Source organism: Cannabis sativa, chromosome 6 (genome assembly GCF_029168945.1).
Source record: "Cannabis sativa cultivar Pink pepper isolate KNU-18-1 chromosome 6, ASM2916894v1, whole genome shotgun sequence".
Taxonomy (NCBI): domain Eukaryota; kingdom Viridiplantae; phylum Streptophyta; class Magnoliopsida; order Rosales; family Cannabaceae; genus Cannabis; species Cannabis sativa.
The window spans coordinates 1,026,473-1,086,245 of NC_083606.1; the positions used below are offsets into that span (position 1 = coordinate 1,026,473).

Genomic DNA, 59,773 nt, shown 5'->3' on the forward strand with positions numbered 1-59,773 from the left:
TTTTTGATACAGAGTCATGTCCCAACTTCCGTCTTCTTCGTTTAGAGCTCTGTTGGCGATTCTTGTACGGATTAAGACGTAGATTGCTAGTAGGATTAGTACTACGCTGGCGCTGATCAGAATTGACATTGAAAGCTTCATTACCGTTTTTGATGGAGATTTTCCGGCGACGGCGTCGGAAGGGGTTAGAACGGTTCCGGCGAAGTAGAGACCTTTGTTTGAGGCTAAATCGGCTAAAGGAAGGTTTTTGAAAAATGGGGTGTTGGGTAATTGGCCTGAGAATTGGTTGAATGAGATGTTGAGAGTTACGAGGTTTTGGAGATTTGTTAATGGGTTTAAGTCGCCGGAAAGTTTGTTATGAGATAAGTCGAGGATTCCTAGCTTGACAAGGTTTGAAAACTGAGGTGGGATTTTTCCAGTGAGTTGATTTGAGCTTAAATTTAGTGAGATTTCGAGTGATGGGATTAAGCCAAGTTGAGTTGGTATCTCGCCGGAGAAGCCATTGATGGAAAGGTCAAGCATTTGAAGCTTTTTACAGTAAAAAATCTCAGATGGGATTTGACCAGAAAGTTGGTTATTACAAAGATTGAGTTTTGTCAACTCGGTCAACTCACTTAGATGAGTTAGTTGACCACTGAGTCTGTTATCTGAGATATCAATTAACTGAAGTGAGTTAGGTAAAGTAGTTGGGAAAAATGAACCTTTTAAACCATTTGAATGAAGATCAAGAAACTCAAGGCTTTGACAATTTGATATTGATAATGGGATTTCACCAACTAAATGGTTTTGACTCAAATCAATAAAGTTTAAGCTTTTCAAATTTCCAATCTCAGTTGGAATAGTACCACCAATTCTATTCTGGTTTAATCTCAATCTGTATAGGTTAGTACAATTACCTATTTCAGTTGGGATTAAACCAGATAAGTCATTGGAAAGTAGAAGCAATTTAGTGAGATTTTTCAATCCAAACAACTCTTTTGGTATTGAACCAAATAAGTTGTTGTATGATAAATCAAGTGCTTGAAGCTCCACACAATTAGCTAGACTCTTTGGTATATTACCACTAAGCTTATTTTGCCAAGCAAAGAATAAAGTCAAACTCTTTAAGTTTCCAATAAGTGAAGGGATTTCACCTGAGATTTCATTGTTGTCAACTTCAAGATGAGTCAAAGAAGTACAATTTGTTATTTCATTAGGTAAAGCACCAGATAACTTGTTAACACTCAATTGAAGCTCTTCAAGATTTGAAAGCTTACCAAAAGATATTGGTATTGAACCAATGAGGAGATTTTCTGAAAAGTCCATAACTTTAAGCTCTTTACAATCACCCAACTCAATTGGGATTGAGCCCACCAAGTTGTTTTGCCAAAGAAGAAGACTTTCAAGCTTTTTGAGTTGACCAATTCCTTTTGGGATTTGACCTGAGATTGAGTTTTGGTACAAGTAAAGATTTTGCAACTCACTGCAATTACCAATCTCATCTGGGATTTGACCTGAAAGAAGAGAAGTGTAAAGAGCTATGGTTTGAACCCTTTGAAGCTTTCCAATTGAAGAAGGTAAGTTCCCTGAAATGCTTGTCTCTGCTAAACCTAACATAACCAAGTTGATGCAGTTACCAATCTCCCATGGAAGTTCACCTTTGAGATTCTTGTTACCACCACCTCTGAAAACTTCAAGCTTTGTAAGTAAACCAATACTTTTAGGAATCTCACCACTCAATTTATTATCATAGAGTGTTAAAGACACAAGCTTTGAGAGATTACCAATACAAGAAGGAATTTCACCTTCAAGAAAGTTTGTATTGAGATATAAAGTTTGCAACTTTACAAGTTTACATAGCTCAAAAGGAATCTCACCATAGAGAAAGTTCTCTGAAATATCAAGAAAAGTGAGCTCAGTGTAATCACTAAACTCTTTTGGGATATTCCCACTGAGATTAGAAGAAGAAAAATCAAGTGTTTTCAAGAATTTGAGAGATTGAAAATTTGAAGGCAATGATGAACCTTGCAAATCTAATGATTTTAAGCTAATCTCAATGACATAACCATTGGAATTGCATTGGACACCAAACCAATTTTTACATGGTGTTGAGTCTAGTGAATTCCATGAGCTTAGTAGGGAATATGATGAAGTGTTTGATAAGGTGTTTTTCCATGTGAGAAGAGCTTGGCCTTGTTCATCAATGGAGTAAACAAAACCAAGAAGAAGAGAAAAGGGAATTAAGAAATTGAGATAGCTTAGAATGTTAGGCATTTTTTTTTTTTGAGAGAAGAGAGAAAAGAACAAAGTGATATGTTTTGGGATTGTAACATGTTTTTGTTTATAGAAAGAAAAGAATTGAAGCTTAAGAAGAAGATCTAGATCCAACACCACCACCACAACACCCCTTTCTTTATTATATTTTAATTATTATTTATTTATGTGTTTTTGTATTGGTATTGTTGTTTAATTAGAGCTGAGATAAGAAAGAGAGAGAGATGATGCAGATGGGTTTTTTTTGGGTTTTATTTTTTGTAAAAATAAGTGTTATAGTTTATATGTTTTTTTTAATTATAAATTAAAAAAAAAATCAAATGGGGTCATGTTTATTTGTTTGATTCATCTATATAATGAGATGAAAAGTTTTTTGGATTATTCTTCTTCTTCTCTACTAATGGATTTGTCTTTGTTTTTTATGCATACAATTTTATTTATTTATTATTAATTTTTTACTATATGCATGTAAGTACCACTAATTTATATAAAAATTCTTGGCTTTGACAGTTGTTAAAACCATCTCTTGTTTAATTAGTCAATTTAAGCCATAGTTAATATTTTTTATGGGGTTTTAAACATAAATATTAATTTATGAGTTGTCCATTGTTTTACAATTCTATAAAAAGAAATAGTAATTATTAATCTTTATGGTTTTTTTTCTTCACACAATTCTTATAGCTTTCAATTTTTTTTTTAATAATTTCAATGATTTCTTTAAGTATACATTAAACTTAGAATTTTTTTTCAAAAACATTTAATTACTATTTTTTAAAAAAAAAAATCAAAAATTCAATTAATTATTCTCAAGAATTAAATTAGTTGCAACAAAATTCCCAAGAATTAAATTAGAAATAGTAAAAATCCTAATAAATTTATTCATTTTGGTAAAAGTTGCAATAATGACATAACAAACTGATTTTTCTTCTTTCTTTTTTTTTTTTTTTCTTACATATAAATATATAAATATACATCTGCAAAATTAATGGATTTTATCTTCCAAACAGTGATAAAAGTTAAACCAACTAAAAATAGCCACAAATTGATTATATTTGCTGAGCTAATTTACTGTATCATCATCTTCTTAAATAAACTCAAAGTGGTCCAATATTCATTATTTGTGGTCACAAATCACAATTGCTAAGCTTGCCATGTGCTTATATATATAAATATATATATATATATATATATATATATTATCAACACACTTACTACTATTTTCTCTTAATAAATATTTGGAAAGAAAAAAAAGTTATAGAAATATATAAATATATATATATATATTGATTTTAATAAGGTTCTTTATGTCATATAAACACATAAATGAGCATGTTTTGATGATAAAAGGTCAACTGATTTTTGTAGTAAAAAAATTGTAGCAATATATAATTTATTATTGATAATATTATATTACATGCATATATATAATATATTTTAATATTGAATTATTGAAGATCCATTTTGGTTTTGTTTATGATTTAATTTAATTACATGAAGGAGAAAATATATGTGGAATAATATGTAGTGATGTGCACATGATTATGAATGAGAAATAAGTTAATATTAATGGTTTTTTTTCTTTTTTTTTCTTAATTTCATTTAAATATATTTTTATATTATGAAGCTGCAAATCTGGTCATGTTGTCGGCTGGTCTTGGCAGTAAAATATTAAAAAGAATTCTAAGATTATTATGTTGCTGGCTTTGAGTGGAATAGACCAACATAATCACCCATGTTAGAGCTTAATTAATTCATTAATTAATTAATATTAAAAATCTCTCCAATCACTCTTTTGCATTCTAATCTTGGATTTGTTTGATGCATTAGATCATATTATGGCATAAATGCTTTTTTGCATATGTTATGGGGACCTAATGAGGTCCATTTGTTTTAGTTTTTATTTGGAATTATTATTAATCGATAAAGAATAATGATATGTGTGTTCAAAATATATGTAAATATTTTTTTGAATAATAAATTTTAAATTAAAGTGATTGGTTGAAAAGATTGATATATTATTATGTGAAGAAAAAAAAACTCAAATACAACCAAACAAATTGGTCAAAACAAGTCATTTTGTTAAAATAATTAATGGTCATAAAATGAATTGATTTTACAACGAATTTTTACAATTTTTTTGGTAATGTTTAATAATGTTTCATGTAAAAATTTGAAATATATAAATTAATGAGAGTAGTTTATTATTGCAGTTTGGTAATAGTAGATAAAATAATTTGTTATTTGTGATGTTAGAAGTAAAAATATTCACTCATGTTAGAGAGAGTAGTTGATTTTTTTTTTTTTTTTTTCACTTTCATATGAATTTAATTTGTTGGGAATAATAAATTATTAAAGATGGTACCTAATACAGCTTTTTTTTATTTAAGGGAATTAAAGGAAAAATGGTGAGTTTTCTTGCACCAAAGAACTTAGCTATAAATTCTCATAATTTGTAGTTTTATTGAAATAATAACTTTAATTAATTTAACCATGATTTCGTATAATACCATAAAGTATTAAACCTATATCATTATTTTATATTAATAGTCTCTTGAATAAATATCCCTTCAATTTGAAAATTAAAAAAAAAAATAAAAAGTTTCAATATGTATTAATTACTTAAATTTAGTTATAATACCCTACCCATGACCCCTTAATGTACCCACTTGTTATGTATAATAGAAATTGTATTTATTAATATTAATTACTAATTATAATAAGCACCACCCTTTTTTAATTACTTATTTATTTATTATGTGACACTAACATAATCATGATTTTTAAATTTGGTTAGTTATTTTCAAATGTAAATATTTTCACTCTAAAACTTATTGTTTTTTTAATCTAATTTTTTACTCTAAAAACCTTGTTAAATCAAATAAGACTATGAAACAAAAGAAGAAAAAAAAATTGGCAACCTAAACCACAATTTTGGTACTTTAAGTAATTTAACTTGTAAAATTTTAAATTATTATTCAATATTTAGATTAATGATTTTAAATCTAAATAATTTTATTCTCAACTTTCTTTGCCCATATAAAGGCTATCAAACAAAAGAAAAAATACATTTCCATCACTATACTACAATTTTGATTAAATATATTTTTTTTTATAAGTATCAAATATTAATTTGAATCACAATATTTTACTTTATAGTTCGATTAATAATTATGAGTTTCAATTTCAACATAACAAAGAATATTTCTACTCTTAACTTTGTTTTGTTATATGAACACTATGGAATAAAATTTAAAAAAGTATTTTGATCACGTACATTTTCAATTATTAATTAATTTGAATAAAGATCTTGTGTGAAAAAGGGACTCTTAAAGTGTTTAGTCAGTCTTTAAAAATAAATTTTACGAAAGTTTACTTTATAGTTGGATTAATGATTACGAGTTTCGAAAACAATAAATTGATTAAGAATATTTTTACTCTCAACTTTGTTCTGTCATACAAATACTATTGAATAAGAGAAACAACATTTCGATCACTATACCATAATTTCAGTTGATTAAAAAGTTGAAGAGAAATCTTGTCTTCGAACATAAAATCAACAAAATTTTATTAGATATACTGATTCTGAATTTCAAATAAACCAAATTGAGTGATAACATTTTTGCTCTCAACTTTGTTTGATCATACAAACACTATAAAAGGAGCCTTTCTACCTAAACCACAACTTAGTTATTCCTTAATTTAAATTTGTAGTACATTTTCCTATGCTATATGAATCCAATCCTTCTAATATTTGAAGGACCCACCATTTGTTTCATTTGTAGGAAGATGGGAAACTTTCAATTTTCCTTTTCCCCAATATGTGCTTTACTTTTTTGAAGAAAAAAAAAAAAAAAGTAAAGCACATATTGGGGAAAAGGAAAATTGAAAGCACATATGTGCTTTACTTTAATCTTTAGAAAAGAAAAGAGAATTATTATTATGCAAATCTTGGACATTGTTTTACTTTTCATAGGCACTTTTGAGTTTTTGAGATAAAATGCTAAAGTACCTAATAACTTCAACACAAACAAATTACTTAGAAAAAAGAAAAAAGAAAACAAAATGAGTAAATTTGTTGTGAAAAAAGAGAAAAATCTATGAGCTAAAAAATTTAGAAAGAAAAATAAAGAAGACAAACATTTGAAATAAGAGAAAAGGACACTAGCTATAGATATAGGGAAGAAAGAAAGTAATTTTATCCAAAATGGTCCCTCTTCTATACTCTAATATGATCACTAGTCCCTACCATATTTTTATTTATTTATTTAATTTCAATAATTATCAAACAAATTTGGTGAAAGAAAGGCAATAGTCACATGAAAAGAAAAAGAAAAATATATGATATTTTTGCACACGAATGGGATGATGTCATAATTTTCACCATGTAGTAATAGGTAGTTAAAGTGTCACATAAGAAGGAAGAAAAAATTAGATTAATTTCTACATTTATAAAAAAAAAAAATATATAAAAATAATTATATGCTATAATTTGATTTTTTTTTAATAAAAAATTCAAAGATTAAGACACCAAATTGATCACTAACATCTAATCTATTATGATAGGCTCCTATGAAAAACATTGGAATGTGATTTTACATATCTTATCATTTAGATATACAATTTATAATCAAGATGAAAATGATTAATAATCTCTTTCATTGATTTTATTTGCTTGTTTAATTGGTAAAAAGAAAAAAAAAATGTTTACAATCCATTGATGTGATCAAATATGGATCCCATGTTCCATTTTATTTGATCTCTCTTCTATTGGTACATACTAACTCATTCTCATAATATATTAACCAAATGTAATTTTATTACTATATTTTCACTAGAAACTAATACAAATGCAATGTATGAAATCATCCAATTGGGATTAAATTGGATCCAAATCAATTGAGTGGAATTTAGATCCAATCAATCACATGTGGAAGGAAATAGATAAGAAGTACAAGTACATTCCATGAAGAAAAATATTATTATTATTATTATTATTATTATTATTATTATTATTATTATTATTATTTTGAAGATATTATTATTATTATTAGGATAAATATTATTTTGGATTCCGTATTTTACAAATTAAAGTTACCGATTGGATACTTAGTTTTGTTAAATGACAAATTAAACCATTTATTTTTTTAAAATAGTACAACATAGTACTCTGAACTAATTTTTTATCAAAATAAAAGTTAGCAATAAGCCGATCTAGAGTCATTATGATAAAATTGAGTATAATTTTTGCATATGTTTGTGCTAGAATTGTCTTAAGTTGGTTATATTAAAAAAAACTCAAAAAATTGAGTTCAATGTCCTATTTTGTAAAATTTTAGAAATAAGATCTAATATGTCTTTTTACAAAATAAAAAGTCCAACCAATAACTTTTACAAAACACATGGTTTAAAATAATATTAACTATTATTATTATTATTATTATTATTATTATTATTATTATTATTAGAATCATATAACCATGTGTGGTTGGAATCTCATATTTGTTAATGGCTACTCCAATTACTACCAAATATAAAGGAAGTCACATGACATGACTTTGTCACTATTGGTTTTTTCTTAGGCCACTTTTAAATTTTAAATAATAGTATCATTAAGAATTAAATATATATATTTATATATTTGGGACACTAGTAGAAAAAGACAATGTAATTAATTAAGTAAACTATGTAACACTAGAGAAGGTTCATGTTGTTACACTTTCACATAAATTATACAATTTTATTTAGTGCTAATTCTTTTAATTCTTTATATTTGTTTATATTTTTGTCATTTTTGGTTTTTGATATCATGAGGGATTTGCACATGTTTGGTGAAAAGGGGCTAAGTGGAAAACCTTTAATTAGATTATTATAATTATTATAAATTTATGTAAGTTCAATTATTGATACAAATATAGATTTTTCCTATACTATATAATTAAAAAAAAAAATCATTATAATTTTTATTAACACAACAAGTATGAGATTTCAAACTAATGATATAATAAATTTTTGGGAATTTGAAAAAGAAATATTGAGACAAAATAGAATGGTCTACCATTGTACCATCAAAAAGACTCTCTTGATTTTGATTGAGTGTTGCTTGGCACACGTGCTATAGAGTTGGAAAACTATATTTATATACACACATCAAAATAAACTTTTTAAAAAATAAATAAATAAAAAAAAACTTATGAAATATTTAATAATAAATGATAGGGTAAGGTCCCATGCTATCATGAAATTCAAACCAAGATTTGTCCTTGCTTGCCTATATGCAATCTCATCAAATCCACCTTTCCCCTAAAATAACACTAATAATAATAATAATAATAATAATAATAATAATATTAAGAACAATTCTAATCCATTGATCAACCTTGCAAATTGCCTTTTTACTATATTAATTATTATTTATTTATTAGTCTCTAGTATTATCATCTATTGTAAATAGCTTTTATTTGTAGAGTTGCCCTTTGGCTAGAGACTATAGTTCATAAACTTTTTAAAATATAATTAAATAATAGTTATTATTATTTATCGTCCTCGATTTAATATACTTGTATCTTATCAGTCTTTCAAACACAAGCTTTTAACTTTTTTTTTTTTTTTGAAATAATTTGTTTAGAGACACTGAGTTTTAAGTTTTTGGTTCAAACGACTTCTATCTCTTCTTAATTTTGGATATTTATTTATGTTTAACAAAATGTAGTAATAGGGTTTGTTTAAAACTTTTAAAGACTTGTTGTCTAAACTTTAGGAAGGCAATTTTATTAGGACAACTCTAATGATAAATATTAAATTTGGTGTTAAATTGGTGGAATGGGTTTTCGGTCTTTTATTCACTTTAATCAAGCTTTATTAGCTAAACAAGCATGGAGACTTGTGGAGAACCCTCACTCACTTCTCGGGCAACTTCTTAAAAGCAGATACTACCCTCACAACTCCTTCTTAGATGCAAGTCTTGGCCATTCTCCATCATTAACTTGGCAAGGAATTCGGTGGGGTCGAGAACTATTGATCAAAGGGCTGAGATGGAAAGTAGGAGAGGGACGATCCATAAGATGCAATTCGGATCCTTGGCTTCCTGGCCATTCCTCTTTTCGTCCAACTTGTTATACTGGGTCTCCTAATGGTGTGGTTGCTAACTACATTACAGAAGAACGAGAATGGCACATCTCCATGTTGCAGCAAGATTTCTGCCCACTTGATGTTGAGAAAATCCTTACTATTCCCTTGAGCTACTTCGGCTCACAAGACAAACTGGTTTGGCATCATCATAACTCAGGGGTCTATAACGTTCAAAGTGGATATCATTTTGCATCTCAGCTTGGAGAAGAAGACCTTTCTTCTAGTTCCCACAGATCAGCGGCATGGTGGAAGTTCTTTTGGTCCTTACAAATACCTCAAAAGGTTAAGATCTTTGCTTGGCGTGTCATCCATGATGCTCTTCCAGTGGCTACTTCTCTAGTGCGACGTAAAGTCATTACAGATTCCACATGCTCTCTTTGTAAAAGTGCTTGGGAAACAATGGGGCATGCTCTTTTCAGTTGCAAATACGCCAAGGCAGTTTGGAAAGCTCAAAAACTCAATTTTAATTGGCAGGCGTGTACAGCAATGAGAAATGGCGACTATTTGTTACACCTCTCATCACTCTATAACAAATCTGAGATGGAACAATTATTTTGTACACTTTGGGCTATTTGGAATGAGCGAAACAAGGTGGTTCATGGGAGTAAAGCAAGAGTTGCGACTGATCTAGCCATTTTTGCTACTGTTTTTCTGCAGAATTATCGCAGTGCTCAACACAAGCACCCTCCAGTAGCTGCTGTGCCCAATTTTTCACACCAGTCGGGCCCTTCTGTCACAGCTTTTTCGCACCAGCAGCAAAATTCTGTAGCAGCTCTCCACCCGTGGTCCCCTCCAGCTCCAAATGTCCTCAAACTCAACATAGATGCAGCAGTTCATTCACCTTCTAATACTACTGGTGTTGGGGCTGTTCTCAGAGATAATCATGGACATGTTGTTGCTGCTTTAGCCATGCCATTCATCGGCAACTTCAAATCACATGAAATGGAGGCCAAAGCACTTTTTCACAGTCTCAATTGGGCTCTTCAACAACAATTACAAGTCAACCACATTGAGACGGATGCACTTATGGTTGTGAATGCTTTGCAAGCTCCCTTCAATCCAAACTCTTCTTTTTCAGATTTAATATTAGATGTTGTTAGTCTTTTATCCTTTTTCCCTAACGTTGTTGTCTCTCATGTCAAACGTTCGGCAAATGAAGCGGCTCATGGTCTTGCTAAATTTGCTTTAGGGGTGGATGAGGCTTGTACTTGGTTGGAGATTATCCCTCCTCCGATTTACTCTGTTATTGTAAACGAATCTTTATTTGTTTAATAATAGCAAGTATTTTCCCTCAAAAAAAAAAAAAAAAAAAAAAATTTGGTGTTAAATTAACAAAAAAAAAATGATAGAGTTTTCATATTAAATTTTTTCTATTCCAATCACAATACTAAAAATTACACTAAAATTACACTTTTTTTTATTATATTATTTTATTAAATTATAAATAAACACAAATAATATAGATACAAAATTTTTAATTATAAATATATTATTCAAATATTAAAAACTAATAAAAAAAGATTTGGTGTAGTCTATAGTATTACACTAATTAATATTAATAAATTTTACATATACGATAAATTTTAAAGTGTGATTAGAATAAATTTAGTGTGAAATCTCAACAAATTTAATATTTTAGTATTTTATTTATTAAAATTAGCCTTATATCGATTACTTTAGCAAATCATGACTTAACATGTCCTTTAATAATTAAACACAAAATTATTTGGTTGGAAGACATCTTTCTATTATTTCATTTCTATCTTAAATAGTAATGCAAACTATTCTTCTAACAAAAATTAAATAAAAATATATAGTGTGCTAGTTTCTTAAAATTATATAAATTAACAATAATAATTAGGTTCCTAAATATGTAAATTATTATAACAATTAAATTTGTAATACATTCCTTAAACTTATCATTCATGATCATATGCATATGCCTTCTAAGAAAATAATTTTGGCAATTTGCCCAAAACTTCATTATTACACTAATTACTTATTATTATATTATTGTTATTAGGGTAAATAACGGCATAAGTACCTAAAGTTTTAAGTTTGTAAGCGGCATAAACCTAATGTCTATTTTTAGCGGCGTAAGTACCCAATGTTTATAAAACTGTAATTTTCCTCCAATTTTGTCAGTACTAACTCCGTTTTAAATTTATTAAAGGAACATTTGAAAGTAACTGATACTATATATTTCTGTCAAGACTCAGTGACCTAGAATCTGGACCTTATATGTGGCCTATTTAAGAAAATAACAGAGTTTGTACTGACGAAATTAGAAAAAAAATTACAGTTTTATAATAAACATTGGGTACTTATGCCGCTAAAAATAAACATTGAGATTATGCCACTTAAAAACTTGAAACTTTGGAACTTATGCCACTATTTACCTTTATTATTATTATTAAGAAGTGAAAGGAGTTGTATTATATTGTATTTCTCTTCTTCTTATTATTTTTTCTCATACTTTTGACTCAAGTGAAAGCCACGTATCCCATTTATCTATCTCTAGTTTGACAATATGATTATACCAATTTTTACTTTCTATTAAACTAACTTTATGGATGTCAATAATACACCTAGCCGAAAATAAAAAAGAAACTAATTAATAATAATTAAACATAAAACTATGTATATATAATCATCATCATTTGGCTTTTAACAATCAAATCAAGAGAAAATGCATAATTAAGCTATGCTAATTACATTCAAATCAGATAGTTTTGACTAAATAAAGCATCTTTTAAGACTCACTTTTAATCATAATCCGCCTCTTAATATTCTCGAGCAATTCTACCGCTAAGATGTAGTCCTTTTCTCGTATCGGTGTGACATGATTTTGTTTTAGACACTTAAATTGATTATAATATATGTGTTTTATGTGATAGTGTTTATTCTAGTTATAACAACTCTCATGTAATTTTTTTAGAAAATCCACATAATTTATAAAAAATCAAAGTTTAGAAATTTATTCTTCACATGTATAAAAAATTAAATACATACAATATACTTTTTGAATCTTAATTTCAACACTATAAATTATCCAAATTTGTAGAATATTTGTTATATATGACTGCATTTTATGATTAAAATCATTCTAATACGAGATAAAAAAAAAGTTTAATAATTTCTTCTATCTATTTTTATATGCATATTAATTAAATTTTATTCTATTCCTATTCTGTTGTATTGCGTTTTTTTTTAACTAAATTTTCTTTAAGTTCATTAAAATTTTAATGCCGGCTTATTATTATTATTTATTATGATGTAATGGTTCAAAGTGGAGAGGTGCTTAGGTGATAAGATAATAATAATATTAGTCAATTAATTAAGAAAGAAACATCACTAATTTGAAACCTATCTTGGATGTATGTATAGTAGTAATGACACTTAAAAAAATACTTTACATATTGATCTTTGAATCCATTACTTTCTTTTGTTTTTTAGTTAGTGGAGAAAATTTATTATTAGCTTTATTTTCCATTTGTTAGACTTTTTTTACCTATATTAATAGAGCCATTTATAATTTATAAAGACACCCTTTATTTGTCTTTAAAATTTATATTTTAAATCTTTAAGTAACAAATAAAATAAAAGTAAAACATTTAAAATTGTATTAAAAAAACCAAACCAAAACATACATAATGCATTTTGTATTTGAAATCAAGTAAAAAAACATGAAGAAAGCAAAATAAAAAAAATAAATAAAATGTTAAAATTATAATAGTAACAGATTCTAATCGCCATATTTTGATACTTTCAGTGTATGAATGAGTTACAGCTTTATTATTTTACAGAACATTGTGTAATGTAGTTATAATAAATCTCTCACAAATTTTCAAAAAATTTTAGATAATTTAAGATATTGAAATAAGAATTCAAATAATTTTTTTGCATGCATGCAACAAGCTATTGAATCCCAATCTTAATTTCACCACACTAAATTATTCTAAAATTTTAAAAATTTATAGAAAATGCCTTATAACTACACTATACATATACATGGTTATATGAAACAAATAAATTTATAATTTATATAACAAAAATACTAAAAACAGCAATAAAAAAAGAGAAAAAATTTAAAAATAATCTTTTTTATATTTTATTTACAATTTTACGACCTAAAGTTTTTATTTACAAAAATATATTTTGCTTAGAAAAAAATAAGAAAACAACTAAAAAATAATCAAAAATTAATTTCACAACCAAAAAAAAATAAACTATAAAACAACAACAACAAAAAAAATTTATTATTTTTACTAAAAAAAGTATTTTTGTAAATAAAAAAGATTTTAAAAATGAAAAAAAAAAAATCCATGTTCAAGTATTTTTATAATTTGTTTTTAGTCCATTTTATAAATTTTTCTAAAATAAATTATTTTATTTTTTTTTAACAATGAACAAAAGAGGCTATAATATACAATGTATATTTGTGCCTATATAAGTGTCACATATTGAAGGTCAATTCATTGTCCCCTAATCACAGTCTTTGCTTTCCTCATCTTTCCTTAATTTCTGGATATTATTTTAGTTGGACGGCCTTTAATCCTATTTTCATTATTTTTTTAGATATAAAATAACCCTTTCCACTAGACCATTTCATCACTAAAAAAAACCCCCCAAAAAATATATTAAAATAAATAAATACAAAGTATAATAATGGGTGTTACATAGGTTAGGCTCTCACATAGGATAATAATAATAATTAAAAAAATAACTCATTGAACTCATCCTTTTGTTAAAGTACAAAATTAAGATCTAATTATTTTAATTAATGAGTCAAATTTTGTGTGCTGCATGATGCTTCATACCTCTTCATCTTTACAATTTATTAACATTTTTAGTGACATAGGATGTGTAAAGAATATGTATTGAAAATTTAAAAAAAAAAAATTGTTAAAAGGTAATACTGGTGTATAATATATTTTTCGGTGTCATACCGCTATTAGTGTAATTAAATATCGGATCCATATAACTTTAAAAAATAAACTTTTAAAAAATATTGTTAACCAATCGTGAAGGTCTACCTATAGAAGTGTTGGATACCACTGGTATCCAATAACAATGCTCTTAAAAAAAATAGTAAAAAGAATAATATGAATAACTAATATGAGAATTAGAGTACTCACAAGAGCTTCTTTAAAATAGAAAACTTTAAAATCTTTAAAAAAAGCATACAAAAAACATATTACATCAAATGTTTTAAACTCTTTCATTTTATAGAATGTTATTCAGTGCTCTATACATATTATATTAATTATTTTGAATTTTAATAATTATTTTTATATAAGAATATATGCCTATATTAATATTATATATTTAAAATCAATAAAATTTATTAAATTTTTTTAAAAAAGGGGGTATCATTGATATATTTTAGAAATTCTATAGTAATCTGTTGTTTCTTTAATTTTTTTTTTAAATTTTTGTTGGGTTTAAGGTATAATCATGTGAAGTGAATAAATTGTCCCACAAGACTAAATATAATTAAAAGCTGAGATTTCAATTTCCAAAGCTCTTCAAAATCATAAGACTACTACTAATATATGCTTCTGCAACATTTTTCTGAATTCTGTACTTTGTTGCTAAATATCATCAAAATGAAAGAAAGTCCTACAAAATTTAAAGGGATTTTTACATAAACATTCATGAGTTTTCACTACTATATGATTCTGTTTTTTATAATAAAGAACATTTGGCAATCAAATATCTCTAAATTCTATAAATAATACATTGTGATGTGTGTTAGAAAATAAAGAAAAAAAATACAAGAAAAATACCTATTTTACCCATCTAAGACTTGAGAATTTGCGTCAAAAAAAATATTCATTAATAGGTGAATCAGATACACGAGGATAACACTCGTAAAGCAACTGATATAAGCTTACCAAGCATTTACAATTAAAAATATGAGCTATTGATCGTCCAACGAGAAATTTAACTCAATAATCTTCTAACAAAATTACGAAATAATAAACCTATGTTTATGTGTTCCAACACAAGAGATTATTTTACCAAATACAAGGCCAATAAAGATCTGGAAATCCCCCGAACCTAAGAACCGAGGTGAAGAACAATGACACCCCGCAAAAGTGACTAGAACTATTTGATGAAACGAACCTAATAGCTACTTTTTAAATATCAATAAATATCTCAGAAAATAAAAAGTGAAGTATAAACTCAGCATAAATGCAATGAATGGTAGCACAATTAAAGCAATGGAGTTTCAATATAGTTCAAGTTTTCTAACTATCATTTGATCATTTTGGGTGGCTAATCAAAGCTCCTTTCAGTAAGTCATAACATATTTAAAGCATATGCAGAGAGTAGAGATGGCAAAACTCAACAACAACAACAACAGAAGGGACAGGTCCAATAACATTAAATAAGGTCTTTATGAGTAACCCTTTAGCCCATTCAGTGCAACAAACAAGCTCATTAAGACAAACAATAATATGTACCAATGGAAAAAAAAAGTGGTCAGGTCATGAGTTCCCAATATGCTAACTTCCATTGCCAGCAGCATAGAAAGAATTGGTGACCTTTTTCCGAATTAGCATGAAAACTTTGCAACGAAACTACCTCAGATTTTAACAGCAAAACTACTTAAGATCACTAAAACACAGTTTTCGTAGCTATGCACCCTTAACTCTTGCTGATGTGGAAGGAAATTTTGCGGAAAATTGTTAGAATCTACACTGACCAAGTTTGGAATTGGTTAGTAAGTATATATCTACTTGGGCATTCTCTTCCCTTAGAAAATCTTTTGGGAGTGAGTTCTACCCAAGTAGTTGTATCAAGTGGTATCAAAGTCATGCACCCTTAAGTGGGACCAATGTCGCAGAAAGGGGTTCTTATGGAAGGGGTGACCTGTGGATTAGGCCAGAGTAGGCCACCTTAGAGTGGGCCGTCGTGGACATCGGCTCTAAAAGGGGGTGCACTATGAGGATCCCACATTGATCAAATATGGGATTAGTTAGTATAATATAACTACTTGGCCACCGTAGAGTGGGCCATCGCGGACATCAGCTCTGAAAGGGGGTGCATTGTGAGGATCCCACATTGATTAAGTATGGGATTAGTTAGTAGAAACCGTGTTCTCTTAGGTTAGCTTTTGCGAGTAAATTCTACCTACAAGTAGTTGTATCAGAAATCTACTAACCATTGGTAGTTTTTTCACCACAAGTTTAACAGTACAAATAACCCTTAATCACATCTAATTAAGACAAACAATAACTGTACAAGTACAAAAAATAAGAAAAAGTGGGCAGATCATGAGTTGTTATGTTGTGTTGTGTTTAACACATTCATTCCCAATATGTTAATCTCTATTGCCAGCAGTATAGAAAGAATAGCTAACCTTTTTGAATTATTATTATTATTATGCTTATGTGGGAGAGACACTTGGCCCATGTATGTTAAGGAGACTAAGACTATACCCCAGCCCTGGACCATTTACAACTAAGCTTTTCTAATCTTGTAATGGAAGCAAACTATCACCCACTCTCTATCTCCTAACGTTTGGTCTGTTGAAGTTATGGTGTGCCCATTATGACCCCTTCATCTATATCTGTCCTACCATAACTTGATAATAAAGAACTCTGAAATCTTACCACAGAAATATATTACACAAGCCATGTGAGGCTAGCTCAAGATGTATCTCGATCTCTTTCGAGCCCTGAAGTTACACTGAAAGTAACATGCAGAATCACCTGTGTAGTTTCATTGTTACTAAAATATAACAATAATTACTTCAATCATGAATAAAACTAGTTATAGTATGCAAGGATATCGATTTTCAAAAAGGACTGAATCCTATTCAGATATCTAGAAAGAATTACTAACATTAAATCTTATCATGAACCTTTGTTTTTTCAATAAGAGAATTCATATTGGCCACAGGCTCCCTGCTGTGGCTCTCTGCCTATCACTAATATTTGGGGACTAGGAAATTATAGCAATTTCTAAATAGACCCGAAACCCAAGAAAGTCTCGAACCTCAGATCTTGCTATATAGACCCGAGAGAGTCTCGAATCTTGATCTTGCTATATAGACCTGAGAAAGTCTCAAAACTTGATCTTGCTATATAGACCCGAGAAAGTCTCGAAATTCAGATCTTGCTAATTTTTCCATATAGACCCGAGAGTGTGAAACATGATCTTGCTATATAGACCCGAGAGAGTCTCGAAACTTGATCTTGCTATATAGACCCAAATGAGTCTTGAACCTCAGACCTTGTAAACATACATTTTTGACCATTTGAAGTTAACCCTCTTGGGTATCATATATTGGCCATATTGAGTATTTTATTCTCTTCTTCAACTTAACCCCCTAAACATTAAGCAGAAATGTTTCCACAAACTTTCATTGTATATGATATTTTACTTTATTTTCCAACCATTTTCTTGTGTTTTCATCCTAAATAGTGGTACTGTTTGCCAGTAAATTCTCTCCAACTTTACAGAGAAAACAATTTAAGTAACATCTATTCATATCATCTACAATAGCTAGTAAGGCAAAGAATCCTTCATGTTTACCAGATTTACTGATAGTCATTAACTATTTCTTGTTCCATTCACCTAAAATACTTAAGGTGAATAAAAGTGGCATCTTCTTTTTCAACACAAACTATATCAGCAACACAGAAATTGGGAATAGCTCAATTAACACAGCATCAAATCAGTATTACGTATTTTCAGGTCCTCCCCTAGTTTCTACTACATCGACAAAAAATCTCAAGTTGAGTGAGAAATATACAAAGGAAACAAACATATCATGAATGAGGTCGAGGTCACCTCCCAAAACATTTCAGTATAGACGAGGTTAGAGCTGATGTAATGAATTTTAAACCGGCTGATCCACCAGGGAAATATGAAAACGCATAGTATGCGAGTGCAAGAACCTGAAAATCATGGAAAGAGCACTCGAATGGGAACCTCATCCAGATGATAAAACAATAATTAAAAATATATATAAACAAAAAGAGAAATGAGATTGTGTGTGGATACCTGTATTACAGAGAAGAGCACAGAGAGAACATAGCTGTGAAGCACCATGGAAACATATATGGTGCCAACCATACTGCCTAAAAATATTAATGTGAAAGGAAGTCTCTGGCAAAATAATTCGAAAAAGTGGCAACATGTTAGATATGAACAACCGCATCAAAAAAGAGGAGGCCGTATCTAGAAAACAGAAGTACCTCTTTCGAAGTCATGTGAACGAACTGATTTTTCGGGCCCTTGAGTGCAAAGAATGAACCGATAATAAAGCCACAGCCAAGTGTAAAGCATATAGCGAATTTCTGAGGCATCAACACCATGACGGGAAGGAACATGGTAAATGCGAGGAAAACAAAAAATACCCCAGTTGCAAGAAATAGACCGAAGTACATGAGAGCTTTTCCCGATGGGACACTACTCGTGGCAGATTGCAAGCTCCCAGGTAGTTCTCTCACACCTTTAGAAACCCTGAACAGGTTATTAACAAATTAAACAGCTGCATAAAGCACCACTACATAAGATTACCAACCCAATTGCTACACCATTTATAAATCAGGTTGTTTTTATCCTCAATGATTTCTTTGTAATTGGATTCAAACATGATGAAAATTGGATATGCAAGTTCTCTAACCGCTTGAGTTACAAGTAAAGCAGAATTATACTATTCCAAAAACAAACGCACTATCATCATACAGAATTGAATTTCGATAAGCAAGTTGCCTAACTGTTTGCATTACAAGTAAAACAGAGTTATATTCTACACACATAAATGGCACTATCATCATAAGAATTGAATTGCATTTTCAATATAATACAGAACAAAAACACCCTTCCCAAAGTATCACTTGTGTGTGTCATGCCCCGTTGCTAACATTTCTACAAACAATTTTCCCGAGTGCTTCGCTAAACACACTGCACAATTCATTTGAGTTGAAAAAAGGAGTTGGTTTTTAGTTCTTACTTATTACTTATCACATTTGCTGCTTAAAAATCTTTACATGTTGGCAATGTAATTGTCCTTTTCGTTTCGGGAAAGCTAAGACGAAAGTGTTATAATCTAGCAGAAATAAGTCAATTCCTATACAATTCTCTCTTTTACACAAATGATCATCACATTAAGATCATGAAGTCTCCAAGATCAAATTCACATAAGCAAACTTCTACATGCTCTCCATTTATAAGCAAACCATAACTAATCAAATTAAATCAAGTCAATGCTTTCAAAAGTTATTAAAGAACCTCAAATTCACAAAATCTCTCTATATCACAAAATCTAATCTTTTCTATAAACACTCACATTCACTATTAGAAATTGAAGTTCCAACAAGTTCAAATTCAACCACAAATTCATAAGCAAACAAAAGAAATGTCTTAAGATCCCTAAACTGAGAGCTAACTTTTATTCATTTCATTCCAACTCTTAACAAACTAAGTAAATGTTAGAACCATAAATAATACTCAGAACAAAACAACTATCTTCTAGATCCAAAATCTAAAAACAGAATACATGTCAAAGATTCAGCTTCTTTACAAGGAATAATTACAAAATATTTGGGTAAAATTGAATAGCTTACACAGAGAAAGTGCCGGAAACAGTGTCGTTAGCAGATCGAACAGCAGATTCAAGATCGAAACCCATACTCAGAGAAGAATCATCTTCCAAAGTTTGGGATGCGGCGTATGAGTTCCAATCAGCTAACAGAGAAGAGGAAGGTCTCTCCAATCCGTCACCGCCATTATCGGACTGAGAAAACCATCCCTGTGCCATTTTCTGCATGATGATTTTCTCGGCTTCCAAACACTCAAAGCTCACTTCTTTCTTAGCTCAAATTTGGATTAAAGAAAATAAAAATTGAAACTTTAGGAATAACTGTCGCCCAATTCAAGGCTTATGGATTAAGCAAAAGAAGAAGAAGAAGAAAACGACGTCGTTTTTTTACTTGTAAGTATTTTTGGTGCCTATCATTAATACTTAATAGTATTTTTCTAAGTAATTAGGGGAGTAACTTTCATGTTTTAAATTTTATACACTTTTTTTTTTTTTGAAGCAATACCCTCTTAAATTTATTTTTGTTTGCAAATTTGAGGTACCAATTAAATTTCATCCTTAAATGTTAATTAGGATTATCACTGTAATATATGTATACACGTGACACGAATCTAATGAAAACATGTCATTTATATGTGTTCAAAGTGTGGCAATTCCTATTGAAATTAATTGACACCTCAAATTTGTAAACAAAAGTAAATTTACGAGGAAATTGCCACAAAAAAAAAAAATTAGAGATTTAAGTGTAAAATTAAAACATAAGAGATTTTACTGTCAATTACTCTTTTTTTAATGGAAATTCAAGCATTATCAACTATTATTCCCAATTATCAAATTATGAAACAAATCAATTGGAATAGACTTCAAATTAAAACAACGATTAGGATACAAAATATAAGAAGTTGTAGCTAGCAAAGTTATGAGCCACTGTATTAGTTAATTGTTTAACAAAATAAAAAAAATAAAAAAAAAAAACAGAAATACTTCTCAATTCAGCAAGCAAAGTTTTACAATCTTTAATAACATGCCCAAATAAAGAAATCTTAAAAATAAATCTTCTTAAAGGTCGCACGACACATAGAATTTGTCTCAAGAGTTACTTGTTGCCAATGATGCTCATTTATCCAACTAAGAGCCTCTTGTACACCCATTGCCTCAGTTAGCTCGCGCTTGATAGAACTATGCGAAAAACAAGTGCTTCCGTCAAAAACTGTTAGCATGTTGCATCTACATTAACTTTGATACTATTAACTCATGTTAAAATTCACACTAATTGTCATATTTTTCGTATTTTTTATATAAGAATATTTGTAATTTTCTTTCTTAATATGATGATGTAAAGTGAAGTTATTTAAGATATTTTCTGAATACAATTGATAGTGAAAGAGTTAAACAATGAACTAAACCGAATATAATGATAATGAAATTTAATGTGAATGAGACTCTTTTCACTCAAGCAAAATGTTTTGGCTATGAATTTTGTGGCTCTCTTATTGAAGTGTTTCAAGGTTGCGAAGAGTTGTTAAACTAGAAATAACTGAGACAGTAAGTATCAAGAAAGCTTTGAAGTAGATAAAACTTTTTGAATGGTCAAATGTGGTGATAAAAACAAACTTTATTAATGTGGTGCACGCAATCAAGAAAACTATTATATGACATTTTAGTTAATAATTCTAAATTATTGTTATTTGAGTTAATAAATGTGTATTGTTTTTTTAACCATTCCTCAATAAGATATCTCATTACTTTGTTAGAAACTCTTATTTTAAAATTAGTTGTACTATTAGTGAAGATTTTATTCTTACTAATTTATTGTCCTCACTCTTAAACCAAATTGCTACATTTCAAAAATAAAAAAGAAAAAGTACAAATTCAAAATCTATACTTGTTCTTTGTACGTAGTATAGTACTGTATAGTGTAATTACTTCTTATAAGTGTGCATATATAAAAATAAAAATGGGAAATGGACTAATTTTGCTAAATGAACATATTATGCTAATAAACAAGAGATGTTACACATGACTATATAGTAATATATCTAATTTGGAGGGAACTAAAACAATGTCACATCTCAATGCAAGTCTCTAGTAATTAGTCTGATTTGTTATATATTAATGAAATTAGAAATATTTAGCTCAAAGTATAATTAACGAAATGTTTGGTACCAAATTGACTAAATAACAAAATAGAGATCATAATTTGATTTGCATCTTCAAATTATAAATAGCCCACCCTACCTTACCAAATTCTTCAAATTCTACTATAGCTCTATTCTATATAACTTATTTGCATCTTGATTGAATAAGTTGGCTTAGTACTTGATTATAGTAGTGTTTAAAATTGGTAACATGTTAATTCTTTTCGGAAAATCAAAGAAAGGCAAAGAGAATAAAAATATATATGATCTTGAACACAATTTAAACAAATATGTAAAGAAATTAATACACTACTTATAAATTAGCATTCTCATCAATTAGTTAAAACTAACTCAAGTGACCATATAAAAATAAAAAGTACTCGGATATATAAAAAGTATTCATCGAATATCAAATATGTAACTCAAAAATATAATATAAAACACTTTAATAATAAATTAAAAAAAAAAGTACTCATCGATATAATAGAGCAACAAAATATAAAAAGGATAATACACCAAAAGAGCAAAGTTTCACAAATATATAATGTCCTAAAAACTTAGATTGTAACAGATATTTGTGCTGTAAAAAATAGCGAATTGTCAAAGGAAATACGATGTAGATTCGAAGGAAGATGTCCTTTTTCAAGCAAACAAAACTTATAAAGCATTTTCCCCAATAAATGACCATTTTCATCAACATTTTTACTCACTTCAATTTCTCCACACCATACCTCAAAAATCGACTCATCAAAAAAACACCTCTCTACCCATATCGCAACCAATCTCTCTTTCAAATTAACCAATTTAATACGCATGGCATACCTTTTCTCCCATTTCATCACATCTCCAAGCAATTTCCACTCACTTTCACTCTTATCATACCATTCGATTTTCCCAATTAATTGTGTAGTGCCACCTTCTAAAATAGGGCGATAAGTCACCCCATCGACAACACACTCTCTTCTTTTATCATTAGATACATCTAGGGTAAACTTACTTCTTCTTATTAATTCCAAGTGATCAAAGAAATGAATTTTTTTCCAATGTCCAACCACCGGATCCAATACTTCCATAAGTGGTTGTTTAAATTGATTTTCATACGAACCTCCAACCACATAAATCTTGTTGTTCGCTACAAAAGTGTCAGCAACAGCATACGACGTTTGTGTGTTTGGGCCCTGATACCATTTGTTAGAAAGACAATTGAGTATCCACACATCATTGGAACAATGTTTATTACCAAGATCATCATAACTAATGCCGCCGATGACATAAATGTTGTGGTCTACAACAACATGGGCAACAACCTTACATTTAGGTTGGTTTGATCGTAGCTCAACGGCTTGGAGAAGCCTCTTCTTGTTGCCTATTGGGTTTTGATCAGAGATGGCTAACCCTTTGGTGGAGTCTAGGTATGGGGAGGAAATTTTGAAGTAGAGGAGTTGTTTGGTGAGGTTGAGGCAAATTCTTTCTGCGAATAACTGCGAAGAACATATGGCAGATCTAATGGATTTGGATACAACTAACAAAACCGCATAGTACTTGGTTGGTATTCGAGCTAAGATGTTCAATGCCAATTCGTTTGGTAAGGATGGGATGATGACATTAGATAGTGGTGCAACAATTGCCAACATTATTGGAGATATGAACTGAAAATTAATAACATATATTTTAGACTCAAAAAATTAAACAAATATTCGATCTCAAAAGTACACAAAACTGTTATATAAAATTAAGAGAATAATTTAAATAATTACATAATCAGATGAAAGATTTGTTATATTGTTATCCCCAAATCTACATTTTTATTAATATTAAAAATCACATATAAACCAAATTTTGGTTATTATTATTATTATTATTATTATTATTTCAACAAATGTTCATATTTGAATTATTTATATGATCAAGTAATTTTCATCAGAGAATATCTTAATTAATTTGTATATTACCCTTTTTTTTTTAATTCAAATACAAAAAAATTATGGTTTCTTGTCACTAAGGAAAGAAAATGGCTAGAAAGAGAACACAGATGATCGATAATGATTGGATTGGATCGTGCGGATTAGATTGGATCGGCTATTTTATGAACACCCCTAGTCTTAAAGACTTCTCTTTTCCTCTTCCAAAGGCTTCATGAGAGTTTGATAAACCCAAATGAAAAAGCTAAGCAAATTAACAGTGCAATCTCACCATTGCGAGTTCAACTCTTTAAGATGATTCCTTTTAGACTCTATTTTCTCCTCGAGTTGTTCTCGGTGAAATCCCATATCTGCAGTGCAGCCGCCTTTCACAATTCCAACTCTTCTTCATGATGCTCTAACGACTTTGCACTCACCTCTGCCGTGGAAACATTCTCTTCACTTTGTGCGTTTTCAATCTAAACCATAAACTCAAAACTCATCAGTCTAAAACATCCACATTTGCTCTCCGAGCTTTCTTAATTCAACACAAAGATTACCTTAGAAGAAGTTAAGTCTGATCAGAAGCCGAGCGAGCTCCAACCCCTCTTCCAATATCCAAAGCTTCTTCAGCTTTCAAACTAATCTGTATTCACTTCAGTTTTCTCAATGAAATTGTTAAATATCACCAATTCTTCCACCAGAAATTGATCAATTTAAAGGAACTGCCTATGCAACACATATAATAGTCTGTAACTCAGCATAATTTTCAATACAACAATATGAATAACATATACAAACATAAGGTCATCATTTTTTTTTTGCCTAATTCCATTTCTAAAAATGACTATAACCTTGCAAATTCATTATTATAAATAGTTTGGAACCAATCAAATTTATATCAACTTAAAATTTTGTCATAAGAATATCACTTAATTTAGTTACCTACTTTCTAAAAAGCAAGGACACAGATTACTCAAAACATTACTCACTCTGTCTAATCAAAGAAATTATTAGCCTAAATGACAAATGAATAAGTAAAGGACAAAGCTAGTATTTACTCTCTGAATTTGACTACCAAGTATAGAAGAAGATCATAATATAAAACCTCAAATACTATACATATTTGAGGCTGCAAATGACCTTCTGCCATACATATTAAAATTAGTCTTTTTCTATCAACATCACCAAATTCATAATCTCTGGTAAATATTGATAGACAAGAAAAACAAGGCTTCAAAGGGGGAAGAAATCGATAGCTCAACCACAAAGCTAGAACAATATCGCGACAATTTGGTAACTCCCATACATCACTTTGTAGTATATGTCTCCGCAGGTATCGTAAAAGACCAGCCATCGATTTTACAGCTAAAGGAAACCTTGCACTTCTTAACAATTTCATGAAACTTATCAAAACTTACATTATCAAAAGTATGTTCTTCAAATAGAAGCCAACATCCATCATAAGACATGTTTTTAAGCTCATAAATTTGAACATTTGTCTTAATCTTCAATGTGATTGTCATAATAATCTTACTTTCTTTTGCATCAGATTAAAAAGAAATTTTCAAAAAAAAACCCCTTCATATTTTTCCTTCCACAAATCATCGAGAACGAAAAAAAATTTCTTCTCGCTAGTTTCACATCTTTTTCCAACGATTTTCTCCAAAATAGTTTTTGTTATCTTAATAACAACAAAATTGTCGGATACAATCACCCATACTTTTTAAGGGACACTTTGCTTTAGCTGGGTTTCATTCTTTTTGTTCTAGATGATGTGTGGAATGAGAAATACGAATGGTGAGATCTTTTGAAAAGCTCTTTTCAATAGAGTTCTTTTGAAGCAAGATTATTGTGACGACACATACATATCACAATGAAGATAAAAGGCAACATATTCAAACTTATAAGCTTAAAAACAATATATGATAATGGATGTTAGCAATTATTCGAAACACACACCTTAACAAGATAAGCTTTGACTAATTTCATGAAATTGGAAGAGAACTAAAGGTCTTCCTTTAGCAATAAAATCGATGGATGGTAGTATTTAGTCTTCATTTAAGCCACTTTTCAAAGCCTTCCAAATTGGCATCTCACACTTACCAAACAATCAAAATCTCTCACTTTTTCAATCATTCCAACACAAAAATCTGATTCATATCTCCTGAACTGAAATCAAGCATAAAAATGAGATATTTTTCTAATTAGATAAAAAAGAATTAAGCATAAAAACTTAATTTTTCCTAATAATTGGACACAGAGCACATAAAAAATGGCAGTAAAGCAAAGAAAATTATTAGAAAAAATAATTGAAAGCATATTGTGTTGAATATAATTGAAAGAAACAATAATACATATGATATTTGTAAATCTAGAGACTACATATATGAGATATATGAAAAAAAAGATTATATATATATATATATATTCATATGGCATACATGAACAGCCCCAAAATCATTATTTATAAACCAAGAGTATTAATTACCAATTTTTTTCAGCAAAGAATCAAAAAATAAAAAAGGAAAGTTATGAGTAAATCAAAGAAAAAGAAATAAAGAAATAGTGTCAAGTAATAGGAATGAAGACTGAAGTTAGTGAAGCTCACCTCAAATATGGGGCTGCCACTGGAAATGGTGGAGAATGGAGATTGTGTTGAATGTTTGTGATAGGGTTTGGGTTAGGGTTAGGAGAAGGGAAAGTAGGTAGGTAGGTGGGCCGGGTTGGGTTGATTGGGCCATTGTGGGCAGCCCGTGTAAAACGTGGAAATTGCATCTTATACCCATTTTTTGTTAACCCATTGTAGCCGTTTGGTAACACTTTTGTTTTCTAATTTTATAATTACAAAATGAAAGTAAAATTTTTGATTTTAAAAATTTTGCTTTTGAAAAACAAAAATGCGTTCTGTAACCACTTTTATTTTTCAATTTTAAAAACAGAAAACAAAAGTGTGTTCTGTAAAGTTCATTTTCATTTTTATTTTTTGATTTTATTTACGTTGAGTCTAAGTCCGGGGTCGGATTTGGGTTCAAGTCAGAGGCCGGGTTCAGCGCCAGGACCGTGGGGGGATTTGGATCTGGGTCATGATCGAAGTCCAAGATATTGATTAAGAAAAAAAAAACTGTTTAAAAAAATATTGAAAGTGATTTTTTTTGTTTTTAAAATTTTGATTATCAATTAAAAAATTGAAAAGTAAAAACAGTTTTATAGAACATGTTTTTGAAAAATATTTTCACTTTACTACTTTTAAAAACAAAAAACTGATTAAAAAAGTGTTACCAAACGTCACCTTAATTTATACCTTCTTTTATTTGTTATATCTCGATTATAATTGGTAATGGGGTACATTTAAATTGAATTAAATTACTAATTTTCTATATAGTTAATTAATACATGTAAGTTGTAAGTTTTAAGGTACAAACAAGAAATGAAATCATATCATAAATTAAAGATTTCTCAGTCACAATAACAACAATACTAGTACCCCATTTACTAATAAGATATTTTGTTTGTGAACATGATTATACAAACAACACACAAGGAATTCAGTTGAGGATGAATTGCAATTTGCATCAACATTAGACTCTAGTTTGTCTCTGGTTTCATCAAACCCTGCATAGAAAAACATGCTTCTATTTCAGTTGAACACGAAATGACATCGATTCCACTTTCACTAAACCAAATGCACATGTTTCACCTCAACAACTATCTCATCGACGATACCATAGTTTAGCCGTAGGTCATTCTCTTGTTTCCTTTGTTTCCTTGATGCCACTTTAGGTTGCTTTGCTTTGCAACTTCTTCTGAAACTTTAGAGAGTTCATCCTTTCAACAAACACTCCATTAAAGGGAAGTTTTAGCACATACATCATCAATATATGTCGGTTTTGGGGTAAGACACCATTTATGTGTTGATCTAAACCATAAATTCGAAACTCATCAGTCTAAAACATCAACATTGACTTTCCAAGCTTTCTTAATTATACACAAACATACCATAGAAAAGTTTAAGAATGTATTTTATAACCTTTCAAATACATCATTATAAAGAGTTTGGAACCAATCAAGCTTATATCAACTTAAAATTATGTCACAATAATAGCACTTAATTTCCTAAGAAAGTAGACTAATTAAACAGATGTACATATCAGATCACTCAAAACATTACTCACTCTAAAAGTAAAAGCACAAGTTCTGAATTTTTACTATTTTAATTTCCCCATTAAAAGTTGTAATTGAGCAGATCATATTATAATTAAGAACAACTCAAGTACATTAAATGAAGAAGAGACACTGAAATTCACTACACTTTCATTCTTATTAAACAACAATTTGTGTTATTCTTTTTAAGAAGGGAATAGGATCACATGTCCATGAGTGACCTCTTCCTGAATTATTGAATAACTTCACTTGTGGCAGAAGAATACCGTGGTAACAAATCCCACACAACAAAGACAAAGGAAATCCACACACAAACCAGAAACCGAAAAAAGAAAACTACAAATACAAAACAGATGACTCATAGACATCATAGTAACCGAAGGAGCAGCGCGACACTAGGCCAAAGACATCATAACTCATAAGATTGAATAGTGAAGTCATCAACACCAATGGCTCCTCAGTCCTCACCTCATTCAACGAACTCTCTAAAGACAAGAGAGAAAGGAAAATTAAAAAGAAACATTGTCTCACATTATACCAATTCTATAGTTTCATTGCAGAGTATCTTTGAAGTTATGAGTTATATTCATTACTACTTACCTGATTATCTATGATTATGTAAGGTATGTGTTGAATGTTGGGCCAATCTTCTCCTATTTCTCTCTTGCACCGAGGAATTAACAGAGGACAATCTACTATACGCAAACTAGTAAGAGTATGGGGAAGTCCTACTGGCAAGCACTCGAACTTTTCCAACTTATAAAGATTCAATTGTTGAAGTGAGGTGAGGTGGTGAAAACCATTGGCATTTAGAGCTATAAGCTTATCAAAGTTCTTGATGGTAATATGTGTCAAACTAGATGGGAGCAGCCCTTCCTCAGGAAATGAATCCACCATTCCTCTATAATCGTCAAGACTTAATTCAGTCAACTTTGAGAGTCTCTGTAAATTCCATTGCATACGACTTTCGATCACTGTATTGCATGATTCAATATGTAGACTTTCCAAAGAAAAGGGCAATAATCCCATTTCTGAAACTGACTCCAACCTTGAACAACCACTTATGTACATTGTCCTCAGGGAGGGATATGCAACATCAATATCAGTACTGGATGGAAATACAGTCACCAATTCATCACAATAACAAACAAACATCTTTTCCAAAGATGGAAAATTACCCATAGGTAATGCCACATTTAGCTTCCCACATCCAACTAAAACAAATTTCTTCAAACAAGGGAAAATGTCACCCTTTTGATAATTTGTATTGATAAACGACCAATTTGATGTAGTTATCTTTGTGAGATGTATCTCTTCTAAAACTCGAAATGAATTATGCATAGAATTATTACAAAATTCATTAGGTATATCGATTGCCATATCGTAAATATAAATCACTTTTAATGAACTCAGGTGTTGAATTGACAATAAAGACAAACAACAATTTTTACTGTGTAGAGAAACTACTTCCAAATTAGAGTACAATGGATCTACTACCCACTCAGGCAATTTTGTACCTTTATAACCGAAAATTCTGAGTGCCTTCAAATTTGCATGTGGTTGGAGTGCAGTAAGTACTTCTCTTTCTCTAATAGAATCATTTGCCTCACCATCCCATTTCAAAATAAGCTCAGTGAGATACTCTTTGTTCTTTAAGTTGACTTCTACAATATCACTCACTTCTTTGACATGCTCAAGCCCTGAAATACACAAACGTCCATGGAGATTATCCAACTTACTCAACTCTGTGATCCTAGACCCATCATTTTTACACAAAACAAAATCACTTAATTTTTGAAGATTTTTCATGTTGCAAATCCTCGGCGGCATCTCTTTTAGTGAAGATCGTTTGATGTTAAGATGGCGAAGGTTAATTAGCTCAGATATGTTGGTAGGCAACAGAGTGAGCTTTTTGCAAGATTCTAACAATAGTGTTTCCAAATTACACAACAGACACACAGAATCAGGTAGCTCTTTGAGTTTTGTGTCAGATACATCTAAGTACCTAAGATGCTTTAAATTTCCAATCGAATCTGGCAACTCTGTGATAAAGCAGCGCCTCAACAACAGTGTTTCTAAATTGTGCAACACACAAATAGAAGCAGGTAACTCTTTGACTATAGTATTCGATGCATCCAAGTACCTCAAATGCTTTAAATTTCTAATCGAATCAATATGCTCTCCAACAAAAGAAAGAGCTCTTAGTCCTCCATTCCTTAACACAACTTCTTGCACAAATGTTTCAAGAAATGAAGGTGGCATTGACTGTAATGGTAATGCAATCAGGCTGCGCAAATTCTTCATTGTTGTTAGGCTATCAAATTCTTCTATATATTCCAAGTTTTCCATGTAAGATAGATGGCGAGTCTTGCTACTTAGCTTATGCAAGTCTTTTCTACATCTGTCATATATGCGACAACTCTGACCCGATACATAGATAGCAAGATCATGAATATGATCGTGCATGGAAAAAGAACAATTTCTTATGTTTCTTTGAAAAAATGATCTTGATATTAAAGCATTCAAGTAGTCTTCTCCAACATCTTCAATTCTTTTTCCTTCTTGAGGCTGTAAAAGACCTTCTGCCATCCATATTAAAATTAGTTTTTCTCTATCAACATCACCAAATTCGTAATCTTTGGGAAATATTGATAGATAAGAAAAACAAGGCTTCAAATAAGGAGGTAGAAATTGGTAGCTCAACCACAAAGCAGGAACAATTTCGATGTCGCGACAATCGTGTCTTTTCCACACATCACTTTGTAGTACATGCATCCAATCTTGACAAGTTTGCATCGATCGTAAAAGACCAGCCATTGATTTTACAGCTAAAGGAAGACCCTTGCACTTCTTGACAATTTTTCTTCCAATATCTTGCAACTGCCTCAACAATACCTTCTCGTTACGGTCAACATTATCGAAGGCATGTTCTTTAAATAACTGCCAACATCCATCATCAGACATGGTTTTAAGCTCATAAATTCGAACATTTCCCGTCTTCATCTTCAATGCGATATCTTCATTACGTGTGGTCAAAATAATCTTGCTTCCTTTTGCACTAGATTGAAAAGAGCTTTTCAAAAGATCCCACAACTCATACTTTTCATTCCATACATCGTCGAAGACAAAAAGAAATTTCTTCGCAGCCAAAGCATCCTTCAAGTCTTTCATAAGTTGATGTAGCTCATCTGTTTCATTTCTTTTGCCAGTGATCTTCGCAAAAATAATGTTACTTATTTTACAAACATCAAAATCATCAGATATAGTTACCCATACTTTCAAAGCAAAGTGTTTCTCGACATTGGCATCGTAATATACGCTCTGAGCAAGAGTAGTTTTGCCAATTCCACCCATCCCAACTATAGGAACAACTGAGATGTTTGGGCTAGTAGCATCATCATCACACAACAATAACTTGAGAATAGCATCTTTATCATCCTCTCTTCCATAAACCTGTGAATCATCTAGCAAAGGAGCATGTGGTCTATGTAATCTTGTTATATGGTCAACTTTTTTCAAACCAAGATATTTTGTCTGTTCTAAAAGATCCTTTAGGCTATCAAGAATCTCTTCTAATTCAGATTTCACAACACTTATTTCAAATGGATCATTAAAGACAAAGCTGAAGGGCTTACTTGCTGATGTGCTTTCGAGTTTATCCTTCTCCACCTCGAGTCGTAGAGCTTCAGTACTTATCTTGTCCATCACATGGTCTGCTTCATACAAGACTTCCTTAAGCTCGTCAAGCCAATTCCTCACGTTGTTGTCTCCAAGTTGTTTGTCCTCGGCATCATTCAACAGCGCATTAGCCGAAAGCAACATAGTCTTCAACTTTTTAAGCAGTTTTTGATTGAGCTTGTCCCCATGAAAGAAGTGAAGGACGTCTTTAGAAGCAAGCCTATCAAAGAGGACATTGATGAAACCAGAAAGAAGAGCTCCTCCCACCATTAACTCAGCCATGGTTTTTCAGTTTAGGATCTTGAGAGAGATTCAGTACTGTATAGCAAAGAAGATTAGAAGTAGAAGAAAAAGGGGTGTGGTCCTTTGGAAAGGGAAAATCATGATTCAATAATTCATTTGAACATAACTAAAGTTCTGTCCATATGACTTTTCTTCATTGCTTTAGTTTTTGTTTTGAAAAGTTATAGTCACAATTAATGATTGTTCCAAGAATTTCCAAGAATTAGTTGATAGTTGAGAGCTTAATTAATATTTTAAGAGTTAAAAGTTTAATATTCTATATATTTGAATAGAACCGTTGACAGTGTTCTTTAAAAAAATAATTTAGAGTTCGTTTGATATACTGTATTGTATTATTTTAATGTAATATAATACTATATTTAATATTAAATTATTGGTATGTTATATTAAATTGTACTATATTTGGTTCACAATAATATTCTATTGAATTTTATTAATATTATATTAAATTATACGGCCATCCAAACGAAGTTTTCAATTTATGAAGAAAAATACAAGAAATAGATATAAGTTGTATTAATAATAAAATTACACTTTTCGTAACTTTGGCTAGTTTTGCCGCGAAAAAAAAATTATTAGATTAATCTTGTAGGTTCTAAACACAATTTATATTTAAAATAATTTTATCTTATACATATTGTAATTAGCTATTTTGATTAATTAAACTTTAAGATTGAATTTTTATTTTCAATTTATTAATTAAGTCCTATTATATTATTTTGTTGTTTAATTAACTTTTTCAACATTTTTTATATATTAATTTTACATATTTAAGAAACTAATAAATTACAATCAACTAAATCAATTTACAACTAATTCTAAGAGATTATTTCAAAAATACAAAAAATATATATATAATAATATAATTATTTTAAATATTTGTACGATTTTATTTATTATATTATTATGTTTGTTTTGAATTTTCTTTAAATTAATCAAAAAAAAAAAAAATAGTCCAAACTTCAAATTTAATTTATAGACACGCTCGCACAAGTCGAATGTCTTTTAAGATATTATATTATTATTTAATATATCTTAAATAATTATTTCTTTTTCTTTATATGATATGACCTTTCTAATAAGAATTAATGATAGTTAAGTTGCCAAGAAAAGCTTCACTCATGTCTCATTTTTTAAAAATAAACGTTTTTAGATTAGTAAAAGAAAATAAAAGTCTCGTGGTGATTACATAAAATGTTATTTAGTATAGAAGAAAGTTCAACTATGTCAGTAACATTTTTGACAAAAATTCATTTAACTACATTATAAGCAACAAAATTATAAGATTTGGAAATAAACGAAAAATTACAACTTAACAAAAAGTTAGAGAGATGTTTATTGATGTACATAGTTACCAATACTTTAACTGAAACAAGTTACTTTCAGCGTCTTGATAATCGTTTCAGAGTCACTCTCAATCATCACAAAATGATGTTTCAACGAAATAGCTGTCTCCATAGCTAACAGGCAAGCCGCAACTTCTCCAATGAGAGGGTTAGAGAATTTGAGCATGTTTGTCGCTACCCACAAAACCGATCATGTGTGATCCCTAGCCAAAGCCACCACACATATTGAACCGTCACCAACTTTAACATCACAGTTGATTCTAATCCAATCATCCAGATGAGGGGACGGAACAAGAGACTCAACAGCCTTCGACAAGGCAAACAAACAAGACTCATAATCCACATAACAAATAGAGATAGAGTCAACATAATGTTTAATATTACTAAGGTGTCTTGAGTGTATGATTTTGTTTTCATCAAATAAATAAGTAAAACACTAACTAATAACAAAGCTTACATAAATTAATTAGTAATTACAACACAAAAAATTAAAGTACAACTATATATTTTATTATTATATTATTTTATTAAAATTATAAATAAACACAAATAATATATATTCAAAAAGTTTACTTATAAATATATTATTTAAATATTAAAAATTAATACAAAAAAGATTTAGTGTAGTATATATTTTAGTGTGTAATTGAAATGAATTTAGTCTTAATATTTTAGTGTTCCTTTGAAGTTGGCCTTAGAGGAGTTACTTTATTACTGAAGCTCCCTTGTATGTGGCTCTCTTGTTTCGTGCACTGTTTTTGGTTAATTCCTTTACCCGATCAATATAGGATTTCATTGATGCCACTTTAGGCTGCTTTGCTTTGCAACTTCAGAGAGTTCATCCTTTCAACAAACACTCCATTAAAGGGTTATTATTTCTTTAAAGGGAATCTTGAAGACTTCTCGTTTTCTCTTCCAACAGCTTTTTTGAGATATTCCCTGTAAGACATCATTTATGTGTTGATCTAAACCATAAATTCCAAACTGATCATCAGTCTAAAACATCCACATTGACTTTCCAAGCTTTCTTAATTCAACACAAAGATTACCTTAGAACAAGTTAAGCAGATGTACATAACAGATTACTCAAAACATAACAAAGTTAAGCAATACTTTTGTTTTTTTTCTGTTTAAGAAGAGAAGACGATCACATGTCCATGAGTGACCTCTTCCCAAATTAATTTATTATTGAATAACTTCACTTGTGGCCGAAGAATACCGTGGTAACAAATCCCACACAACAAAGACAAGGAAATACAAAACAGATTACTCATAGACCACATCAACATCAATAGAGGATTGGACAACCAGAAAAACTAAATTGATATGCAGTTTTCATGGTAATTTCATTCCAACTTGTGAACAAACATCCAACAGTATCAGAAAACAAGATAGTAACCGAAGGAGCAGCGCGAGCGACACTAGGCCAAAGACATCATAAGATTGAATAGTGAAGTCATCATCACCAACGGCTCCTCAGTCCTCACCTCATTCAACCAACTCTCTAAAGACAAGAGAGAAAGGAAAATTAAAAAGAAATGTTGTCTCACATTATACTAGTTTCATTGCAGATGATATTAATTGAAATACAAAATTTATATAAAAAAAGTGCAATTGTTAGGGTTGACTAATTAAGAAAATTTACTTGGTGAATAAAATAGATTCATAAGAGTTATATTAATTTACTTGGAAAATTAATTTGTACTTTTTTTTTTTGAATGAAGTGAAGAAAAAGCAATACGAAAAAGAAAATCTTAGGGTAAACTAGTACAACTAAGAAGAATAAAGACTTTTAATTACTTATTACTACGAGTATACCATTTTTGAAAACATACCTGATCATTTATATATATGTAAGGTATGTGTTGAATGTTGGGCCAATCTTCTCCTGTTTCTCTCTTGCACCTTGGAATTAACAGAGCACAATCTTTTATACTTAAAGTAATAAGACTCTGGGGAAGTCCTATTGGCAAGCACTCTAACCTTTCCAACTCCCAAAGTTCCAACTTTTGAAGTGAGGTGAGGTGGTGAAAACCATTGGCGTTTAGAGTTGTAAGCTTATCGAAGTTCTTGATGGTAAGATGTATCAAACTAGGTGGGAGCAGCCCTTCCTCGGGAAATGAATCCACCATTCCTCTATAATCGTCAAGTCTTAATTCAGTCAACTTTGAGAGTCTCTGTAAATTCCATTGCATACGACTTTCTATCACCGTATTGCAATCCTCAATACGTAGACTTTCCAAAGAAACAGGCAGTAATCCTATTTCAGAAATTGACTCCAACCTTGAACAACAACGTATGTCCATTTTCTTCAAGGAGGGATATGCAACATCAATATCAGTAGTGGATGGAAATACAGTCACCAATTCATTACACCTCCCAACATAGATCTCTTCCAAAGATGGAAAATTACCCATAGGTAATGCCACATTTAGCTTCCCACATTTAAACAAATTAAAGTTCTTCAAACAAGGGAAAATATCAACCTTTTGATCATTTGTACTGATAAAAGACCAATCTGATGTAGTTATACGTGCGAGATATATCGTTTCTAAAACTCGAAATGAATTATGTGAATTATTACAAAATTCATAAGGTATATCGATTGCCATAAGGTCAATATCAAGCTCTTTCAGTGAATTCAGGTGCTGAAATGACAATAAAGACAAACAACAATTTTGACCTTGTAGAGAAAAAACTTCCAAATTAGAGTACAATGGATCTACTGCCCACTCCGGCAATTTTGTACCTTTATAATGGTTTATGTGGAGGCTCTTCAAATTTGCATGTGGTTGGAGTACAGTAAGTACTTCTCTTTCCCTAATAGAGTCATTTGCTTCACCACGCCAATTTAAACTAAGCTCTGTGAGATACTCTCTGTTCTTCAAGTTGACTTCCAAAGCATCACCCACTTCTCTAACATGCTCAAGCCCAGAAATACACAAGCGTCCATGGAGGTTATCCAACTTACCTAACTCTTTGATCCTGGATCCATAATTTTCACACAAAACAAAATCACTTAACTTTTGAAGATTTTTCATGTTGCAAATCCTCGGCGGCATCTCTTTTACTGACGAAAATGAGATATCAAGATGGCGAAGGTTGATTAGCTCAGATATGTTGGTTGGCAACATAGTGAGGTGTCGGCAACATTCCAACAATAGTATTTCCAAATTATACATCAGACACACAGAATCAGGTAACTCTTTGACTTTTGTGTAAGATACGTCTAAGTACTTGAGATGCTTTAGATTTCCAATCGAATCAGGCAACTCTGTGATAATGCAGCGCCTCAACAAAAGTGTTTCCAAATTGTGCAACACACAAATAGAAGCAGGTAACTCTTTGACTTTAGTGTTCGATGCATCCAAGTACCTCAAATGCTTTAAATTTCTAATTGAATCAATATGCTCTCCAACAAAAGAAAGAGCTCTCAATCCTCCATTCCTTAACACAATTTCTTGCACAAATGTTTGAAAAAATGGAAGTGTCGACTTTAATGGTAATCGAATCAGGCTACGCAAATTCTTCACATTAGTAAAGTCGTCAAATTTTAATGTATATGTCATGTGTTTCATGTAAGATAGATGGCGAGTCTTGCTACAGAACTTGTGCAAGCCATTTTTATACCTATCATATATGAGACAACTCTGACCTGATACATACACAGCAAGATCATGAATATGATCGTGCATAGAAAAAGAACGATTTATTGTGTTTCTTTGAAAAAATGATCTCGATATTAAAGCATTCAAGTAGTCTTCTCCAACATCTTCAATTCTTCTTCCTTCTTGAGGCTGTAAAAGACCTTCTGCCATCCATATCAAAATTAGTTTTTTTCTATCAACATCATCAAATTCGTAATCTTTGGGAAATATTGATAGATAAGAAAAACAAGGCTTCAAATAAGGTGGTAGAAATCGATAACTCAACCATAAAGCTGGCACAATTCCGATGTCGCGACGGTCGTGTCTTTTCCACACATCACTTTGTAGTACATGTCTCCAATCTTCACAAGTTCGCATAGATCGTAAAAGACCAGCCATTGATTTTACAGCTAAAGGAAGGCCCTTGCACTTCTTGACAATTTTTCTTCCAATATCTTGCAATTGCTCCAACAATACCTTCTCGTTACGGTCAACATTATCAAAGGCATGCTCTTCAAATAACTGCCAACATCCATCATCAGACATGGTTTTAAGCTCATAAGTTCGAACATTTTTCGTCTTCATCTTCAATGCGATGTCTTCATTACGTGTGGTTACAATAACCTTGCTTCCTTTTGCACCAAATTGAAAAGAGCTTCTCAAAAGATCCCACAAATCATATTTTTCATTCCATACATCATCGAGGACAAAAAGAAATTTCTTCCTTGCCAAAGCATCTTTCAAGTCTTTCTGAAGTTGATGTAGCTCATTTGCTTTACATTCTTTTTCAGTGATCTTCTCCAAAATAAGTTTTGTTATTCTAAGAACATCAAAATCATCAGATACAGTTATCCATACTTTCAAGGCAAAGTGATCTTGGACAGGGACATCGTAATATACGTTTTGAGCAAGAGTGGTTTTGCCAATTCCACCCATCCCAAATATAGGAATCACTGAGATCCTTGGGCTATCATCATCACCATCACACAACAATAACTTAAGAATAGCATCTTTATCATCCTCTCTTCCATAAACTTGTGAATCATCTAACAAAGGAGCTTGTGGTCTATGTAATGTTGTTATATGGTTAACTTTTTTCAAACCAAGATATTCTGTCTGTTCCAAAAGATCCTTTAGACTATCAAGAATCTCTTCTAATCCAGAGTTCACAGCACTTATTTCAAATGGATCATTAAAGACAAAGCTAAAGTGCTTACTTGCTGATGTACTTTCGAGTCCATCCTTCTCCACCTCGAGTCGCAGAGCTTCAGTACTGATCTTGTCCATCACGTGATCTGCTTCATACAAGATTTCCTTAAGCTCGTCAAGCCAATTCCTCACGTTGTTGTCTCCAAGTTGTTTGTCCTCGGCATCATTCAGCAGCGCATTAGCCGAAAGCAACATAGTCTTCAACTTTTTGAGCAGCTTTTGATTGAGCTTGTCTCCATGAAAGAAGTGAAGGACCTCTTTAGAAGCAAGCCTATCAAAGAGGACATTGATGAAACCAGAAAGAAGAGCTCCTCCAACCATTAAGTCAGCCATGATTCCTGTTTCTCAAGAAAAATACAAGAGATGAATATGCAGAGATGGTTAAGGAAGGAAGTTGTTTGATTGCAGTGAATGAAGTTCACTCTCCTTTTCTTTTTTCAGATACAGATATCAACAAGAAGATATATTTTTAATTATGCTAAGAATCTTTTAGTGGAGTAATTATATATTATATTTTTTTGTTTTAACTATTTTTAATCTTAATTAATGTTTTTGAATGATGGTCTATGCACATGGTCTTGCTTTGGTTTCGGCAAAAGTTGATTCTTTCAAATTCATTTTTGTTTTTTATTGTGAAAAATCAGATTCCATAATCTATTTACTAGTCTCTAATAGCATTTTTTTAAGATGTTAAAAATTTACAATTCATTTAAAAATATGATATTTTATTTTATTTCTCTTAGATATTATTTTTAAAACGCTTACTTCTGAAAACACTCCAATATATAGAGCATTCACTAAAAATACTATAATTAAGATATTACATATTATTATTTTTAATATATATTTTAATTTTTAGCTACAATAATTTTTTAGCTTCAATTTTTTATTAAAAATAATGAATAGTATTAATGCCACAACATAGCATCCATATAAATTTCTAGAATGACATTCTTTTCTCTTCAATGGTATAATATTTCAATATTTTATCAATAAGTTTTACCAATGCTCTAATCTCTTTACTTTTTGACAATATTATATGTATACTTATTACATGTTTAAGAAGCTTATAGATTAAATGTGACACCTATATGTTTAAAAAGGTACAACAAATGAAGTGATATCTTAAAATACCAATCAAATTAAAAAAGGCTGAGCTTATACAATTACTGTTATTGCTTATTAATTGAGAAGAAACTGAGCTAATTCAGTTCTAATTCTTTCATCATCAACTGAACTTGAACATTAGTGTAACAACTTATCTAATGCCACAGCATCTGTATTTTTCTTCAATCTAATATTCAGCATTTAGCTCAATCCTCTGACAAATTACTTTCAGCAAATACTATTTTCTACTATAAATAAATAAAATAAATTTAAACAAAATAATTTTTTTTTTCTTCATAAAAGTATATTATATAAACTAGATAAATGTTACGTGTCAAGTCATGTATGTTAATTTCATTTTAGTTTAATATCATAATTTTAAAATTAATAATATTCAATGTAGTAATAATTATTGAAATTTAAAAGCATAATAGTGATTTAAATAAAAACAAAAATTACTATTATACTTTGTAATAGTAATTAAAAAAAAATTATTATTCGTCCTAAATTTAATGAAAATGTTCATCTGGTTAAACTATCAAAACATTCAAATTTAATTTAAAATAATATTTAAAATTTATCTAATTCTAAATATCAAAATTTGAAAATATTTTTTAACAAAAAAATAAACCATATGAACAAATTTATTATTAATTGCAACACTTTAGGTGGATTAATTATATTAAGGTTTAACTAACTACATGGATGCTGACCCTTTACGTGACAACATCTAATAATTTGTTATGTTTTTTTTATTTTAAAAAAAATTACCCAATAATTTCTCATAGAATTTTGTTATATAGCCACATTTTATATAGAATAGATATTAATATAATAATAAATATATTACTATCTAATCATTTAACCGATAAATAACATCTTGTTATTAATAAGTAACTATTAAATTTATAAACAATTAAAACAATTTTCTCCTGTAGTATGGACATGATGATTTTTTAAGTGACAACCATTTGTTAATACAATAGTGATGAAATGAGTGAAAGCAAGGTGTATTAGCAACTTTTTTTTTTTTTCTAAAAATTAACTACAAGAAATGTTACTTTTACCAGCACAGTTCGCTACTGTGATGGTAAAAGTAATTTTTACCAGCGCATTTCGCAAACTGCACTGACAAAGAGGTCAAAGTTTTACCAGCATACATTTACAGTGGCTAAAATCTAACTTTTACCAGCGCATTTACGTGCTAGGAAAAGTCATCTTTGTCAGCGCTTTTTATTTTATATTGGCAAAAGTTTTAATACCAACATTGATTTGCCAACCCCCTTTTGCCAACGCATCACAAGTAAATTCTATTTAACCAGCAAATAACTAACTTTTGCCAGCACCAAAATGTGTTGGCAAAAGTGATATTTCTTGTAGCGATTCCTCCAAACACACACTACACACCTCATTATTACGGTAATCTTTGCTTTCTGATTTATAATATTTTAAATTTTTGAGTACTTTTTCAGTATATTTATTACATATATTTATTTTTATATGAAAAAAGAATTAAAATAATATTGTAAAAATTAATAATTTTATAGTATATAGTGCAATACGGTTTGAACCACAATTATTAAGTTCAAAATCGCAAACTACACCACGCCGCGTGATTAGAAAAAACTACAAAACCGTAACCACACCGTGAAGGATTTTAAAGCATATTTTTTCTGCGGTGTGGTGCAGTGCGGGCGATTTATGCAGTTTGAGAAACACCCCTATTCTATTCTCTTCATAATTCACAGACAAATCCTAAAAGATATTGACCCTTCTCAATGTTATACTGTCATTGGAAAAACTTAATATCGTATCTCGTATAGCTAGCTTAAGAAAATAATTTTTAAGTAATATTACCAATCAATAGAGTATCACTTATAAAAAATACTAAATACTATTGTTGCCAATAACAACTCTTATTCATATGATATCACTTTTCTTTGTCTTGAATAATTAATGGCCACAACAACCGTAATAGTTCCAAGAAGTTGCGGGGAAATATTTTAGTTGTCTTTCGTCTATGGTGGCGCTCATATCAAATTAATATGAAAAATGTTAAAAGGCATGTTAAGGTGCTCAATATCACAAAAAGTTACGTATCATACATTTTAATATTGGATTTTACACAAATTGATTTAATAAAAAATATAGAAAATCGTTAACCATTTATGATGTGTCATATTAGTCTGGTGTTGGGTACCCATAAGGTACTAAATAGCAATACTCAATTAATATATACCGTTATTCTCTTATTTCAATTCTTTTCTTAATCCTTACGTACGTCAAAAAATATACATGTTTGAGTGGCAATGTTTATTATAGTTACTTAATATTAAATCTGTAATTTTTTAAAATTTTTAAATAATTTATAATATTGACAACAAAGATCTTAATATTTCAGTCTACTACACACTTTCAAAAACTTCAAAAAAAAAAATTCGATACTATAGACTATTAAAAAAAATAAAAAGAACTTACAGGGTTAATGTTTTAACTATAACAAATACTACTGTGAATTTTTTTCAAAAAAATAATACTCTGACATATATTATAATATAAGATTGTAATTAACACTCATCTTGAATTCCTTATTTTAGTTGATTAGTAACTCATCAATCAATAATAATGATATAAATAAATTCAAGATCAATGTAGATGTAGCAACATTTGAGGATAAAGACAAGTTTGGTTATATGGCTGGGTTCTTCGTGATTCTAGCTAGAGGCCATGTATTGGAGGCAAGAAAGGGGTCTTGGAGTGGAAGTGTCGATCCGACTCTTGCTGAGGCATTTGGTGTGAAAGAGGTGCTAAGATGGATTAAGGCGTCTAATGTTTCTCAAGTCACCGTCGAAACGGATAGCCTCATAACAGTTCAAGCTTTTCGTAGCTCGGTGAATTTTGAGACAAGACCTAAGTTGTTGAATTTTGATAATTAAGACTAATATGGTGATGTCATGACTATTTATTTGAGTAAAATGTGTGAAAACTTGTAATATATTGTACATGAATAATAAAGCACGAAAATGACTGGACTTACAAAGACGAAAAGAAAAGAAAAGAAAAAGAGAAAAAGAAAAGAACATATATGTATAAGAAAAAGAAAATTCTTGACTTGCTTTTAATAATAACAAAATTAAAGGATTAATAAATATAGAGTAAAGTGTTTGAATATTGTAAATACTTTTTGGAGGCCATTAGGGTTAATTTTGACTATATTATGAATTGTGTAATTGGAATTTTATTAATTTGATGATGTTCTCACGTATGCATGTTGCATGCATTACGATAGATTGATTTTAAATGATGTTATTTATATAGGGTTATCAGGATTTAGTGAAAAAGTGAGGATTTAGCATATAAAATCTTCTTTTATCTTTAAGGGTTTATAGGGTCATCAGGATTTAGTGAAAAAGTGAGGATTTAGCATATGAAGGTGCTTGTAATATTTATACTACACTTGTTACATCGTGAAAGATTATCGTGTAGCTTTTGTTACATAAGCCGCGTTTATCATTAAACCATTTAAAATTAATGTTTTATGTTTAAGGTAAAAGGATCATCATGTTTTAAGTGATGAAAATGATATTGAATTTCTTATGAAAATCTTGCTCATGATTCGTGAAGGAAATACTCACAATATTCGAAGCAAGTATAAACTCGGATATGATCATAACTAATTGGTGATTGACAACCAAATCAAAGAACAATTTTACCAACGAAACTATCTTGGTGGATATATTCAAGTGAATGTGGATGAGTAGAATGATGAATAAATAGTATGATCATGATCAAGTTTTTTGAATGTTGTAAGGGTTACCACATAGTGCATTTTATATTTAAGTAAAATTTGCAAATGTGCCTACTTGGTTGAAGTGGTCGAAGCCGTTGTGATAATCGCTACATTTGAAAATGAGACAATTATCGAAATAATTACAATGGCAAGTGTTGCAAATATATTCTTGTTGCAAAGACAAGATAAAAGTGTGGGAAGGATGATTAAAGTGATGGGACAACTATTCAGGCAACGATAAACTGTAATATTAAAAGGGTAAATATTATTTTGGACTCTGTGTTTTGTAAAAGTTACCAATTGGACTCTCTGTTTTGTTAAATGATAAAATGAACCTTGTATTTTTCAAAATTATACAAATAGGACCCTGAACTTAAAGGGTAAATACTATTTTGGACCCTGTATTTTGTAAAAGTTATCAATTGGACTCTCTGTTTTGGTAAACGACAAAATAGACCATGTATTTTCCAAAATTTTACAAATAAGACTCTGAGCTCAATTTTCAACAATTTTATTTTTTAATATAACCAACTTTAAGAAAATTTTTAATATGAACAAATACAGAAAATGTAACTAATTTTATCATAACATCTCTAGATCGGATTATTATTAAGTTTTATTTTGATAAAAAAAATCAGTTCACAGTCCTATTTGTATAATTTTCAAAAATACAGGGTCCATTTTGTCATTTAACAAAACAGAAGGTCCAATTAGTAATTTTTGCAAAATACAGGGTCCAAAATAATATTTACCCATATTAAAAATATATTTTTGACAAAACAAAACAATGCCATTAAAAAATAATTGAATGTATATGGGAATGGTACAAATTTATTTAATTAGAAAAGACATACAATAGTTCAAAGAAGAGTAAAATAGGTGTGATCCATAATACAAAAATAAACTAAAAACTAAGTTATGCCCTAAAATAAACCTTCACCTGCACTATTCCACTTCTTTGCAGAAGCTTTAGCACACAATTCCTTGAGCCCAGGAGTCTTAAGAATGTTCTCACATGTCGCCAATTGAGAGTCTAGTTTTATCATTTCCTGATGTAGCTTTTCTCTTCGCTTCATTATCATTGTTGGAATTTCACTTTCAAGTCTTTTTGCTTGAATACCACGGAAAATAGGTTTAATTAATTCCCATACATGGGAAGTTAGAAAATCAATTTCGAAGGCAACACTTTCTTTAATAAAATTTACATTGAAATCCCATTCTAAAAGAAGATCGATGGTGATGTCAGCAATTTTAGTATCGCGCATTCTTTTCAAAGTCTTGCACAAAATAAAATAGATGACGCTCTTCCCTTCTTTCGATAATTTTATTTCACCATCATCAGAACTAATATCTCCATGCTCACTTAGTAATCTTTTTAAAATAGGTGCTAGCGGATGAGGTATTTTATAACCTTCGACAATCACAAGCTTTAACTCAAGATCAGTGGATTCGAATTTCGGTTTTTTCTCAAACATTCTAAGCCTGTAAACATTGACATTATTATTGAATGCATCCCTACGATTAATGTATCTTAAAGATAAATAATCTATAATCCAGTTAACATCTTTATCTTCAAGATTAGATTCAGAAGCTTCATTATGAGAATGTTTTTGTTTTTCTAATTGTTGTTCTTTGACCAATGATGATGAATCATCCCATATGTAGAACATCCTTAGAAACTTTTTCTCCTCATGAGAAAGTGCATTTATCATATCAATCAATCTTTCACTAGAAATATCATCATATTCATCATCAGCAGCTATGCCCAAATCTTCTCCCATAGTTATGAGTGGCACATTGTTTATGTCACTTTCAAATATATTTTTAATCTATTCACATTCAAAACAAAAACCAAAAAAAAAAAAAAATCAATATATAGCTAATAATTTATGTGTGCATGTAACTTCAATGCCCCTAAAAATATAAAAGATAATATATAACAATTATATTTAGTATTCATAAAAAATAATTATATGTGAATTTAACATATAAATAAAGATAAATACTATTTTAGATCTTATGTTTTGCAAAAATTACCGATTAGACTCTTTATTTTATTAAATGACAAAATGAACTTTGTATTTTCTAAAATGGTAAAAATAGAACCATGAGCTTAATTTTTGACAACTTTTTTTTTAATATAACTAACTTGAAGACAATTCCTAACACGAGCAGATACAAAAAATTTAAACAGTTTTGTCATAACACATGTAGATCAAATATTAAATTTTATTTTGACAAAAAATTAGTTTAGGGTCCTATTTGTACTATTTTGAAAAATACAGAGTCAATTTTGTCATTTAAAAAAATAAAGGGTCCAATTGATAACTTTTGTAAAACACAAGGTCTAAAATAGTATTTACCCTATAAATAAATATATATATATATATAATATAAAAAATCACTCCTAATAAAACTAAACTCTAATTTACTTATTTATTTTTAAACAAATAACAAAATAAAATAATATATTATTGATTAATGTGATCTAAATCATTAAGCAATTTTGAAAGATAAAACACAAAATTAATAACTAAATGTTTCATTTGATTGGTCTCTCATGTATAAAGAGGCAAAAACCAACACCATAAAGAAATATTAATTAATATTATTATAGATTCTTAATTATCTTAGTTAATAATCATATATGATATCTTCAATAAAATAGTAAATATTAAGTAATATTTTTAAATAAAAACATACAAATAACAATAAAAAAATGTATTTAAATTGATTAAGATAGAATCTAATACCTCATTAATGAGACAATGCACATGTGCAGCGTATTCGCAATCTCCACAATAGTATATGCGTATTCGTGGATCTCTTCTCATTTCACAGATATCACAATAATAGTCTTCAAAACCTTCGCAGGCCCGGCCCTGGACATAGGTGGGCTAGGCCTGTGCCTAGGGCCCACCTATTCTAGGGGCCCAAAAAAAAATATTTACCTTTTAAAATTATACCATTTTTTTATTGATTTTAAAAAATACCATATTTTTTTCTAAGTATGGGCCCAAAATAATTTTTTTTTCTATGGCCCACTAAAAGTCAGGGCCGGCCCTGATCAGAGGATGAATGTTATACTCATATTCAATTCTAGATGGCAGTGGTCCACACAACAAGTGTGATTTGAAATCACATTCCAAACAATAAAATGTAAAAGCAGAAGTGTCAAAAAATTCTTAATTGTGAAGTATAATTGGTGTTTGCTTGCAATAAGAATCATAGTTGTCACACTGATTATTATTGTCAATAAACATATCACCATCAGAAGCAAAGCAAAGAAGATGCTCATGATACTTATACTTGATACTCCTTTTCGCTCTCATTGCAATTTCATTACATTTCAAACATAACCAAAAACTACACTCATTGCATTTGAAAATGAATATAGTTGTGTAGATTTTGTTACACAAATTGCATTTATCATTGAACCATTTGAAATATTTTATGTTTAGAGTAAGAGGACCATGGTTCAAGTGAAAAGGATAATGAATTTCTTTTGGAAGTTCTGCGCATGATTTGTGAAGAACATAATCGAAATCTTCGCCACAAACATAAACTTGACAACCAGATTTAATTAGTGATCGACAACCAAAACAATGAGCGGTTTAATCATAGTCAACATGGAAATATTTCATTGGATGTGGATGAGTAGAATGTTGAATAATGGTCGTAGTTTGATCGAGATCAAGTTTTTTGAATGTTATGGGGCCATCATAGCACATTTTAAATCTAAGTAAAAATTACAGGTAGAGTCACATTTGAAAGTAGGAGAAAAAGAAAAATTACTATTACAAGCGTTACACTTGTAATTTTCTTCCGAAGACAAGGTAAGAGTGTGGGAAGGATGTTTAGAGTGAAATAACAAATGGTGTGGCAATTCTCCACATGATTTGTGGACGAAATACACACACAATTCGCAAGCATAAAATGGAGGTGTAATATTAGAAAGACCACATACATGACAAGGAAATGTATAATCATAATATTTTGTGAACAATAGGTGGTTGTTTGGACAAAAGTACATCTTGTTACAATACACCTGCAAATATATGATAAAATCATTAATTGTAACAACAAAATGATGAATGATACTCTCAATGAAGTTTTTATATATAATATTAATTAGAGAGAAAGAAAAGAAAACCTTCACAGCCTGAGAAATCACCACAACATGTGAGAATGGAGTTGAGAGATATTAGACAAGAAGAAAGGGAGTTAAGATTAAGAAATTTGAGACATGAAATGAGAAGACATTGTTGGGTTTAATTTATAGGCATTGAAAGATCAGAATATAGTAAAAAAAAATGAAATTGAAAATAAAATATAAAATAATGTTGTAACTTAAAAATAATATAAGAGGTGTACTGTATTAAATAACAAGAAACACTATGTATGTATGAATCTCTCACAAAAAAAACAATGTATGATCAAAAAAAATTATTGTATAAATTATTATAACTAAAAATTTTATATGATGTCCATCACTTTATTTAATTAATACATAAAAAATGATCTGTATTAGTTTGTATTATAATATTTACAAAGGGTCTAACGTTGGGGATCCAGACCTTGATTCCCAGGACTCCGACCCTTGGGACCCCGAAACCTGAACACCTGAGACTGGACCCGGCCTTGGACCCTTACCTGAACTTGTACTCCAAACACCGACCTGGACCCTGAGTCAAGGTTTGGGGATGGGTCTAGGCTGGGGTTTGCAGCCCCAAGCGGGAGATGGGATCCAAGTCTAGGGCTGAGGTCGGGGTTGAGGTCGAGTTTATGGTAAAAGTAGTATAATTTTACGCAATTTATTAATACAAGTCAATACCAAATATAGTATTATAATACTAATAAAGTCCAATACAATCTATACAATAAAATAAGTCATGGTGGATCAAACAAGCCCAAAATCATACTTTTAACATTATTAATTATCAAAAAAGTAATCTTGTGCGGCATAACTACCATGTGTACGTTATCAATTTTTCTATTTAAAATTACCAATAATATTTTTTTTAATGGAAAATTACAAATAATAAATTTAGGCTAATTAGAATTTTTGTCCCCTGAACTTTGACATGTACTAAATTATGTCCCCTGAACTTTGAAGACTGTTAAAAATTCTCCCTAAACTATTGAGATTGTTGGATTTAAGGACTTTTGTCTAATTTTAGTAAGAAAAGTTTAACGGGATGAAAGTTCAGGGAGCATAATTTTGCACATGTAAAAATTCGAAGGGCATAATTTAGTAGATATCAAAGTTCGAGGTGCATAATTTAGTTCATGGACAATCACCAAATTAGTTAAATTGAATGAAACTGGACAAAAGTCCTTAAATCCAACAATCTCAATAGTTCATGAGAGATTTTTAACTGTTAGAAAAGTTCAAGGGGCATAATTTGGTACATGTCAAAATTCAGGGAACAAAAATCGTAATTAGCCATAAATTTAACACTAATTATCTCATCATTTGTCATCACAAAATTTTCTCATCCATACAATAAAATTTACAAAGAGTTTAGAATGGTTGGCCTTAAAACATGTGATAAATTGTGATTATTGTATATAATTAAATAAAGCACGAAAATGACTGAACATACAAAAACAAAAACATGTGATAAATTACCAAAAAGACAAAAACAAAAACAAAAATAAAAGTAAAAGGAAAAAACAAAGAAGAACTAATAAATGAAGAAAAAGGAAAATTCTTAACTTGATTTTAAAGAAAGAAAAAGAGACACATATAGGAATAAAGGGGTGGACTTTTACTTTGCCAAGTGTCTCTTTTAATTCTAAAAGCAAAAAACCAATATAATTCATATATGTTATTTAATTAAATTAGAAGAAAAAAATTCTCCTCCAAAAATAACTAATGAGGCCTAAATTATATATTTTATTCTCAAATTGCAAATAACAATAATGGAAAAAAATGAATTATATTGTGTGATTTTTTTAAAAGTGTTACTTTTATAATATTTTTTAATTTTTTTTTTCAAATTGACGGTTTTAGTAATTACTCTAGTAGTTTCTATGTGGATTATTATATAAATTTCAATTGCGATCTAAGTTGCTCTATTATTGCTATGTGAGTTTTTTGTTAAATAAATTGATAATATACCCAGGATATATTTGTATATAACATAGAACACAATAGTAGTATATGATAATTAAGTATGTGTACCTGATTGATCCATAGCAATTATCTTTGTTTGATCCACTGCAGTTACTCCAATTTGATAGTGCAATACTATCAACTAAGTCTTCCTCCCTAGATCTCTAAATCAGAAGCAGTTTATTTATCTGATTATCAAAAGGTATACAATTGTGATGAGACAATATGTATTTATAGAGTTAGGGAGGGGACTTAGCTACAAAACCCTAGTTGGACTGGGCCTGCTCATCAAAGGCTTCAGTTAACTAGAAAAGCCCACACTTCTGCTTCACCTAGACTTTACACACAGATGTTAAGCCCATTAACAATTGATCACCAACAACATGGGCTAACACAGCAAAGAACTATCCAATCAATCCAAGTTTTAATAAAACCAATAAAATTTAATGTAAGCCCAAATAAAAGTCTAACATTCTCCCACTTGGGCTACATTGATTTTAATACATATATATTATATATCAAAATAATTTTATTTGAAAACGACTCATGGGTTGAACAACAGGAAAACATTTATGGCCACTTTAAAAATGATAGTTCTCTGATAGCATCTCAACATACCGGTCCAATTTAACCTTTGATAATGAACTATGACAGTCATATTGTTTTTAACTCAACAAAAGACATTCATAATCACAAATACCAAAGTATTAAATCGACATGGCCAATAAGTCTAGTGTGGTAAGGAATTATGTTCAACATGTGATCAATTTAAAATAACATAACATCCTTATCAGTCCTCTATTTCACTGATACCGTGATGCTTAATAAATAAGCCAGTGAAATTAAACATACACCACTTAAAATAAGTAAGTGTCACTAAACTTGCTTAAAGAATTAAGCCAACAACATATCATTGTCATTAAGCAAATAAATTTAAAAGACAATGATCACAACAAGATATGAACTACATGCTTTCAATTCAATTATTCTCGAGAATATAACAAAGCCTAACTGAAAGCATAAACATCCAATAATCAAAAAGTATTGGCCCACAAAGTAGTTCATAACATTAACAAGTAAATGACATATAAATGTAATCTCAAAAGATAAAGCAAGAAACTCCCACTAACCCAAAGGAGCAAAATATTATAAAATGCCTATATCAAAAACATGTTTATCAAACAATATGGCACTTAATCCTTTGGTTAGAGGATCTGCAAACATCAACTTGGTCTTTCAATATTCTATCACAATGTCTCCTTTCTTAACCAAGTCTTTAATAGTGAGATACTTTATTTCCTTATATTTAGAAGCACTACTAATCTCATTATTCTTTGAAAAGAAAACAACAATACTATTATCACAATAGATTAGTATAGGAGAGGAAATAGGATCAACTAGTCGTATCTCTAAAATCAAATTCTTTAACCATAAAGCTTGCAAAGATGTCCCATAACATGCAACAAATTTAACATACATAGTAGATGATACGATTAAAGTCTTTTTAACACTCTTCCAAGAAATAGCAGCACTTGCCAAAGTAAAAATATAGCCAGAAATTGACTTTAAATCATCTACACAACCACCAAAATCTGAATCTGAGTAACCAACAACTCGAAGATTGTCAACATGCTTATACACAAGCATAAAACTCTTCATTCTTTGCAAATATCTCAAAACTTTCTTGGCTGTAACCCAATGATCATGGCCAGGATCAGATAAATATCTCCCAAGAACATTGACTACGAAAGCTATGTCAGGTCGAGTGCAAACCTGAGCATACATCAAACTCCCTACTACACTTGCATAATGGATGTTCTTCATTGCTCCTCTTTCCAAGTCGTTCTTAGGACATTGTTGCTTAGTGAACTTGTCCCCTTTCTGAATAGGAACAGAACCAACTTTACACAAATCCATGTTGAACCTTTTGAGCACACGATTAATGTAAGCTTCTTGAGATAAGCCAAAAACTTTTCGATTCCTGTCACGATGGATCTCAATCCCCAAAACATAGGATGCCTCTCCAAGATCTTTCATATCAAAATTGGAAGACAGAAAATTTTTGGTCTCATTTAGTAGTGACAAATCACTGCTGGCAAGTAAAATGTCATCTACATAAAGAACAAGAAAAATATAACGACTCCCACTGATCTTCATATAAATACACTGATCAAACTTGTTCTCTACGAAACCAAACGATGTCACAACCTTGTCAAACTTCAAGTACCACTGGCGAGATGCCTGTTTGAGACCATAAATGGATCGTTTCAACTTGCAAACTAAGTGTTCTTTTCCTTTCTCCTTGTAGCCTTCAGGTTGAGACATATAGACTTCCTCATTCAATTCTCCATTCAGAAAAGCAGTTTTAACATCCATTTGATGCAACTCTAAATCAAAATGCGCAACTAAGGCCATAATAATTCTGAATGAATCTTTAGTGGAAACAGGTGAGAAAGTTTAAGTGTAATCAATACCTTCTCTTTGAGTAAAGCCTTTAGCCACTAAACGCGTTTTAAACCTTTCAATATGTCCCTTTTTATCCATTTTAGCCTTTAAAATCCACTTACAAGAAAGGGAGTTAAGTTCATGAAATTTGAGACATGAAATGAGAAGACACTATTGGGTTTAATTTATAGGCATTGAAAGATCAGAATATAGTAAAAAAAATGAAATTGAAAATAAAATATAAAAATGTCGTAACTTAAAAATAATATAAGAGGCGTACTGTATTAAATAACAAGAAACATTATGTATGTATGAATCTCTCACAAAAAAAACAATGTATGATCAAAAAAAATTATTGTATAAATTATTATAACTAAAAATTTTATATGATGTCCATCACTTTATTTAATTAATACATAAAAAATGATCTGTATTAGCTTGTATTATAATATTTACAAAAGGTCTAACGTTGGGGTTGGGGATCCAGACCTTGATTCCCAGGACTCCGACCCTTGGGACCCCGAAACCTGAACACCTGACACTGGACCCGGCCTTGGACCCTTACCTGAACTTGTACTCCAAACACCGACCTGGACCCTGAGTCAAGGTTTGGGGATGGGTCCAGGCTGGGGTTAATGTTGGAAATTATTTTACCATGATCTTAGATCTACTCACAAGTATGTTTATTAACATCCTAAATAAGAACTTTCTAAAACGATAAATTAAACACATATAAAGTTTAAGAAACCTTACATTGGGTGCAGCGGAATAATATGACTCCTTCCGTTCAGATATCTAGCCCTTGATTCCTTTCTGTAGCAGAGCATTATCAATATCTGAACCTGAATCTCTTTCTCTGAATCTTTGATGCTGAAACTCCTTTGCTGATGATCTTTCTTCACGATCTTCCTCACTATGATTGAGGTATCACTTGATGTGTGTGGGCACTACTCATACACTAAGGATTTCGAAATATTGAAGAAGAAGAGAGGGAGTGGTCAGCCAGATAGGGAGAGAGAAGGCTCAGGTTTTTCTGATTCAGAAAGTGTCAGGAAAAAGTCTTATTTTTCTGAAGCCTTCACTATCTATTTATAGCATTCCACTAGGGTTAGATTTGAATTATATGGCATTAAAATAATGAAAAAATCAACTTAAAATACCTACATAGGTGGCCGGCCATACCTTTAATGGATTGGGCCTTGCTTTTTGCAATTTTGCAATTTTAACACCTTTTGTATCTAATTTTCTCAAAAATGTCAATTTCTTAATTCAACCATTTAAATGCCAATTCTAACTATTTAATAACTATAAATAATTATTAAATAATATTGTCATTTATCATATTTATTAATTGAACCATACAAAGTATCATAATTAACAAATATGCCCCTATAAACTCTTTCTTTACAATTTCGCCCTTACTTAGTGAAAAATTCACAAATAGACATAGTCTAATTTGAGAATTATAATTGATTAATCAAAATCAATTACATGAGTCTTACAAGCAATATTATCTCAACTAGTGGGGGGACCATGGGTCTATATAACCGAGCTTCCAATAAGTAGATCAAGAATTTAGCACTAAAATTCACTAACTTATTAATTCTTCGTTGAATCCACGCATAGAACTTAGAATTGCACTCTCAGTATATAGAATGCTCTATATGTTCCACCATATAGACACATCATTAGTTATTCATTGTTATAATCCTAATGTGATCAATTATCCTCTATATGAATGATCTACACAGTAAAGGAATTAAATTACCGTAACACCCTACTATGTATTTTATCCTTAAAACACTTGACCCCGTATAAATGATATTTCAGCTTATGTGAAATGAGATCTCCACCATTTATTTCAGTTTGGTCAAGCTCGAAGGAGATCATCCTTTGCTTACTATTCGCCAGATAGAAGCTATAGATTCCATGTTTATGCTAGCGCTCCCACTCAATTGCACTACCGTGTTCCCAAAATGTACGTATCACCCTGACCTAAAAGTAGGCTTAACTAACAAATCAAAGAACACGAATAGCCTTTCAAGATTGAGCCTAATCATAACAGGATTAAGATCATTTGATCTAGGATCAACTAGGCGATATTGACTTGAATAGATTTTACGGTAAGTTTAATTAAATCTAAGTCAAAGTTCAATATCGGTCCCTTCCGATGCATACTCCATGCATCCAACCTGAGCTTTACTCTAACCAATGTTCTGGAAAGAACATAGTATTTCTCCAAATACAAGTAAACTCTTGTTGTAGATTATCATATCAGTAAAACCCTGTGTCTGATAAATCTAGGAAACTTTATTCACATAGTCATGTTTACTTTCTAATGTGTTGACGGCACAATAAACATGATCAAGTATGTGAAAAGGGTTTCAGATGAATTTATACATTATGTACATATAATCATGAAATAAATCATGTGAACCATGCAACATTAAATGTTATTTCTGATCTATATTAATAAGTAAATCTGATTATATTGAAATGAGTTTTATTTAGGGCATAAAACCCAACAGTTTGCAGCTCCAAGCGGGAGATGGGATCCAAGTCTAGGGCCGAGGTCGGGGTTGAGGTCGAGTTTATGGTAAAAGTAGTATAATTTTACGCAATTTATTAATACAAGTCAATACCAAATATAGTATTATAATACTAATAAAGTCCAATACAATCTATACAATAAAATAAGTCTTGGTGGATCAAACAAGCCCAAAATCATACTTTTTGTTATAAATATTAATAATTATGTGGATGTCCAAATCTTTTATTTATTACCATTAATTGTAATCAACATTCCTCTTTTCTTAGTTTTCCTTTTTCTTAGTTTCTTAATATTTGACTTTTGTATTTGTATAAATAGGGGTTCACCCCATTGGAATAAACAACTGAAAAATTCTCATTCACTTTCTCTTTCTCTCTTCATCTTCTTCTTCTTTCTTCTCATCTACTTTATATTATTTTATAACACGTTATCAGCACGAGTCTCTGTCCAAGCTTCAAGCATGAGTCTCTGTCCAAACCCTAATGTAAGTATTTAGTTAAAGTTCTTGAATTGTTTCAAAGTCACGATACACTAAATATATATTTATATATATACTCATCTGACTGAAACAATTTCAAGAATCATTTGTTTTCCTTTTTCTTTTTATCTATATATCTATATATTATATATGTATGTATATGTTTTTATATGTTTATTATTGATTTCATATATATATATGTTATGTTCTTATCATTTATAATATTTACAATATATGTGTGCCTATGATATGATAGAGAAAATCTATATAAATTATACATATATCCAAAAGATTATGCATCATCAATAAAATATTGCATATATCCTGAAGATTATGCATCCTCGATAAAATATTGCATATATCTTGATGATTATGCGTTCTCAATAAAATCTTGCATATATCCTGAAGATTATGCAAACGTAATATTCATCATGGATATATAATGAAAGAGATGAATACATATTTATATATATGTTCTTGTATTCTTTGAGGACAATGAAAAGTAATCTATATCGATACAGATTTTGACAAACATTTCCTGAAGTAAATGTTTTATATTTATCGAAGAAAAAAAATGATTGTATTTATGTGAATACAACTAAAGAATCATTAAAAATGATTATTATTAATGCAATTTTATAGTGGGTTTTGAATACCCAAAAAAAAGAATGTTAAGAAAATTGCATTGAAACATTAAAGTATAATAATAACAATGAGCATGACTAATGTTATTTAAATACATGAGGCAGTATTTATTGTTCATCATTCCCTGCAGAGAATGATACGAATTGAAGTCAATCACTTTTAAAGATTCCTCGTATTAGTCATGTTATTATACATTGTTATTACTTTCAATGTTGGAAATTATTGAATCTGACATATGTTAAAGATTACATTTTGCATACATCTTGGAGACTATGCAAAAATTGCATTCATATATTCTTTGAAATATCGTAAAAGAAATTGTTGAATAATTTCTTATATTTTTTATGGATGAACAAGTAATAAATTTTTAAAAAATTTATAATAATGTTCTACTTGTTCAACGTCATTCCCCGAAGTGAATGTAATGATTTTAAATAATCAATGACATTATTTACTACTCAAATATTTCCAGAAAAAGTGGAAACAACTAAAAGATGAGATACCACACATAATCAAAATGCATGAAATTTATATATCATGTGTGGAATTGAATAATATTGGTCGCGTACCTGTAGTACGGACATACTTATAATCAAGATAAAAGTATACTTGATTATTTAATAGAATGTGAATTGTACAAACTTATTGTACATTTAGAATATTTAAATATCATTACCTAAAGAGAATGAATAGATATGAAATTCTATTTCAAAGAATATAGATTTCACATATATTGGTAATGCCAGAAGCAAATTAATATATACATATTTTATTATTTCTTGAAATCAATAGTTTCAAACTATTGTTTGTACAGGATATGTATATATATAGTTACTATTTAATTCAGTTTGCATATTCCCAGAAGTGGATATAATTTACTAATATTTGTTAGTGATCCAATATAATCAAAGTGATAAAAAATCACAAAATGATTATTTGAAAAGCTTCCTGAAAAAGTCTTAGATACAATTGCTACTTGGAGTAGTTAAATATCTTTATATGTACCTAGATGTATAACTTTTATCTAGTTATGAAAGTGATAAGAAATAACTTATTATATGTATTGGTTGTACATTTAAATATATAATATTTCAAGTCATGATAATTAGACTGATGAACAGTCTATTAATAAATTAGACGACTTGTTAGAAAGATACAAGGAAAAATGAATGATATATTATGGTTATATCTATTTGACCATTACAATAACATGATGAAGTTGTCATGTATCTTTTATATTATACACATCATTGAATTGATGATAGTGAATCCTGAAGAAATATAAAGTTTGATAAACATAATAGTGACTCCTGAAGAGTGTATATATTTTGGAGAATAATATAATTATATAATTCGTGTATATAAAAATGAAACTTGTAATGATTATGATTTTACATTACCTTATGAAAGTTTTATTTAAATACAAATTATAGTGAACCTGAAGTTCATATATTGAGTTATTTTGACATGATCAATCATATGCAATAAATTGTCAAAGGATTTGACTAAATTTTGTTTAAGAACCATAAGATTCTTCTCATTGTTAATTTATAAGGCTCAAAAGAAGAATGTGCATATATTTGCACATAGAAAATATTTAAATTATATTTCTTTAACAATCTTGAGCCATTGTTAGATTTTTATTGCATAATTTCTTATCGATGTGATAAGATTTTATGATCATGCATTTACAAAATGTGTAAATTTATGTATTTCTTATTATACACGTGTGACTCATTCTTAGAAATGAATTAAGTTCATAAGTATTGAACTTGAACCTGAAGTTTATTGAACCTGAAGTTCAATGTCATATAGTATATATGGGTTTAAATAAATATTGATTCATTGTGATATATTGAAATCCCTACAGGTGTATTAATATTATTAGATATCACAATTTTTAAAAATTCTCTCGATCAGGGGGAGAGAAGCAGTTGGGATCGATGATAATTTTTGAAAAATGATCCTTGCACAAAGTATATAAGAACGATATAGTTCAAAATGATATATACCAACTGCAAATCAATATTACTCAAAGTTGAGATAGAATGAGTTGAAAACGCCTGAAGCGTAAATGAACAATATAGAAATTATTAGTAAATGTTCATTTGATTTGCCCTGAAGTTGTTAAATCTAGAGGTAGTCATGGAGATACCTTAATGTTATAAAATATTAAAATGATAACCGTGATGAAAACGGTACTCGAAGAGACTCCCAAGAGAAGTTAGACATAACACATTTCATCATAATTGAATCCCTGAAGTGATTCGTTATAGGTACCTATAAATGATAAACATATTTGAAAATATGTAATTTAAAGAGATCTCTATAAGTTATGTCAATATGGGAGGAAATTATCATTTATTGAAATTTTTGTCGACAATAAATATTGAATGTGTGCATATGCAATAAACTAACATGAGATAGCAAGGATCATTGTATTAGATTTGTCGAGAATTATTGACATACATTTTGATTTTTGGCCAAAATATTATGACGCAGTCCAGGCAAATTTACTCGCATAAAGTGAAGTAAGACCTGTAGGGTGTGCAAATAAATATTTCTAATGAGAAATTTACATATATGTATTTGTACATAATGAATTGTTGTACAAAGTTTGCATAGACATGAGATTGATTGAAGTAAGGCTTAAATATTGAGAAAATATAATCATGATTTGATTATAGCCTAGAATATATTTTATGAGAATTTATAAACGTCACACAAATGTTACAACAAAAGGTTACTTATTTGGAGCTCCTAATATAGTGAGAATTTGAAATAAGCCTTATCTAAAAATTCAAGAAGAATTTAATACATGTCTTAAGTGATATAAATTCAAAGTCGCGCGCACTATATGACAAAGATCTTCGTATGAAATAAAGACATGTAAGTAAATTATTGTTTGAAAAATACGTATGGTTGTCTATGCAGTATAAATTCGTAAATTATACGTTGTGATAGACTCTTGAAGAGTTTTTGAATATTAATTGAAGAACAAACTTTTATTTCCTTTGTATATTGAGAAATATTAAATGTATAAAGTTTGTTCATTAGTATTGAAATCTGTAATATCCAGATTAAAATAGTATTTAATTTTTTTTTTCTCTCCTTGGGATATTAATTGTGTGAGGATAATTATCTTATATATTTGTGTTGTTAGTGAGTTGAGATTGTTGCTTAGATTATTGTACCAATTTTCTAGAGAGAGTTAAAGTTATATTAACTACGAAAGTAAAATATTATGGTATTTTTACAAGGTAGGTAATCATTTAATTAAAGCCCACTATGAAAGTTTATTAGGGTTTTATAAATTATTTAGTGAATTTTAATTAATGGTATAAGTGATATCAAATAACATTATTATAGAATTAATGTTAAAAATTCGTAGGTTTGGATAAATTCGCAGGATTAAAAACTGTTTTACTAAAACGATCATATCTGGAGTTCTAGAGCTCGGATTGAGGTGATTTCAGTGGCGTTGGAAAGATAATTCAAAGATCTATCAGTTATGTAGAAATAGATTTATCGTAATTTTAACTTTATTGGGGTCAAAATTAGGTTACAAAGTGACGACCTGTTAAGTTTAGTATAGAAACCCTAAGTTTTAAAATTTAAATTTAAAACTTATATCTAACAAATAAGATTTTTATTTAATTATTCTATTTAGAGTTAAATTAGCATCAGATTATAGGGGTTATTTTATTATTTTCTTTTATAGATTTAATTAGATTATAAAACCTAAATCTATCACATTCTTGATACGTAATATGCAGAGTCTCTAACCCTAAGAAAAATAAAACTCAATCTCAATCTCTTTCTTTCAAATTTCGAACACAATTCTTAGAGAAGACACTCATAAAATCCTATATCCTACAAGTTATCCATCTCGCTACCTATCAAAGATTTATAATTTTCCTTCTTGTTTCATTCTCTTCGCCAAACAACACTCATGATTTTCATCAACATAACATTGAGATCATCATCACCATTCTAATAATTTGAGATTTCAAGATCTAGCACTGATTAAGAAGAGTCATCAAGAGGTAAGAGAGTTCTTCCACTTATTGTTGTGAACTTTTAGGTTAAACCATGAAACCTCGTTTTTATTTTTTTCTGAAAATTATTGTCTTAGTAAAATAGTCATATCTCTCTCAATATTAATCCGTTTCCAGCGATTTTTGTATCGTTAGAAAGCTTATTCGATGATCTAAAATTTTTATGAAGAAACTATTCACTAGTTCGGTGATATTCTATGTCGAAAATTATTATCTTTCTGATGTTATTGTAAATCGTTTTTTTCATATTCCC

At 29.8% G+C, this 59,773-nt stretch overlaps 6 protein-coding genes across 8 annotated transcripts in view; all 6 read right to left on the reverse strand.

The window, feature by feature from the left end:
- Window positions 1–2,583, reverse strand: part of LOC115725787 (LRR receptor-like serine/threonine-protein kinase RGI3) — a 5,294-nt gene extending 2,711 nt beyond the window's left edge. The window contains exon 1 of the mRNA XM_030655397.2: window positions 1–2,583. This exon is cut by the window's left edge and continues 568 nt beyond it. Within this exon, the coding sequence (XP_030511257.1) occupies window positions 1–2,253 (2,253 nt within the window). The 5' untranslated portion in view covers window positions 2,254–2,583.
- Window positions 2,584–18,024: 15,441 nt separating this feature from the next.
- LOC115695700 (protein transport protein SFT2) lies at window positions 18,025–20,381 on the reverse strand. The gene is made up of 4 exons (XM_030622768.2): window positions 19,968–20,381; window positions 18,594–18,861; window positions 18,400–18,504; window positions 18,025–18,293 (listed from the first exon to the last, which is right to left on the reverse strand). The coding sequence occupies exons 1-4, from the start codon at window positions 20,168–20,170 to the stop codon at window positions 18,183–18,185; spliced, it is 687 nt and encodes a 228-aa protein (XP_030478628.2). The 5' UTR covers window positions 20,171–20,381; the 3' UTR covers window positions 18,025–18,182.
- A 1,806-nt stretch (window positions 20,382–22,187) lies between these two features.
- Window positions 22,188–26,741, reverse strand: LOC115695833 (F-box/kelch-repeat protein At4g39590-like). The gene is made up of 3 exons (XM_061116792.1): window positions 26,593–26,741; window positions 24,542–26,153; window positions 22,188–24,460 (listed from the first exon to the last, which is right to left on the reverse strand). The coding sequence occupies exon 3, from the start codon at window positions 23,712–23,714 to the stop codon at window positions 22,638–22,640; it is 1,077 nt and encodes a 358-aa protein (XP_060972775.1). The 5' UTR covers window positions 23,715–24,460; window positions 24,542–26,153; window positions 26,593–26,741; the 3' UTR covers window positions 22,188–22,637.
- A 1,523-nt stretch (window positions 26,742–28,264) lies between these two features.
- LOC115725565 (putative disease resistance RPP13-like protein 1) lies at window positions 28,265–32,248 on the reverse strand. Of its 2 annotated transcripts, none has more exons than XM_030655131.2 (2): window positions 28,746–32,248; window positions 28,265–28,630 (listed from the first exon to the last, which is right to left on the reverse strand). In XM_030655131.2, exons 1-2 carry the CDS (start codon window positions 32,103–32,105, stop codon window positions 28,619–28,621), a joined length of 3,372 nt encoding a protein of 1,123 aa, XP_030510991.2. In that variant the 5' UTR covers window positions 32,106–32,248; the 3' UTR covers window positions 28,265–28,618. The 2 variants fall into 2 exon arrangements, with proteins under 2 accessions (XP_030510991.2, XP_060972770.1); XM_061116787.1 differs by having other exon boundaries at window positions 28,265–31,598; window positions 31,781–31,919.
- Window positions 32,249–33,662: 1,414 nt separating this feature from the next.
- LOC115725042 (putative disease resistance RPP13-like protein 1) lies at window positions 33,663–38,865 on the reverse strand. The gene is made up of 2 exons (XM_061117693.1): window positions 35,308–38,865; window positions 33,663–33,779 (listed from the first exon to the last, which is right to left on the reverse strand). Exons 1-2 carry the CDS (start codon window positions 38,659–38,661, stop codon window positions 33,663–33,665), a joined length of 3,471 nt encoding a protein of 1,156 aa, XP_060973676.1. The 5' UTR covers window positions 38,662–38,865.
- Window positions 38,866–44,039: 5,174 nt separating this feature from the next.
- LOC115724450 (uncharacterized) lies at window positions 44,040–47,952 on the reverse strand. Of its 2 annotated transcripts, none has more exons than XM_061116790.1 (4): window positions 47,379–47,952; window positions 46,271–47,273; window positions 45,979–46,091; window positions 44,040–45,054 (listed from the first exon to the last, which is right to left on the reverse strand). In XM_061116790.1, exons 3-4 carry the CDS (start codon window positions 46,057–46,059, stop codon window positions 44,149–44,151), a joined length of 987 nt encoding a protein of 328 aa, XP_060972773.1. In that variant the 5' UTR covers window positions 46,060–46,091; window positions 46,271–47,273; window positions 47,379–47,952; the 3' UTR covers window positions 44,040–44,148. The 2 variants fall into 2 exon arrangements, with proteins under 2 accessions (XP_060972773.1, XP_060972771.1); XM_061116788.1 differs by having other exon boundaries at window positions 45,979–46,107.
- Between the last annotated feature and the right edge of the window lie 11,821 nt (window positions 47,953–59,773).

What these genes read in the sequence shown, in the direction of transcription:
- LOC115724450 (XM_061116790.1), bottom strand. Translation starts at nt 46,059, where the DNA reads ATGAGAAGAGATCCACGAATACGCATATACTATTGTGGAGATTGCGAA. An exon ending in TGCATTGTCTCATTAATGAG is followed by an intron (nt 45,055 to 45,978) that starts GTATTAGATTCT and finishes GAATGTGAATAG; the next exon opens with ATTAAAAATATATTTGAAAG.
- LOC115695700 (XM_030622768.2), bottom strand. Translation starts at nt 20,170, where the DNA reads ATGCAGAAAATGGCACAGGGATGGTTTTCTCAGTCCGATAATGGCGGT. An exon ending in TTCACATGACTTCGAAAGAG is followed by an intron (nt 18,505 to 18,593) that starts GTACTTCTGTTT and finishes TTATTTTGCCAG; the next exon opens with AGACTTCCTTTCACATTAAT. An exon ending in TGCTCTTCTCTGTAATACAG is followed by an intron (nt 18,294 to 18,399) that starts GTATCCACACAC and finishes CATGATTTTCAG; the next exon opens with GTTCTTGCACTCGCATACTA.
- LOC115695833 (XM_061116792.1), bottom strand. Translation starts at nt 23,714, where the DNA reads ATGTTGGCAATTGTTGCACCACTATCTAATGTCATCATCCCATCCTTA.
- LOC115725042 (XM_061117693.1), bottom strand. Translation starts at nt 38,661, where the DNA reads ATGGCTGACTTAATGGTTGGAGGAGCTCTTCTTTCTGGTTTCATCAAT. An exon ending in ACATATATATAAATGATCAG is followed by an intron (nt 33,780 to 35,307) that starts GTATGTTTTCAA and finishes GCCTTGTCGAAG; the next exon opens with GCTGTTGAGTCTCTTGTTCC.
- LOC115725565 (XM_030655131.2), bottom strand. Translation starts at nt 32,105, where the DNA reads ATGGCTGAGTTAATGGTGGGAGGAGCTCTTCTTTCTGGTTTCATCAAT.